This window comes from Cornus florida, unplaced genomic scaffold (assembly GCF_030987335.1).
Source record: "Cornus florida cultivar Cherokee Brave unplaced genomic scaffold, ASM3098733v1 CherokeeBrave_3.0.0_Hap2_Chr08, whole genome shotgun sequence".
Taxonomy (NCBI): Eukaryota; Viridiplantae; Streptophyta; class Magnoliopsida; order Cornales; family Cornaceae; genus Cornus; species Cornus florida.
Window position 1 is genome coordinate 546,642 of NW_026775578.1, and position 72,089 is coordinate 618,730.

Genomic DNA, 72,089 nt, shown 5'->3' on the forward strand with positions numbered 1-72,089 from the left:
GTGTTCCAGGTTCATCGTATACGGAGGAGAAAGTAAGAGCATCTCCAACCCAATGCTATTTGGACTGCTATTTGTAAAATATAGCAGATGGGCTTCAAATGAGCTCTCCAACAGGCTGTCATTTAGCCTGCTAAATTTTAACTTTGCCATTTCTTTTGTCAATTCTAGCACAAGAAATGGCAATTGCTATTTCCCTATTTCGTTCCTATGTAGGGCAACACAGAGAGAGAGAGACAGTGAAGAGAAAGGCAGCGACCAGGACAGAGAGAGAGAAGAGAACGGCCTGCTATTTGTCGATCAAACCCCACCACCAGCATCCCGATCAGAGCTCGACCTCAGCCCTGCCCTCCTCTCTCCCTCTCTCTCTCTCCTACACCACACACTCTCTCCTCAAACCATAGACAAATGCCTACACCATAGCCACTCCTCCGTCGCTTTGAAACTCTAGAAGGAAGCAACAGGTATGAAATCTATATATTTGCATGTATATATATATATTTGTATATATATGCTTTCTGATTTAAGAAATTTCAATTTCATTCTAAAATCCGGCATGGGCTTTGTATTTGGGATCCAAATTTGTCTCTCTGTGCATATGTTTTGTTTTACAAGTATGTTTATTGGGTAATTGCTATTTCCCAATTGGGTCTTCAATTCAATTTCTGTGTTGATTTCTCATCTTATTTTACATATACACTTGTTTACGCTTTTGCCATGGCTGCCCAGCAGCACATTACTAAAATCCCTAAGAAGAATATTGAAATCCTTCCCATGTTTCATCCCCAAATTGCCTATACATAGAAATAATAGTATGAGGGCATATTAGACACCCAGTACACCATAAATGGTGTTATCTCACAGTTGAAATTTCCAAAACAATAAAAAAATAAAATCGGACTTGATACAAACAAACTTGATATAGCATTTCAGAAAAAGATTATTCAGTTAATTTGGGGCAAAAGGACAGTAACTTGACAAACCAAATTTGGAACAAACACGAGAAATAGATATAAAGGTAAAAACTATAATAGAAAAATGAACTGAAAGGAGCAGCATAAATTCAGACAATGTATTATCTTCATTCGTACATCCTGGTATTATGTATGTGTGTGTTTGTGTTTGCATTCATCTAAGGGTAAAATGCAAAAACTTGATCTGTAAAATGGAATAATAATAACTTCCAACAAAAAATTGATCACATAAAGATGGAAAATATAAATAAATAAATAAAAAAGTAGAATAAATAAACAAATGTATACTTTATTAAACTGAAGGATTAAAATATAAAGGAAAAACATTGTAAATCACCCAATTGGATAATAAATTTAACAGTTGATAGTTCACTCTAGCTAAGACAAACTTAAAAGAAGAAGTAGATAAGACTTACTCAAAGAAAAGAATCAAAATTATTAAAGTAAGAGATTAAATCAGACATGCCTCATCTAGTATGTAGTAACAGAACAAAAAAAGGCATTTGAATCCATTTTCAGTTAAGATAACAACAATGATCTCCATAATCAATGATTCATGACTACAGAAGCTTGCAGATTGATTTACATTATATGATTCACAGTTTTGCCATAGATGGGCAATGCAAATAAAAGATTATATATAGAATTTGATGCATAAATAAAAGATTCGCATGGATAGAATATAAGTTATTGAAAAAGTTGGTTTAGGTTACAATGTTATATGTCGTTATGGACTATTTTCCTACTATATAAAATATCAGTAGCTTCATAGCCAAATTGAAATAGTTATCATAGCCAAATTAGGTTTAATTTTAATTCACTAAAATGGATAAACATGAATCTAGCTTGCCGATGAAACATAGAAAAAGTTGGTTTAGTTTACAATGAGACATCACTATTAAAGTATAGAGCTAGAAGAATCTTTGCATAATAAAGCTTTGGTTTCCATGTTATTAATTTTAACTTCTTCTCAGAGTGATAGACTCTCTCTCAATCTCTTCCCACCAGAAAAAAAAAAAATAATAATAATAATAATAATAATCAGTGATAGATGTTTGATTTTTCTTATGTACTTTGAATTACAAGACTCTTTTTTTTCTTTTTTTTTAATTAATGGTTGTTGAGGGTTCAAAGCTAATACAAATTTATGTTTTTTCAGTTACAAGGTTAGTTTTTCAAATTGTAACTTTTTTATGTGAAGTGTGAGATACAATTTTCTTTTTTTCCTATGAAAACTTTGAATTTGAAGCATTTTTACCAAACAAAATCAATGAGAGGTATTTGATTTTTCTTCTGTTGAATTAGAAGGCTCTTGTTTTTAATGGGTGTTGAGTTTTTAAAGCTGATGTAAATTCTGTCAGTTATAGAAAGTTAATTTTCAAGTTGACCCTCTTTATATGAAAGCTCTCTTTAATGGGCATTGATATGTATGTGTGTGTGTGTGTGTGTGTGAAAAAGTGAGATACACAAGTTATATCTGTCTTTGCATGATGTGATGAACTTTAATTTGCAGTCTCATTTGTTAGTTTTTTTGTGTGTTTTTGTCAGGACAATTAGCTTGATCAGCCAAGCTGCCTAAGACACAATTGCTCAGCTGTTTTTTTTTCTTCTGAAAATTCAATTGCTCAGCTGTTGTTTATGTGATTGTTATATATATTAAAGAACACTTCGGTATTCCCAATTATGACAATTATCAATGTATTGTTATATATATTACAGTAGCTTCATAGAGAAAGAAGCCAAGGAAAAAGAAAGAGATGATAAGATTATGATGGACCTTTCTAACATGGACCCTCAGGCGAAAGTTTACTACCAGCTGCGCGAGGATGAGATTCTTGCCAAACTACAAGCACAGTCAACAAACTTTGATTATTGTGTTCCTCTTCCCCCATCTCCACCGTGAAGGACACGTGAAGTTGAGACTTTTGCAGCTAGCATCTTTTGTGTAAATGAGCTGTCAAAAACAAATCTTTTGTGTAAATGGGTTCAATGTTTTAAAGCAGCTCAATTTTTGTGTAAAGGACAATGTTTTAAACAGCTAGCTTTGAATGTTGTAATGTCATTGTACATATTGCTTGTTATTTCTGACTCTTAACAGGGTAATGAGATTTCAATCCCTTGTATTTACTTGATTTCTCAAATAAATGGAGACACCAATCATAGCAAAAGAGAACTGAATTATAAGCAAACAAAACAAAATAATTGTGAATTGAATTATCGCATTTGTACAAATGAAAACATCACACACATCTAGGACTGAGACAGAACTTAGACTCCTATAGAAAGCAGTAGTAAGGAATTTTCAGTAATGGATGAAACCACAATGAAGCAAAACAAGGGTAACGTGACATGCAAATTCATTTGACTGCAATTACAGAGTAAAGACTCACATGACTACAATGACAAGTTTTTTTGGTAGAGTTTACTTGTCATGTAAATGACAAGTTACCCATTTATTTTTATATAATTTACATTCTTATCTTCTACATTGAATTTGATAATAAATTAATTAATTTTTTAATCAAGCAATTAAGCTAAACAAAATACAAACACTCACAAAAAAAATAAAAAATAAAATGGTTATTGAAAATTGGTAGTTGAAAATGGTAGTTGGAAAAAAATGATTATTGTGTCAAAAAATAGCATTTTGGATGAAATGCACCATTGGAGCAGAGTTGCTAAAATATAACATTTTGACACTGTAGCTATAGTCAAATTATAAATTTGGTATGCAAAAATGACTATTTGCATTGGAGATGCTCTAAGAGAGCTTTTACTCGAATTGCCTCAAAGTCCCTGCTTTCAATTAACTGCTTCAGAGTCCCTGCTTTCAATTAATTTAAATTATTCATTTTTTAACCTCACGTTTTTGCTGAACCAAGATTGGAGTACAGCTTGCACAATCTGTGTCCAGTCCGAACCCAACCCACACCCTTATTCTATGGCAAATATTTTTATACTAATAGGGTATCTAATTAATGTACTAAGCTTGAGCTTGATCTATCCTTCCAAAATCCTTATTGATGCTGGATTCAATGTTGAATCAAAGGTAAGCTGCTTCATTACCAACAACTCTTGGTATTTCCCCCTTGCCTGACACTGTCAATTTCTGAGCTACTCTCCCCTCCTCCTATTAGCCATACCAGCAATGACAAACTAGTATGGTTAGTTTTCCCAACAGTTCTGTTTAGCCTAAAAAACAACTACAGCCTATCTTCTAGATACCAATCCACTTGTCCCATGGTTCAACCTGGTATGACGTTCTCAAGCAATCCTGATAATAAGATTTAGTCTCTGGTTAGCAGTGCAGTGTAGACTTCCAACACTTGACCAAAGATCTATGGCTCAGCACTACAACATTTGTTCCCTCTGCAAAGCCTCCCAGGAATCTCACAAGCACATCTTATTCAGTTGTTCCTTCACCTCCCTATATGGACCTTTTTTCAAGCAAAATGCAAATCCTTCACCACAAATCAGACATAACCTGAAATAGTCTCACAATTTAGTAATCAGTGGAATTCAAATTCCTCGAGGAATATGGCCTGTAGACTCTGCCTCGCTACTCTGGTGTATCACATCTAGGAGGAAAAAAATGCTAAAATCTTTCGAGGGAAATCTTCATCTCAAAATACGATCCTCAATAGAGTAAGTGATACCATTACCTCAATTCTCAAATTGGGTACTCTGAATAACTCTACTGCTGCTCACCAAGTCCTCAAGGAGTGGAATTTATCCCCCTCTTGCTGTCGTCCCCCTCCACGGCTGCTGGATTGAGAAAACTTTGTGCGAGGTCAATCATCAATGGCAAGATCATCGGAACTGCTTCAGAAAGCCACCATTAAGGCTTCGTTTGGATACACAGAAGAGAAAAGAAGGGAAATGATAGCTATAATTTATATTCATGTTTGGATAGATAGGAGAGAAAAGAAAAGAATTGGCAATATTGTTGTTTGGATAACACAAATGAGAGAAAAGAAGGAAAAGGATAGTAATAAAATTACCATCTTACCCTTTTTGGTAGGGTTGTAGGGCAAAATCATTTCAGCCTCCCTATTCTCGTTCACCGTTCTCACTCTCTAGAATTACCAATCGCCTCCATCTCTCTATTCTCATTCTCACAGATCCTCTTTCTCTCTCTCTCTCTCCCCAACTGCAAACTACAAAATCTACAAGAATCAGAAGATCAAAACCCATATCGGCATATCATTTCAGATTGTTCCAAAAATCAAAATCAACTAATCAAGGTCTGTAATTCTTGTTTTGCAACTCTCTCTCTCTCTCTCTGCAACTGCAAACTATATATATATATATATATATATATATATATATATATTTCAGCCTTTCCAATAGCCTTCATCTCATTCTCGGCCTCCCTCCTCTCTCTGTGCAACTGTGAAAATCAAAACCCATATCCACATATCATTTTAGATTGTTAAAAAAAATCAAAACCCATATCTATTAGTTTCCATCACTCGCTGTTCCAGTTCGGTCGCCATTCGCAAAGCTTCAGCCGGCTGTCTCTCAACTCTCTTGCCCCTTCTGTAATTTGTTCCATTTCTCTCCAAATCTTGTTAATTTTGGAGGGATTCCAAATGAAGGATTTAGAGGGATAGTTATCCCTCCAAATTCCTCCCAATGCTTTCTTTTCTCTATTATTCTTCCCATCCAAACATCCTAATCACTATCCTTCTCTTTCTTTTCTCTCTAAATTCCTCAATCCAAACGAAGCCTAACGGTTGCTCTACTATCCTATCCGTTATTTTTGGCTCTTTGTTCGGATTAGGTGTTGTTGTTTGAGCCATTCCTTCTTGGGTTTGGCCTTATACTGTGTTTTTGTTTGGGCTTGATGCAAGCTTTGTTGCCCAATCATGCTTGGGTTTGTTTTGTGGCCAAAGGCCCTTTTCTGTAATTACCTTTTTATCAATATATTTGCTTCAACTTTCGAAATATATATATATATATAGGAAGGCTATCATGTAGTCTAAAACAACGAACTTTTTAACGGACCAAAAGTCAATTAGAAAAATTATACTTTATTACTTTATCAAACCTAACCATAGTTAATTTACCATAATTAGCAAATACCTTTATTCAATTTCTTTCTCCTTAATCTCTTCCATCCTCCTTGCAATCTCAACCACTACTGCCATATCCACACCATCTTCACCAATACAGCCACAACACAATTACCATATTCATTCTCCAGGGATGATAAGATTGGATATTTAATTGCATTTGTGAAATAAAATTTGAGGGAAAATGTAATGCGTGAAAACGTAAATGGAAGAAAGTGAGCAAATTGCCATAATTTGGAGATTTTTCTTATTTCTTTCTCAGTATTGAGCTATGGAGTTCTAGAAAACCCAAATTTGGAGACCTTTTATTGTTTCCATGACAGAATTAAGCAATATATGCTTTCTGTTTGAGACTCTATTATTGGAGGTTGTGTTTATTCACGAACCCTAAAAAAATGGTATCCTTTGAACCAAAAAAAAAAAAGCTTATTCACGAAGTGTGGAATAATGGGTCAACGAAAAAAATAAAAAATAAATAAGAGAGCAACAGTCAGGCCATCAAGGGAAAAAAAATAAAGAGAGCAAAAAAATAAAAAAATCAAAGTGCAAAAAGAAGAGAGGGTGACCTAGATCCGATTTTGGAGAATGAATATGGTACTTATGTTGTGGCTGTAGTGAAGAAGATGATGGTTGTGATAGTGAGGATATAGCGGTAGTGGTTGAAATTGCAAGGAGGATAAAAGAAATTAAAGAGAGAAATTGAATAAAAGTATTGGCTAACTATGGTTATGTCTGATAAAGTAATAAAGTGTAATTTTTCTAATTGACTTTTGGTCTGTTGAAAAGTCCGTTGTTTTGAACCACGTAAGTGTCTTCCTGTGTATTTATAATAGAGTTGTACTTGGACAGAAATTATATTAGGCTTAGGTTGAGTGAGATAGAGGAGCCCAACTGAAACCAGAAATTAACATCAATTTTTATATATCATTCCCTTTTTTTAGTCTATTTTTTCATTTAATTTCTATTAATCTTTTGCTGATTAATTTCATAAAATGTTGTATATTTACATTTAGATTTATAAATGTCATGTGTAAAACTAACCTAACCCGAATTTTATCCCCAAAAATAAATAAAAACTCACCTAACCCAAGGCTAACATCAATTCAATTTTCAGCTAGGTTCTTCTAACTTGAGCTCAATTTTACATTCAAAAATCTTAATGTGGATCTGACTTGGGTTGAAGAGTTGGGATTGGATTTGAGTTGGAATACCACAATCCCAAGTTGCGAGTTAGGATGGATCAGTATACTTTACTTGGCAACAAAAAGTAGGGCTGGGCAAAAAATCCGCGAGTTCGTGGATCCAATCCGATCCGATCAAATCCATACAGATCGGATCGGATTACTAAACCCACGATTGGGGGCAGATTCAAAAATTTTGAATCTGTAATTCACGGATTAACCTGTCCAAAATCCGATCCGATCCGTGAATCCGATCCGTGGCTAATCCGTTGCATATATACATATAAAATTAATATTATACAATATAATTACTTATTTATTGCTCTTGGACCAATGGACCGTGGACCACCGACATACCAATATTAGTCTTTAGTTACTTTACTCTTCTTTTTTTTCATTTAATTATTCTAACCTAGCCAAAGAATCGAAGATGCAAGAACTGAACGAAGAGCAAAGAGAAATCAACGAAGTGGTCGCCTCTGCACCTCACTCTCTTCTTTTGATTTATTCTGTCGTCTCCTTCACCAAATCGCAACAACGGCTCTTTCATCGTCCAGATCTATACCGTTTCCAGTGAGTCTTTAGACTGTGGGTCTTCCTTTTTTTTCTACAGTTCTTTCATCGTCTAGATCTGCATTCTTCTCTTTATGATTTTGATTTTTGAAGTTTGTTACTTTGTTTTCTGGTTAAATTTCTATGATTATATACAGTAATTTATAATCTGAGCTGTCAGATTAAGCAAGACATAGATAAAATTATATATTACACTACTGATAATGAAAATTATAACTCTATTTGTGATAATGAGAGCAATCTTGAGTAATAGTTTATTCATGCACATGTCTAGGTAAATCATATAAGCATAAATTAAATTGATACTATATATATATATATTTAGTTAAACTTCAATGAATCAGTAGCTTTATTCAAATCTGTAGCTTTGTTCTAACAATAGCTATTATTCAGTTATTTCATAAATACTTATATTGAATAAAATTTATATTACAATAATTTCAGTTCTATTTTTCTATATTTTCTTAAATTTCAGACATTTAATTTTTTTTCCCCTTTCTTGGCAGATGACAACTGCAGGAGCTTTGTTCCAATCTGAAAATGGATTATTTTAGAAAATCCAATCCGCAGATTGGATCCGATCTGATCCGTTATTTCACAGATCGGATCCGATCCGATCTGTGGGCTAATGGATTGGTGGCGAATTCAAAGTCTCTCAATCCGTTGCGAGCAGATCGGATTAAAATTGATGCCTAATCCGATCTGATCCAATCCGTGACCACCCCTAACAAAAAGGGATAGAACCAATTAATTTTACGCCTAAATTAAAAATTGTAGTAGACTGGTTTTGAGAAGAATTGGGCCCAACTTAATGGGCCTTAAATCAATTTCAAATTAGATGTAATACAACAAAATCCAAAAAGCATGGAACTTCTAAAACAAGTATTACAAATATGACAATCTACACCAATTAATTTTGTATTTGAATAAAATTAGGACAAAAGTACCCCTCACCAACTTTTTTTTATTATTTTACTCAAATGCCCTTCAATTAAACCTAGGTCACCACTCCATATGGGTTTCATTTGCAGTAATGTGTTTCATTTGAACAAGATATGGGTTTCATTTGTCTACAATTTCTTCATAACCAGTAATATCCAGTACATATATATGCAATTTATTTATCTGCAATTGATTTGGGTCTCTGATGCGCAAGAGAGTGGTGGTTGGTGGTTGACGGTGATGTTTGTGAGTAATCCACCATGTTTTGGGTCGAACAGAATGATTTTACATGGGGTCACCGGAGAAGATGAAGTCGCCGGAAAAATGGTGGTTTAAAAAAAATATATCTTCTAATTTTTTGGCAATGAAATAGTGGGTTATTTCTTGTGCTGTTAGGCATGGTTATTTGGGCAGTTGTAGTTAACGAGGCGGTGGTTAGGCTGTGGACAGTAAGGTGGCACGTGGGGTTACAGAGTTGAGTTTTTGCTGTTAATGATATACATATATATGTGTGTGTGTGTGTGTGTGTGTGTGTGTGTGTGTGTGTGGTAGTGGTGGTGGTGGTGGTGCTGGGAATGAAGCTGAAGTTGTGGTTGGTGCCTTGGTAGTCGGTGTTGGTGATGATTGGTTTGGTAGTCAATTTGTTGGTGATGGTCATTGGTGGCAGTGATGGTGATGGTGGTGGCTGATGGTGATATAGAGAGAGAAAATGTATAGAGATTTTAAAATTTTATTTTATTTGTTAAATTTTAGTAAAATTAAATATGAAGGGTACATGTGTAAATGGCTCAAAAGTGGATATATTGGACCAAAAGAGTATAATTCAGTAATTATTTTAGTTCAGTGCTCTTTTACTCATATACTAGAATACAGTCATATTTGTAAATATACCAAGTTAAGTTGTCAATTATTAAATTTTTTCTAAGTTTTATGGTCTATCCTAATATATTATTTATGAAGGGGAATTTTCGGATAGAAAGTGAAATGGGTATTTATATGGGTTGAATGTTAACCCTACTTAACAACTTAAGCTTTTAAAGCGAATCGCGAAATACCTAATCTGTTACCGTTGTCATCAAAGTCAGACCCAGTTTTATATTCGATGTCACACCAAACATAGAGTGACCCGACCCAACGAGAGCAACAAAGGGAGTCTTGTTCTCCAATTTTAAGGGAAGTCTTTAGTCTTGTCCCACATTTGTTATAAGAGTGTCTTTAATACAAAATGCTATATTTTCATGCCAAATTTATATTTTGAGATAAGTTACAGCGTCAAAATGCTATATTTTTGCAATTATGTTTTAATGGTGCATTTAATCCAAAATGTTATTTTTTTTTACACAACAACCATTCCATGTTTTGAGAGCCCATTGGAGTGCCTTAATTTCATTTTAGCAACTTTTGACAATCTCAAAATATGAGAGGTCTTTTGAGAACCTATTGAAATACCTTATTTTCATCCACTTGCTACATTTTGAGTTTGAGAGGCCATTTGAAAGCTGCTATATTTGATAATACTTTTGACCAAGGGCGGACATAAGGGCGGGCTGTAGCCCACCCCAAAAAAAAATTTTTTTTTTTTACTATACTAATATATTAGCCCAGTCCAAAAAAAATTTAATAGTACTAGCCCACTCCAAAAACCTAATGAAGCCCAACTTCAACTCAGACACCATAATAAAAGAAAGGCCCAAACCAAATAACCCCATGATGGGTACCAGAAAAATAATAATAATAATAATAATAAAAACTTAGGGCAAATCATTTCACGTTTTACACTTTACAGCCTCCCACAGTCTCGGCCACCACTGTCCCATGTTTGGCACTTCAGCTCCTTCAGACTTCAGTCCTTCAGATTTTAATTTTTTGTGCAAATCATTTCATATTTCAGGCTTTCCTTTTCAGCCTCCCATGGTCCTATGGTCTTACCCAAAAAATTGGAATTAGTTTCTTGATTCATCAATCATCATTCATCACTGTGCACGATCAATTGATAATTTGATATTCAAGGTAACTCAATGACTCATAATTCATTTCTTCAATTATTCCATGTGTATATATATATATATATACATATTATGCCATATTTTTTCTTAACAAAATTACTTAATATAGGGTTTAGTTAATTGATTGATATTTTTTTATTTAGGTAAATTACTTAAAAGTCAACAAATTGAATTGAATCACACAATTTCTAATTGGATCTCCTTTTGCAGAAATTGTTGAAGGCCAACAAATTGGAAATGCTTTCAATCTTTCATCACTTCAGAGTTCAGACTCTATAAAGCACAAATGCACAACAAATTGGATTAATTGATGTTTAAGGTAAGTCATTTCTTCAATTATTCAATATATATATATATTTATTCCAGATTTTTTTCTTAATAAAATTACTTAATATAGGGTTTGGTCAATTGGTTGATATATTTTGATTTAGGTAAATTGCTTAAAAATTTAAAATTACTTGTTTTGCAAACTAAAAAGTCTAAAATAGAATTAAACAACATCGTTTATGTTACTTTGGAAAAAGTAGACAAGCAGTGATACTGTGATAAAATGTTAAAATGTAAAAACTACACAAGCAGTGATAGAATGTTAAAAAGTAGAAACTACAGTCTATAGCTGGTCTTAGCATGGTATTGGTTGATATATTTTGATTTAGGTATTTTTTATCTAACTCATTCTTTAATTTTATTAGGTTAAATAATAATGGCTCAATATCAACCTCCAAATAAGAAAGTGAAAAGTATGTCTATTCTCTCATTCTATCAAAAGAGAGGCCAAATGAGTGATGATGGTCAATCGAAAAAAGATATACCTAGTGGTAGTGCATCTAATGTTGACAATGATCAATTGAAAAATGATATACCTAGTGATCTTGATTTGCAACCTCCTGCGGTTCCTGCCCTACCTCAAGTTGTTAAATCCAATCAACTTCACTCCACTTCTATTGAAAGAGATCCTGGGTTACGTATTCAAATACATGAATATCCAGTAAATCAAATGGATGAGGTTAAACGAGCTTACATTAATTTGGGGCCTTATCAACCTAAACTTTCCAATTATCCTAACTCTTCAGATGGAAAGCAGAATCGACGATTTAAGTATTAACGGTTCAAGCAATTTCTTTGGCTAGAGTATTCTCCTTCAAAAGATATAGTATATTGTTTTCCATGCTTTCTCTTTAAAAATACGGTGGCGAGTCGTTCTTCATTTGTAGTTGGTGGATTTAGCGGTTGGAAGAGAGTTAATGATGGAAAAAATTGTGTATTCTTGAAACACATGGGACTTCAATCCTCACCACATACAAAATGTGCCATGCTATATGGGAATTTCAAGAAATCGGCACAACATATGCCCAATCAAGAGAGGAGGTTTTGAAGAATCGAATGCGGCTTAAAGCAACTATTGAAATTGTTTGCTTGCTAACATTGCAAGGAATTGGTTTTAGAGGCCATGATGAAAGTTCAAGTTCATTGAATCGAGGGAATTTTATTGAAGTGTTAAAGTGCGAAGCGGAAGGAAATGATGAACTTTCAAGTGTTATCTTAGACAATGCTCCACAAAATGCCCAATACATTGCTCCATCAATTCAGAAAGAGGTTATTCATATTCTTACAAATAGAGTGAGAAAAGTGATTTGTGATGAAATTGCGGGAGGTAAATATTGTATTCTTGTTGATGAAGCACAAGATGAGTCTAATATAGAGCAATTGGTTCTTGTTTTATGATATGTCAAGCATGATGGCTTACTAATGGAACATTTTTTTGCCATTGTGGGAGTTGAAAACACATCAGCAGTTACGCTTAATGATACAATATGTGTTATTCTTGGTCGGTTTGATCTTTCAATTCAAAATTTGAGAGGTCAAGGGTGTGATACCCCTCGGATCCGAGACACGGGTTGATCAAGTCCGACCCGAGTCCGAGGGATATCAAACAATTAAAGTATTTTAAACGAATACAGATTACAAAAAAAATGATTCAAGAAATAAAAGAATAAGCGGAAAGAAACTATAAAAGAAATCCTCAATATAAAAACCTTAAAATCCTACAATCCAAAATCTCCAATCTTTTAACAACTCGGGAATCCATCTCTAGTGGACCCCTAATATAAAAATCCCAAACTGAATCAAAGTAAAACTGAAGATAAAATCCAAGTCGAACATCTGGAAAGAGATCCTACATCGTCGGAAGAATGAGTGACCGTCTCTGCTCCACATGAACAAGCTCAAGCCTGGAACTGACGTACACCTGTAAAATAGGAGTAGGTCAGGCCCACGAACAAGTTCTATCCTACTGCAATCCAAGCAGAGACCCGATACGCATGTACATACTAAATAGTTCAACAATAGCTAATAGTCCGTACATAAATATATATCCACACTACTGGACCCTCGCTAGACTATGAAGAGGGTCTCAACCTGAATAGAAGGCATCACACAAATCGCACCTGAGTGGGTATGAGTACCTAAGCCTAAACAGGGTATACCTCAATCCCCATAGTCAGCTACACATCTAACTGCATATATACATCCTAACCGTTGACTCTGAGACTCAAGCTCATGTCACGGTACCATAAAAATATATTTAAACTCCAATTCCATCCATCCACAAGAAATCCATGAAGTCGTTCGGCGTAGTCAACCGCACCGACTTACATACATATAAGGAGGATTTATTTAATAACCCGTACCCTCATTCCAAATAGGTAGAACTTAGCAACTTGTGTTGTCCAAACCTAGTATGTCACCGTCCCATACCGGTACATACAATCCCATCCGTCCAATAGTTGATAAACCATATACAAGTACATAACAATATCAACGAGTCCACATCAAGCATATCAGAATGTATTAACAACCGTTCTTGAATAGTCCCAACAAATTGATTAACATTAGAAACATAAATATCAATATTAATTACTCTATTCCACACATTTAAATAATTTATAAATGCCAAAACCAACAATTCCAACCTAACCATGTTAGAATAGATTAACCATCATGCTTTAATAAATCCAACCATTGATTAAGTACTAACAGTATCAGTGTCAAAACCCACAGTTCCAAACTAAGCACATTAAAGTATACTAGAAAAACATGCTTAATTAATCCAACAATAAGCCATTACCTGATCACCCACAGGATTGTGTCTGTAAATATAAGTTTATTCCCGGTATCCATAATTAACAGAGCTTAAACAAATGTTATAATATTTATTTCCATAGCATGGATAATAAATCTAAACAATTTATCATACTGTTAAGTTCCTATTCAACAAAATTGACGAATTAAATGTTAAGTTTAATCATCAATTAATCTTTAGCAAAAATACAGATTCCTTGTATGTATATATATTCTAAGAATTTGCAATTAGCAGTGCACAAACTCTCACAGGAATTTTCCATTATAATCTAGGAGTTAGAAACTCCAAATCCACACAAGTCTACAAGACATTCGTAATTAACTCCATGTAATCCTAATGATTAATGCTTTGTGTCTAATTCTATGTTAATCTGATATTTGAATATTTATGTTTACTCTAGACCACTCCTAAACCATCCATTACAGTATTTATTCTCCACTAAAACATAGTAAAACAATCACTATGAAGCTTAATCACTGAAAAGTGGAAAAACAAACAACAGAACCAAAAACCCACGTAGAAAACAACCTGGAGCCGGCTCCAGAATATTGGAGCCGCCTCCAATGGCCTTGGAGCCGGCTCCTAGACCATTAGAGCCGCCTCCAATCCAAGGAGAGCCGCCTCCAATCCAATAGGAGCCGGCTCTTTCCCTCCTCTTCTTCGTGTTCTCCTCTCCAGTCGTCGTTTACGCCTCCGACACTTCACAGTATAGGTTTTCAGAGAGTTTAACTTAATCCCAGAAGATTCCAACCCTTAATTCAGTCCTTATTATGCTACTAATATGGATTAAACCAAGAATTAAACAAAAAAGTTCAAAGTTAACCAGTTTAACAATTTTAAAACAAATTTAGTTTTAGTTAAACTCTAAACATGAAACAGATAACGTTTTTATTTTTAAACATGTAATTCATCCTGGAACTATTGAGTATGCAAAGAACACGAGTATAAGGGAGAGAGTAAGGTTAGAACTTGCCTTTGAGATCTTTGTTCAAAATCTCTACGCCGTCTCTAAAGCTTTCCGACGATTCCCACTGCAAAACTACTCTGTTACTTCTCTATCTCTAGAGACGTGAATAGGGTTTTGTTTGTTTTCTAAAACCCTATACAGACATCTCACATATATTTATAGGGTTTTACTAAACCCTAGATTAATTCCAACCCTCCTAAAAATCCTCACCGACCCAAAGAAACCTAATAAAACCTACGTCGACAACAACTGACTTTTAAAACAAAACCCTATTTAAAAATACAATTAAATTAAAATAATTACCACTTAAATTAAATTAATCAAACCATTTTATTAAATTAGATTAAATCAATTAAACAGTTAAATTAAATCAAGTAAAGCATTTAATCCTAATAAAAAAAATAACTAAATGCAATCAAAACACAACCATGAAAACAATTAAACTAAAACAAGGTATAAACATAAAACCCAACAAACTCATAATGAAATTTAAATAAATTTTCAATTAAAACAAACCAATTCATAATTAAATAAATAAAAATATAATTTAAACAATAAAATAAATTCCAAACCTATCCTTTTTAAATTAGGGGTATTACAAAGGGTACGATGGTGCTAGTAATATGCGTGGCGAAAGGAATGGACTACAAGCATTATTTCTTAAAGATTGCCCATTTGCTTATTATGTCCATTATTTTGCTCATCGATTACAACTAGCATTAGTTGCAGCAGCAAAAGATGAGACGTCTCTCACCTAACTTGTATTGTCAATCTTGTTGCTTCCTCTCCTAAGCGTCTTACTGAATTAAAATCTTTTCAAAGGGATGAGATTGCATGTATGTTGAGCACATGTGAACGTGAATCTGGTAAAGGGGCTAATCAGATTGGCACCTTGCATCGAGCTGGAGCTACCCGTTGGAGCTCACATTATGATTCTGTGAAGGATTTGATTGATATGTATAATGCATCCTGCAGAGTTGTTGAAAGTCTTAAAAATGGTGGACAAAGTCAATAAATACGTGGCAAGCTTCAGGTGTTTACAAGGTAATGAGAAGCTTTGAATTCATATTTATTTTACACCTAATGGATAACATTATGAGATTCACTGACACACTTTGTCAAGCCTTGCAATGCAAATCTCAAGATATTCTTAATGCTTTGAAATTAGTCTCATCAACTAAAAATCTCCTTCAAAAATTCAGAGAAGATGATTGGGATATTTTTCTTGCCAATGTGGTGTCATTTTGTAATCGACATAACATTGATATACCTAATTTGAGTTCTTGTTATGTAGAGGGTACGGGTCGTCATTGTCAGCAACAAGATCATATTACAGTTGAGCACCATTATCACTTTGACATTTTCAACTATGCAATAGATTTACAGTCGATGGAGTTAGAACATAGATTCAACAATGAAGTAGTGGAACTTCTTACTCTTAGCTCGGCTTTGGATCCTAATGATTCTTTTAAATCTTTTAACGTGGAAAAGATATGCAATCTTGCTGAGAAATTCTATCCTTGGGACTTCACTGGCCAAGATGTTAAAACATTGAAGTTTTAATTGATGCATTATCAACTTGATGTATCTAGTGATCCTGAGTTTCAGAATATTTCTTCTCTTACTGATTTAAGTCGGGAACTAGTTGTAAGCAAGAAGTTTGCGTACTACCCTTTGGTTGACAGATTGATTCGTCTTGTGTTGACTCTTCTTGTTTCTACAGCAACTACGGAGAAAGCATTTTCAGGCATGAAACGTGTTAAAAGAGCGATGCGTAGCAGGATTGGAGATGAATTTCTTGCTGACTGCATGACCATCAATCTTGAACGAGAGCTTGTTTGGAAAATTGACTTGGAGTTTGTTACTGATGAATTCAAGTCTTTAAAGACTCGTCGAGCACAACTTAGATAGATATTTTGTAATCTTTGAATTTAAATATTTATCTATATTATGTTATAATTTTTTTTTTTTTTTTTTTTTTTTTTTGCTTAAGAAATTTTGTTATTAAATTTAAGTTTAATATTAGCCCACCCCAATGAGAAATCCTGGATCCGCCCTTACTTTTGACAATCTCAAAATATAAGAGATCTTTTGAAAGGTCATTAGAATGCCTTAATTTCATTCACTTACTATATTTCAAGTTTGAGGGGCCATCGGAGATGCTCTGAGGTTGTTTGATTTATTGTGGTCAAAAATATTACTCCTGATGGCTTATATAGCATGTATGTATATTTAATTCATTCAATTGAAATGTTACATGAGTAAAAACATCATTTTTGTGAAAAATGAATAACAAAAAGAAAAGACCCATACCATTAGATCTAATAATATACCATGTTATATTGTTATATACTGATTTAATTAGTGGGTGCACATAACAAGTGATTTAGGAATTAGGTTTAATGCCATGCATGTCTCATGAAATTGATATAACTGGTTTGACTCCCTTCTTGAATTGAATTATGATCAATTAGCCAAGAAGCGTGTGTTTGAAACTTGTGCATGCATGCATGCATGCATTGGAGAATTAGTCTTTGCCCTCGCTGCGAAGAAAATAAATAAATTTTGATGTTGCCGCGTCGTTTTTGTTGTAGGGGACTTGCATTTGTGCTGTATGTGTTTGGGATCTGTGACAAGTCGACAACATTTATCATTTCATAAAATTAAAAAGAGTGACAAGTCAATTTCAGTGTGTTAATAGTGTTTATTTACAGGTTACTGTCAATTCTAGAATTTTATGAATTGACATCCTAATTGTATTAAATTTCTTGCAAGAATAATTATATTCCTTCCAATATTTTGGCCCAAAGATTTGGCAACCCTTGGAGTCACTGGATTCCAATTCATTATTTCATTTACAATCGAGCATCTAAGTTCGTCAACATTTTTTATTATTATTTTATTGTCCCTTGAAATATAAAAAAAAATAAAAAAAATAAAACTCCAACGTTATATTTTAAATAGTGACGTTGTACACTAAGTAACAACCTTTAATATTAAAAATTAAATTCTACTCCCCATTTCACTCAATTCAAAGGGAAAAAAAAATCCCCGTTAATCCAATGCAATGTTTAGCAGTGCCAAGTCCGCGTGTCTAATTCATTACTTTTAAATGCAACATAAGTTTGGTATATGTGAATACCTACATATATAGAATATATAAGTAATACTTATTGTTAATTAATTAATTGAAAATATATTATTTTTAGAAATAAAAAAGATGGTCTCGATATATAGAAACGGATAACATAAACAATATTTACCAAATATATATATATGTATAACTTAAACAATCATTAGGAAGACAAACCTAGCTCAGATCCATTCATGTCTCTCTCCCTAGTCAATATTATTATTATTTATTCAAAAAAGAAACACAACATTATTATTATTATTATTATTATTATTATTATGTTAAATATAGTTTGCATACTGGTGAGGAGGATATATTAATCTACTCCAAATCATTGATATATATGGTACCCAAAAAAAAAAAGGATTTTTGAACATAATGTGTCATTCTCTTCTTATTAAAAAATAAGTAATAGATTTGTCCTCACCGGTGCAAAGAAAATTTTATTAGAAACGAATTAACATAATGAATACAAGTTTTTGCAAAATTTCCAAAATTAAAGTTAGCTCTTATTGCCCGTTAAGAACTAGCCCATTCAGTTTAATTGGGTTGTACCAGGCTAGCATCGTCAACGTGCAGTACTTGGCCGGTTCAGTACTTTCTATATCACATTAAAAATCAATCTTAATTAATGTCTCCGGGTACATACACACACATATATATATATAGAGAGAGAGAGAGAGAGTACGGCTATTTAATATTATGTGTCGAATATAATGACACTCATTTTAAACTATAAGGTAATTAAGTATTTGAAAAGTTGTAATATTTTTTTTAGGTTTCATTTTAATATTATATCTTTGTTAGTTATTAAAGTTTCAATTAAAATGTATATCAAATTGTATATGTGTTATATATATATATATATATATATATATATATATATATATCACGTTGCATCTCGATCTCTAACGCATAGATACTTAAGATTGTATTTACTATATATAATTAGATAGGCATTTGTTCATCGATATAGTGATCAAAACTAATGATCTATGTGACTAAAAAACAAAAACAAAAACAAAGAGAGGAATTTAAAGAAATATTGCAAAGTATTGAAAAATTGAAAAATATTGTAGCTTTTGTTCTAAATTTTGTACCAATCAAATTCTTCTATTTGAGTAACATAAAAAATATTGTGAAAACGAAAACGAAGATGATATGGTTATAATAAACTAAAAAAGAAAAATTCACGTATTTTATAGAAATAAATAAGAATAATAATGATGTTATTTAAATTGAAATTTTATTATACATATGTTTATTTAATTCGGATTTAGATCAAACTATTAAAGTCGTCCAAAATATAATTTCCCATATACATATATGGTTGGAAGTGCAGCATTGTAGTAGTAGCACCCAAGAAATAAATATATATATATTCAAGTAGTATAAGTATTTTGAATATAAACAATCAAAAGTTTTACCATGGACGTACAGTAGTGGTAAAGATCGAATTGCACATGGAAGACCAAAATCTCTGATGTTGAAGTACACCACCAACGGTATCACGCGCGTACACGTGATTTACTGTACGTTGTTAACGGGATCCAAGGGTGGGTCGTTATTTATTAGAGTGGAAAAAGAGAGATACGGAAAATTTATTGCTATAAATAAACGAACATATTTCAATGGGTGTGGGTCAGTGATGTGGTGTGTGTACGATTGCTATAAATCAGCAATTAATGATGCAATCGATATTCAATATATGGTGCGGTACAATTTCTATAATTAAATAACCCCATTTTTGGAAGAAAGAAAACAAAAAGGTATTATAAAGGGTGAATTGTAAAAAAAAACCTCATTATTACTCACTTGTAAAAAAAACTCATATAAATATTTTTAGCATAAAATCATCCTCAATTATATTGAGGGGAGTATTTTAACTTAACACCATGTAATAATTTTTTGAGGCAATTTTTTGGACCAAATTATCCCTCAACATTATGGATTGCGTCATTGTTCAGTCCTTCATTAAATTTGGTGAACAAGAAATTCAGTCAAACCCAAATTTTATGACGATTTCATCTATCAAACAATACTAAAATTTTGTGCTTCTTGATTTCTAAACTATTATTAGGGGGTGTTTGGGGATTAACACTGTGTAATAATTTTTTGAGGCAATTTTTTGGACCAAATTATCCCTCAACATTATGAATTGCGTCATTGTTCAGCCCTCCATTAAATTCAGTAAACAAGAAATTCAGTCAAACCCAAATTTTCTGACGATTTTCATCTATCAAACAATTCTAAAATTTTGTGCTTCTTGATTTCTAAACTATTATTAAGGGGTGTTTGGGGATGATATTGGAAAGAACACAAAAGATAGTGATGATGATAAGCAGTGTAATGATCAGATATGCACTTACCAAACCACCATTGTAAACTTATTTTTCATCTTTTTTGGAAGTTTTTTTTTCTTCCTCCCTCCCCCACAACTTGTGTCCGATCACACTCATATCATCACATTCAATCCCTCCACTCTTTTCCTCCACTCTTTTCATCACTAAACTTGGTCGCATCTTACTTTACCCATTAAGCTAGCCCAAAAAAATTTATGAAGTGAAAAGGGAAAAGGAAAGGAAATTAAGGACAAATTTTGTAAAGAGCGGCGGCTGCGGCGGCAGAGAGTTGGTGATGACCTGTGAGGGGTTAATGGCACCAGTGAGTTTGCCCACCGTAGAAGAGCAGTGATTGTAGATAGAAAGGAATTCTTTGTGCCAAGGAAGCATAGACTTGTGGCCTGGGCCCAAGGGAGATGCATGTAGTTGTATAGAAAGATCCGCGCTTGGTGAGGCTTTGGGAAGAGAATCGGCTGTGTACAAGTCAGCTTAGGGCGTTGGAGTTGGAGACACGCCAGATACGACTGTTGCAAACATAGGGACATTCCAAAGAATGGCAAGTTTGGATCCTTGCGAAACACGAGTGTCCGTCCAATCCTGTTTTCTCGAAGAAAAAAAACTGCATTGACAACCATTTTGGAGAAACTTTTAGCAAGTTATTTTTCATTTTTATCGTTACAATAGTTTAGAAATCAAGAAGTACAAAATTTTAGTATTGTTTGGGTAGATGAAAATCGTCAAAAAATTTGGGTTTAACTGAATTTCGTGTTTATCAGATTTAATGAAGGTCTGAACAATGACGCAATCCACAATGTTGAGGGGTAATTTGGCCCAAAAAATTACTTCAAAAAATTATTATACGTGTTAAGTTAAAATACCCCCCTTAGTATAGTTGAGTGGGATTTCTTGCTAAAAGTATTCATGAAAGGAGTTTTTTGCAAGTGAACAATAGTCAAGGGGAGATTTTTGCAATTCGCCCAATTATTAATTCATAGTACGTATTGATTAGCATGCCATGAGCTTAATTAATAGCTTTAAAAAATGGGCTAAAAATAAATGCAATGTACAACTGCATGCATGCACCCCTCAATCGATCAATAAAATGATAACATATATCATCATCATTTATGAATTGAGTTTAATTATGTATCATAACATGCAAACTTAGTAATCGATACAGGGTAACTATTCATATTACAGGGCACGTACATAGGTTGGGAATACATATATATATATATATATATATATATATATATATATATATAATTAATTAGCTAGTATCATTTAAAATTGGTGGGAGTGGAAGTGGAAGTGGAAGCCAATACTACTCCTTCATTGCCTGCCAAGATCAAGTATTTGTCCGTCCTTGTTAGGGTAGTGCATTGAAACCCTAAAGCCATAGCAAGCTGAGTTTGTATATAATTGGCGACCTCAAACCTTGAGTTGTTTTGGGATGATGATGATGATGAGCGGCGTGGAGGAGTAATTATCTTATCAAGAAAGTGAATGGTGTAAGTGGGGGAAGGGTTCATGAGGAAGAACAAAGGGTCGAGACACTTGAAGCCACTTGCAGTAGTACCATAGAACATGCTAACACATGTGTCCATAGCAACAGGGACAATATCAACACTCATCTCTGAAAACAATGGGCTAAATCTCAGCAAATGAGGTTCCCTGCAGGTTGTTCCTTCTGGGAAAATAATCATGTCTCCTTCATCCAACAACTTCTCCATAATCTTGGAATCTTCAACCCTGTCCCTCGTTAATCGGACGGTTCTGATTGGTGCCAATATCTCTGACAATCTACTTAGGCTGTAGGTAACTGCGCTCAGTGGTTTCTTTAGACCAAAAGATAGGTAAAGAGGGTCCAGTAAAGTTCTGTGGTTAGATACGTATAGAAGCCCTTTGGCTTTGGCTTTGGCTTTGGAGTCCTCCTTGATGATCATGTTGTGGTTTGATTTTGTAACCACTTTCAGTCTCAGCCCACTGAAAACTAAGATAGGAATGAGACAGTTGTAAGGCAATGACAAGCCAACAACGGTCCTTATGATGGCAAGGGTCAACCCAAATGGGATCCACATAAACATGGCGACAATGGCTAGTGGGGTTGGCCTCAAAGCCAATCTACCATCGTGGAAAATGAGGGGCTCAGGGTATCTGTCCCTTGGTAGGTTATGCCAGCTCCGTCTGTCTGCTTCATTCACCAAGTATATTTCCTGTTGCAACAACCGGCATAAGATTAAAGAGCATTAATAATATGCATTTCAAACATATATATAAATATATATACACACACACAAATTAATAATGGAATTCATCCATACATATATATATAATTATATATATATATATTTATGACGAATCAGTGCACAAAGCTCATGTCATTGCGAGCAAATTAAGAATATATATATAATTAACTTGTGTTATTGGATCTCATCCTATCCTATTTTTTTCATCTAACTCTTTTTGCAGTTAATTATATAGTTGCACAAAATATCATTTTAAGATCGGGATAGAGAAACACATTTATGGATGGAGAGAAAATTTATCTTTACCTACCAAAAATAGAAAAAGAAAAAAATGGTTGTAATTATTAATGTATGAGATCTGTACGTAATTAGACTAGTGCTGACCTTGCAATGAGAGAACAAGTGATGATCAAGAGGTTTGGTGGAGCTAGTGATTCCGATTACGTTAGAGCTGGTTATCTGATCAACAGTAGTTGTGTTTCTCTCTTCTTCCATCACTCCCAAAAAGTAGCCACAAAAAACTTTCAAATCTCTTGCAACTACACACTCAATTTTCAAGTAATCTCTGAGAAAACACTCCACCATCACTCGAGGCAAATCACTCACACCCACTAATTTGTTCCCATGGGCGGCAGCCCCAGTCAAGAGCTCAAAGCTCTCCAACCCAACATCCTCCAAGAAGAACTTTGGCAAAACACTTGTTCCAACTCTGAACTTGTCTTTCTTTATTCCCAAAAAGCAAACCATCACCATAATCTTCAACCCCGTCTCGTGACTAAGCAAACAAACAAAAGGGTACAAGACGAAGAGAAGAATAGCCCTGAAGAGGCTTCCGGCTTCGAAGGCGACCAGCATGAAGTAGGGAAACAGAGAGGAAGATTTCAAGAGAGATCCTTCAACGCTAAAGATCAAAGTAGTAGTAGTAGTAGTGGAGAGGTTTGACAATATTGTTTGAGAAGAATGAGGAGGAGGAGGAAACCTTTGAAATTTGAAGAGCGATGATGCATGGAGGTGGTAATTAGAGTTGCTGAAGCTTCTATGGAGACTTTTAGGGTTTCTGAAATGTTTAAGGAGAAGACGAAAGAAGAAAAGAAGTAGGGTTTTGAAGAAGGCCTTAGAAACCATTTTCAGTACGTACTAATTAAGTAGTACTACTACCGCGCTAGCTAGCTAATTAGCTTCAAATGGCCAATATTGCAAGCACCTTGTATTGTAAATTTGTAGTATTGTAGACAATGACTATCTACATATATATATATATAGGAAGGGAGACGGAGAGGGAGAGGGAGAGGGAGAGGGAGATAGGAGCCTAGGACTTGGGAAGATGATGTATGTATTTATGCTATTCAACTATGAAAATATACTTGATCTTGTTTATAATTACGGGAATGACACTTTGTTGAATTTCTTTCTAATTAAGAGCCAGCTAGCAGCTATAGCCATGCTACTTCCAGCTACTTACCTAAATATGCATGTCTGGCCGGGAGGGACACGGAAAATAAAACTTATTAAATGCTTCCTTTTTCTATATTTATTATTGTTTACAACTACTACATCGACATAAAAATTACTGGAGTAGTGATAATTGTCAAATCTAATAATTATTTATTCTAATTAATTACATAAATAATTAATTAAAATTAGTAGATCTAGGTGTAAAAATTATTTTTCAAATGAATGTACATGTACTTTCATGATATTAAAAAAACTCAAAAAGTAGTATGAATTCATCCAAATTACTCATTTAGTATCAATAAATCAATTAATGTGGAGTACTACTGGATTTCATGATTCTTAATTGTTAATCTAAAATTCAAATGTGATGAGGAAGCAAGTGAAATTTAGTGGCATTTAATAAGAATTATCATCAAATATTATACATGTGGTGGATGGATAGTGTTTTGGTGAAACTACAATTTTCCTTGTGTAATATTACGTAGTAGTAGTAATTAATTGGACAAGGGGTTCCAACCAAACATGAGGACAATGTTTGTTTACCACATGATACGCGTTGTTGGTACTTGGTACTTGGTACTAGTAATTGCTTTTCTTTTTTCCACTAATCTTATACTAGCTGTATAATTCCCATCGGCTTCTCTTTATTTTCTTCTACTTTGGCGTTCTTAATTCAATGGTGATGTGTGTTGCAATTAATGCTGATTAATATTGATTGTAGGATATATCTTTAATATTTACTTATATTCAATCCTTTTATGCTGCTCTTAGTTTGCAGATGGAGTAATTAGCATCATTAATCTTCTCCAATTTAGTTTTCTATTTCATGCAGTTTGTACATGGTGTGCACTTTTTGTCATGTTTTTAGTCACTACTCGGATCATTCCCCAATTGTTTTTCACATGGGTAGAGTTTTAGGTATATATTGTTGGATTGAGGCTGGTTATCTATATAAGGTTAGGTTTTTGCTTCATTTATTTCACAATTTGTGAGAGTTTTAATTTGAATTATATATGTTTATGGTTTGTGAGAATTGCTTATTATATGTATATGTTTTTTCAGATTGGTGGATTTCTAACAATTTAATGGTCAGTGTATGTATGGTTTAGGAATTAATTGCTTGACAAAAATTCCCAATTTATTTAGGATTTATTCTAACTGCAATATATATATATATATATGTATATATATATATAGTATATGATAACTGATAAGTATGAAACTTGTAAGACTGAATGGATATATGTATGTAATAATGGAAGTGTGACTTTTATTAACATGGTCATGCCCGTAGGACCATATCTATACAAGCATTCAGCTAGTCCACATGCATGTTATTATTATTATTATTTTTTGATCAAAAAAATATTACAATCAAATTGAACTTAATTCTATCCTCTTACAAGGGAAAGTGAAGGAAAACGAGATGATGATAGAACAAATGAGCAGTTAAAATATGGTAAGTTTTATTAGCTTCACTTGGGTTGCATATACCAAAGACCACCAATGCCTATTATTTGACATCAGTAATAATATATCAAAGCATGGCAAGCACAACCGTATGCATATGCGAATAGTTATTTGAGAAACTAAATTGGAGACCCTAAGCATCTTTAATAATATTAAAAGAATCCTGCACCTTCTCATGCCGAATTTACTCCAATTAACCCAATAAATATGTCATGTGGGACCACCAGTTTAATTTGTAAAGATTTTTAAAATATCCTCACTCAATTGATAAAAATACCATACTTCACATTCTTGTCCATTTATTTTTTGGATCCAAAAAAAATCAAAAAATTTGGGTCAGACAAGTCACAAAAAATTAAATTCTTATATTTATTATTTTGTTTAAAAAAATTATCTTTAATTTTTTTTATTCTTCAACAGCCCCCTTCAAAAAAAAAATTTGCGTCGGTTAGTGTGACTTACCCTTATTAATTAATTGAATGCCACAGTGTTTCAGATTGTGAATTCAAGGTTGTGTTATATCAATTGGCCGAATATATTAATGTAGTATTGTATTATAAATGTGGGTATGTGTATATATAAAATGAATTAAGCACGTAGAAGATACATAAGGGATATATAGATAGAATTAAAAGAATATATATATTAATTTGAGTTAAGAGTTAGAATTAGAATTAATTGTTCGTTGGTGTAATTAAAAGTACGTTTATGAGAGAGATGGACGTTGACCAAAATGACAATGTAGGCTCGGCGGACCATGATGGATTTGAAAGTGGTTCATTTTGGATCCATGAATTGGCCAAACACGCATGCCAGCAGCTGGTTGGACCACTCGTTTTTATATGTATGTATGTATGTTCCAAGTCAACGCGTCGATCCTCAACCATATTACAAGGCATTAATAATTCAATGACAAGTACTCACTCAAAGGAACAAGTTGAAGAAGAAGAAGAAGAAGAAGAAGAGGGTGGGTACGCATGCGCATCCACACGTACTTCTCATCGATTTCTCCATAATTATTCCATAATTCAGCAGCATGGCTCTTTTGACATTTTGTCTGTGAATGTATATACATACGTATGACTCAATTACATATATTTAATATTTTAAAAGGTAAATTACACAAATATCCTCTATAATTTGTCATAATTACACGAACCTCTTCTGTTATTTGAAAAAATATTCGGACCCATCTAAAAATGAAACTAACCTACACAGACTTCCCTTCCTTAAATGCACTAACAAATTTATTTAATTTACTGAAATGTTCTCATAACACAAGTTGTTAAATGATGATTGTACTACCCATCTATATGTGTGTGAGAGAGGCGATGAACAAAGGATAATATGAAAATTTTAATTTACTCGTTACATGACATCAGCAACATCAGCAAAATCCATCATTGACTTGCACTGACAGTAGTAAAAACAAAAGGGAAAGTTGACCGTAACAAAAACAAAAAAGAGTCCAATTCGTGTTGGTTAGTTTCATTTTTTTTTTAAATCCTAATAATTTTTCAAACCAACCTATAATTATGACCAAACAGGCTACTAACGGATTAGATATATCACATCCATCCTGTTTACATTAATAATATTAGAAATAAAACTTCCCCCGTCATTATCATGTTAACCCGCCAATTAGTTAACCATAGACATATTTTAGTTAATGATCGCATAGCAGAAGCCCCACCACCAAGTTCTCAGTAAACCCAGGATATTATTACCGCGAGGGATGAACAAAAATACAGAGCTCTGATTCAAACCTCGTTCCATACGGCGGAGAAGCGCCACTACTTGCCATCAATTAGAGACTTTTCAATCCAAAAAAGCAACTTATACCCAGCCTAAAACTTACTATAACCCACACGCTAATATTTTTGCAAACATTTAGTTTGGATCAAAACATTCCATTTGGAATGCATACAAGAAATTAAGATAAAAACCTTTCGCCCTGATTTACTACAGCAGCTATGAACCAGAACCAACATCATCCATATCATATCATCTCTCTTATTTGGAACCCCATAACCAAACTGAAAAAGTTGCAATGTGCCACATATCATTAAATAGGGGAATGCTTTGGACGGCCATCACTGTCCGTCGCACGGCTCTCTTAGATATATACAGAAACATGAATGATGGTGACAAATAAATTTACAAGGGGGCAAAGCAAAACAAGTTGCCTTGTTGACTCAAATATGAGCACTCCTACAAATCTTGTCCTTATTATTGTCAAGCAATTCTGCACAATTTACCCTGAGGATCTCAAATCAGAATGAGAAGCATTTTCTACAGAACTGCATTAACAAGAAACAAATTAGAAAAAATTGCATTATGTTGAATTCTCATAATCAAATTGCCTGATAAAATAACCAAAGATGACTAAGGCAAATTGCATTTAAAAAAAGAAAAAACTTGACTTGTAGCGATTGGCAATAAACCACTTTATGCATTTATTTTGGTACAAAATGGTTGTTAACGAAATCAGCAAATTACTAAAATACACATGTCGTGTTGACGATGTCATTTTGGTATATATACCAATCTCAACATTGCATAGGTCTGTTTGGCTAATATTTTTTATTTTTCCCAAAACGACACTGTTTTTTGAATTTTCCATTTTTTCCCAACTCAGTAGTATTTTCCACTTTCAATCAGATTCAAACATGCATAGTATCTTCTGGAAAAATAACAAATTTTCCTGAGCCTAATACAATTCGATCATCAATTGTATCACGATCACAATAGATCTTGAACTTTCCACAGAATTGAAGAAAGCAGTAACTGTAGAATATGAATTTCAAAGAGAACGAGAATTATAGAGAAAGAAAATGAAGAAATAATTTTACAGAGAGAGAAGGGGCTGAATTGGATTAAGATGCTTTTGCTACCAAAAATCGATTTCCTTCTCTCTACCTATATAATGTGTGTGTGTGTGTGTGTGTGTGTGTGTGTGTGTGTACATGTGTCTGGATGGAAATTTTTTGGACAATCTCTAATTTTGGTGATTTATGATGTATCATCCACCAGATTTTTAAAGTGTCGAACGAGTTGAAGACATGTGCACAAGCACAGTTAATCTAGGAGAGAGATTTTCTTGAATTTGGAAAATATTTCCAGAGAGTTGGCAGTGGGAATCATCTGGACTGTCCAACACAACAGAATTTCATTGATAGAAGAAGATACGAGAACTATCTATTAGGTTGAATTTGATAAATAGAAGAAGAAAACTAACTGAGGGTGGAAGGTGGCTGAAGGGTATTGGGTTAAACGGACAATGATGGTCGGAAGTGGAAAATATTTAAGGTGGCCCATGGCTGAAGGGTGAGAAGTTCAGTAGATCATGATGTCCACATCCAAGAACAAACCTGCACTTCCGTTCGAGAGGATTTGAAATGGGAGTTAGAATACCCAATTTCAGTTGGATATCAAAACATGTGTAAGGGCATTTTCGTTATAAAATGTCTCAGCAATGAGCCAAACAGTCTCCCTTTCTAATTGGCTGTTCGCTTCTGTAAAACCCCTCGTCCGGGGGGAGGCGGCAAATAATTTCATAATAGGGGTATATCGCTACAAGTCAAGACGGGTTTTATGCAATTCGCCCTTCAAACTAAAGATGTTATTTCCCAAAAATAAAAATTAAAAAACAATCAAGGTGTGAAAGGAGAACATACTTGGGAGATGCAGAACTGGGTCCACTGCTATCACTTGTGGAAGGGTTACTGTAAAACTGGACTGAAATCAAACTGTCTGTTGCTACTGATGGTTCAGGAGACCCGTGGAAATTCATACTAGAACTGTTTCTGGAGCAAATTCCTGCAAGCATATAGATTAAACATAAGCATTGAAATTTTTGCCTCTACTTTTTTGCATCAACTGAAATCCCAAAGGGTTCGATACACTCCTCTAGAGGAAAGACATGTTGGAAGAAACCCCAGAATTTCGCACGGTAGAGGAATCCAGGGGCAGTCAAAGCATGCATCATCATTAATAACACTAAAATCTCAACATGTTTCCCTTTTTCTTTTCAACAAAATTGAATCAAACCCTTAATACCAAAAAATATTCTAAATTACAGGCCCATGTGGGGCTATATTTATTCAACCCCATATTTTACAAAGACTTGGATCGGAAGGGAAGGCTAATACACTTTAATAGAAAAAAAGGAAATAAAACTTAGACAAGTACTTCATCTCACATTCTGAATATGAATAAGAAAATTGAGATTATATCACTGCAATTGATGACCTTGACATTCAAATTAACAGAACAAAACATTGTTTCGAACTTTCGACCATTAAGAATAACCGAATAAGCAGAATGAATCTTGTCTTGCCTTTCTACTCATCTAAGGTCACGACTTTATACTATCAAAATTTTGCTCACCGTCTCAATAAATTATTAATTTGGAACTTCCATCCCCAAACACTCTCAAAGTTAATCAGGTCACTATTCCTCCTACGACTATTACAACTTTGATCAACCAACCATTTGTCAACTTTTTCTCATTTTGAATATACACATCTATAAAACAATAGGCCAGAAGCACTCCTCTACTTAACACACTTCAAATCTATGAACGATATAATATCCAATCCCTCCTGTCCGAAAATAATCGAGTCTTGGTAACAAAATTATTCGTTTTTGGTATCTTTTAACCTCATTCTTCCTACAGGCTCACTCGTATTTTACTCCTGTAAAAGTAACATTTCACATACAAAATTTTACACCTGTTTATCTTAAACTCTTTAGAATCAGGAAATTTCTTCAAACTTCTAATTTAGCATTTATCTATATTTTCATTTCATCAATTAAAACAATACAATCAAAAAACAACTTATAGCATAAGCGTTAGCGATATATGTTCATCCATAATTAATGGAAATATAATAGATTAATGTTGAACCTGATATAAATTTATGGTAACTAAATCTTCACTTGTGTCTTTCACAAATCGTGCTCCAGAATCCACCTCCTTTTATTTTTTTTTGATAAGTAAAAATATATTAGAAAGACGTTCAAAAGGGGAACGCGTCCCTAATACACAAAAACGAAAGAGCAAAAGCCAAACCTATGGACCAACAGAGTCCAATAGAACAAAAAGTCATCGATCGAGGAGCAAGTGCTGCCTTTGACATAGCAAAAAAGAGAGCGTAGGATAAATGACTTAAGGTTTGCAAAAGACGATTCCTTCCCTTCAAAGTTTCTGTTATTTCTCTCTCTCCAAATACACCACCAAACACAATGTGGGGCGACCCTCCAAAAATCACGAGCATGACCAGAAACAGGGCATCTTCTCCAAGCATTAATTAATTGGAAAGAGTGCTTAGGTGATACCCACCGAACGCCAAAAATACTAAATATGAGATTCCAGTATCAGATGCAACAGGACAATGCATAAGAAGATGGTCGACGGATTCACCATCAGTTTTACAAAGACAAAACCAATTAACAATGGTATTACCTCTCTTACGCAGATTATCCAATGTTAAAATTTTTCCCCAAGTAGCAGTCCAAACAAAGAAGGCAACTCTAAGAGGAGCTTTAGAGCGCCAAATATACTTCCAAGGGAAATCATATCCAATAAAATTAGACAAACACAAGAACATGGATCGAACTTCAAATCTACCATGAAGAGAGAGAGTCCACAAAATATCATCACAACCTCTGCCAACATCTTTCTGTCTATACAACAGGTCCAAGAAGACGCAAACTTTAGCTATCTCCCAATCCTGAAAGGAACGCCTAAAACGCACATCCCACGTAACTCCACTGTTATCAAGATGATAACAGTCAATTACATAAACATGCTTATTCTCGACAATGCTAAAGAGACGAGGAAAAGAAAGAGACAACAACTGATCACCACACCATAAGTCTTCCCAAAATCTAACATACATACCATTACGAACCTTGAACCGAATATGGGTGGAAAACACATCCCAACCTTTCCGAATGAACTTCCAAATGCCAACGCCCCCGGTAATAGAAACAGGACGAGAGGACCAACCTCCACTCTCGTCCCCAAAACGACACGAGATAACTCTTCTCCATTGTCGATGACTTTCTTTACCGAATCTCCATAACCACTTCCCCAATAAAGCCCTATTGAAAGGGTAACTTTCGGATACCTAAACCGCCAAACTTCAATGGTTTGCAAACCTACTCCCAAGTAACAAGATGATACTTAAACTCCTTTCCTTTTCCACCCCAAAGAAAATCTCTCTGAATTTTTTCAATTCTTTCAGCAACAGAACACAGGATCTGGAATAGAGATAAGAAATATGTAGGAAGGGACGAGAGGGTGCTCTTAATAAGAGTGACCTTCCCCCCTTTCGAAAGATACTGTTTTTTCCACCCCGCCAATCTTTTTTCATACCTGTTAATCACCGGATCCCAAGTCCCCACTATCCTAGAGGAGATTCCCAAAGGTAAGCCCAAATAAGGGAGTGGAAAGGCACCCACTCCACATCCACGAACAGCAGCTAAAGTGGAAATATTAGAGACCTCCCCCACTGGGACAAGCACACTCTTTCCAACATTAATCTTAAGACCAGACACAGCTTGGAAGCATGTAAGAATGCACCTCAAATACCTGAGCTGGGAAACATTAGCATCACAGAAAACCAGGGTATCATCTGCAAACAACAAATGGGATATCTTGATCTGGTTAGCAACATCTCAACCAACAGTGAACCCCCTTATGTAACCCAGATTCTCTGCCTTTTTCATTAATTTACTCAATCCCTCCATGACAATGAGAAAAAGAAAAGACGACAAAGGATCTCCTTGTCTCAAACCACACGAACTCGGAAAAAAACCAGTAATAGAGCCATTCACAAGCACAGAGAACATAAAATGACGTGATAAGAAATTATTTCAAAAAATTAAATCTAGAAGAAGATAAGTATGGGATATGATAGAAAGGAGTAGAAAAAAAGAATCCATGTGGCCGACCCCGTTTGTATGGGATAGAGGCAAGGATGATGACGATGATGAATTCACCTCCTTTATCATGTCTATATCTATTTGTGACTTTGTTTTTCAGAACTTCCTATAAAAACAGTATGAAGATTTTTCCCTTTTTTTGGCAAATTATTTTTTATTTATTAAAGAAACAAATTAATACAAAAAATAATAATAATAAAAAAGAGCAAAGGATATTGGCATATACTGAAGAAGACCATAATTTGAAGAATATTAAAGGAATAAGCTGCATAACACCCAGAGTTGGACTAGAATTCTACTATCACAGGCAAAGCAAGCAGATTACATCCAGAAGAACTGATATACTGGCATTTCAATTAAACTGGTGACGGAATTACAGAGAGGTCAAACGCAGCATCTGGTTATCTTAAAGGATCAACAAATCAAATCAGGAAACAAAACCTACTGTTTCAGTATATCCAAGGGAATTCTCATGCTTGATGCAGCCAACTATGAGAATTTGTATTAGGGATCTTTCTAGAAGAAGCTAACCGCATTCTAATAAAACCTGTGATCTCCTTTTGCAAGGGGCAGACATCCAAGTATTGATTGGTAAAAGTCATTGCATTTCTCTCTCCATAAAATGTAAGAGACTGACGAGCAACATTTTATTTAGCTTTTTATTTTCAAAAAAAAAAAATCCCTATCAAATTACTGGAACCCAATTAAATTTAGGAACCCAATCATTTTGAGGCCACTGAATTTTTCATTTTCAACAGCAACAATCAAGCCTTTTTCCCAACTACTTGGGGTCGGTTACATGAATCCTATGTTTCCATTACGCTCTATTTAAGGCCATAGCCTCAATCAATCCACATGCTATCATATCCTTCCTTACTAACTCTACCTAAATTAACTTTGGTCTTCCTCTTCCTTAGTATTACCCTCAATGTGGACTATGTCACTTTTCCTAAGTGGCGCATTTAAAGGTCTTCTCTGCACTTTTTCCCAAATGAATTATTATGCATTTTGCAGTAACAAAAATTCATATTCTCCAAGTAAGAGGGCATTGGAAGAACAAAGGATTCAACACTTCTGTATGCAATCTGCAAAAAACAGAACTGATCTGAAATAGGACACTCAGTTGCTGCAACCTCTGTGCTGAGTATTAAGCCTCCCATGTAATTTTAACCAAAGCATGAAGGAATACCCAAGGACCACCCCTGGAAGCCACACTAGTTTAGTTCAGCCCACAATTTGATGCCAAGGTCTGATGAACCCATACACTAATACCATCTGGAGAATCCCATATAGTTTTGTCAGCGCATCAAGAAATAGGTCTGATATGAACTGGCATATATCTTTTAAGCTCAAGGAGGGCAGAGGACCTGTTTGATCTCAAAACTGGCCAATTCCAGTTTCCTTGACTTATAATGTCACCAAACTTTGCATTTCTCCCAAGCACCGCGTCAAAAGTACTCTTTCCCTTCTACAATAGTTATTAAAGGCTCAAGGCACACTAAAGCGCCAAGGTCGCCTTGAAGCCCAGGCACAAGGCGCAACATAAAATGTGAGCCTGATTGAACTTAAACACGTGTAATAAAAATAAATATTTATATCAATATACATATATCTATAAATGATGTCCATAGTAATTCAAGTAAATTGATATACATTTGAACAATTCAAAATATGGAAGACAACTAATCAAAAGTATCTAAAAATAAAATTTTGAAACACAAACTCAGTAGATCAAGAAATCAATGTAAATAAATCCTTTAAATAAGTAAATGCATTTAACAAAATCAATAGTATTACAAGGATGCAACAATAAAAAGCAAAAATCATGTTAAATTTAGGTGCAAACAATTCCTTTTATTTTGCGCCGTGCGCTCATAAATTCCATCAAAACATACAATACCATTAAATATGATCATGATCTGGTGTACGTAAATTCATATTCATTTAAAAAGAGAAGGCAAATTATACAAATGAATGATTGATATATATATGTGAGGTGCTTATTTTTTTTGCCTGGAGCTTGCTAAAAAGAATTGAGTATGAGGGCTTTATGTGTAGGGGTCTGCCTAGAGCAAGTTGAAGTGCTCCGGCCAAACCTTGATGAGACGGGGACTTTTTGGGAGTCCGGGAGTGCCTTTAACAACTTTGCGCTTTATTAAGCACAATAAGACCTGATGGAAAGCTAAAAACCATACAATACTGTAGTATTTTTCCACCCTGGGTTACCAATCTTAAATCGAATGTGCTTCTAATATTCCTCTCTAGCCGTATATTCCTCCAAGACTAGGAGAAATGCCCGGTTGAGAAGTTCAGGACCAAACATGCAAAATGATGCTTAAAACAAAAATAAAAAATTCCCTAGGCATGCTTAAAACAAAAACTTATTCAGTTAAAATTGGTTTATCCAGCAATGCACAAGCACCAGAGAAGTGCGTATGAAAAAAAAACCTTTTGTTCAAGGAACGATGAAAAATGCAAATTTGGCGCCAGCCATAAGGAAGAATCACAATCAACACGCAGAGAAATACACTACAAAACTTCCTGTAGGAAGATCTACCAAATGAAATAGTGACAGACACATCTAACTTGTCACATGAGAAGTCAGGAAACCTGAAATTTAAAAATAGATATAATATTGGATTTTTATGAATGCATGACCATTTAACATATTGTGAAAGTACACTCAGTCAAAAGGAAAAAAATACGTCCAGAACAAGTATGTTTTAGTTGAACAAATTTACAATATTTACATGGTCAGAGATGTGTTTCCAGACTTTCAGAGTTCCCCAAAACTACAATGACAATTGTTAAGCAACACATTATAAAAAAATAATAAATAATAAATAAATAACTCATCAAAATCATGTTTGTGAAGACGAGAAAACCAAATAAAGTTTCCTAAAGAGGTATGAGGGGCAACCATTGAACGTTCCATCTCAGAAATTGCTCTGTGCTAAAAAGCACCTTGACCAAACTGGCATTAAAAATTGTTCAAAAGCATGTTTATGACATTACGGAAACAACTTGCCCAAACTAGTATCACAATATGAAAGAATAGCACATCAAATTCAACTAAGAACTTATGTAGCAGAGTTAAGCACTGAAGTATTCTATGGCTGGCAAAAGATTATATATTGATATATTCAATATGCAACGTGTATAAGAAGATGGAAACAGAATTTTTAATTTTAGTAAGATGTATAACAATATAAGTAATTACTTCTTAGTCAACCTACTTATCAAAAATAAATAAAAATTACTTCTTAGTCAACCCCTTGAGAATTATCATAGTTCCATTTATGATTTATCTCCAAGGAATCACAGATATACATTTATACAATATATTCACCAATCTGGATGCATGCAGTGCATTCTTCATTTCTTGTTTCTCTTAGCTTTTGCAGGATGAGTCAGTGTACATGTGATTCACCGCAGTTGCTTCTCTCTCTCTCTCTCTCTCTCTCTCTCTCTCTCTCTCATGCGCACGCAAAGCTCTCAAAGGATCTTATAGAATTTCATTGAATTTGACTATCTTCTTCACACAACTCTCAAAGAATCTCATAGAATTTGAATAATCCCTTTGAAATTCGCTTCATCCTTCCCACCATTAGTGAGCCCTTGGAAAATTTTCAACAAATCACTAAAGTGATTATCAAAGCATTTCTAGCAGTAACGAAATCATATCTAAAATAACGTAACTAAGAGCAGAATACTCTCAATCAATTTGGGAAGAAGTTCGGAACAAGGCTTCTAGTGTCTTGACTGTAATCTTTTTTCATATGTAGTGTCTGACAGTTATTGACACTAATACACTCTAATATTCTAAAAAAAAAATCACATCAAATTAAAATCATTTCCAATAATTAGTTTTGTAAAACCTAACACTAATAAGGTGCCAAGGCTAGATAGAAGGCATATTAGACCAATGAATGTTGGATAGATAAATGATACATAGACTTCTATGTGTATTGGCCCTATTGGGTGTGCGTGTACAAGGATGGACCAATGATAGGGGTCTAGAAGGGGCCAATGCCCCCACTCAAATTTTTTTTTATATTGATTTTATAGATATAGTTTCAGTAATTCTAATATTGTCCACTAAAAATTCTTAAAGACTTGCACAATCTTCACCATACTTAGTATCCCTTTTTTTTCCCTTAATTTTTATACCCTCTCTCATATAATTCCTGTCTAACTTTCTTTCTCTCCCTCATCTCAACTACTCTCTCCATCCAAAGAAGTTTCTCTCCTAAAAGTCGTCGATCAGTTTCTTTTATTTCAATCTCTTCCTAAGGAAGAAGCACAAATTGGAAGAGTTCTAGACATTCATCTTTCTGTCCATTTCTTGAGCTTGATTAAACTGATACTCAAGAACAATGATCCCATTTTTCAAGTAAACCAGTTCTTTTTTTAAAAAAAAAAAAAAGCATTTTCATTTGGGTTAAAAAAAAAAAAAAAAAAAAGGAAGATGGCAGCAAAATCAAAAGCTTTTGGTTCTAACCAGGCTTCTCGTGATTGTTTTAAGCTTAGACAAGATATAATTTTGTTGAGAAGGTGTAATGCAATCAAGGACAAACCCCATAAATACCTTTCAGTAATTAATTACTTCAATGTGTTAAATATTGCAATCATCTTCTTTTATCGCCTGCTAAGAATATCAACATCATTTGCTGTCCACGAACCTTAACTACGAAAAGAACCACTTGTATTGGAATGAGAAATTGAGGACTTATAAAAAGGGGAAAATAAATAAATAAAAGATATATTCAGCATGGAAATCAAAGAACTTGTTATATAATGGTTAAATAAGAAGAAGGTATATTGTTTGCAAATATATATATATATATATATATATATATATATATATATATATATATTGTGGCGACCTTGTGGCCAACAGGGACGTTGGGCCCCTAAGTGGGGAGGGGGGTGATTGTGGCGACCTACGTGGGCGGGTTAATAGGCACTGGGCGATCTACCACACTGGCAAGTTACAGGCTGGGAAAGGTAGAGGTAAGGTGCTTATATGTATTGGTGCTATCTCCAAATGCTATGAGGCTTTTTTGGGTAAAACCCAAGAATAAAATCGTGTGGGCTAGGGCCCAAAGTGAATAATATAATACCATGTGGTGGAGTGGGTCGTTACACATATATATATACACATATATAATAGAAAAGGAGAAAGGGAAGAAAGGAAATAATTTATAGTGTATAAATATCCAAAAACTGACAATATTTTAATATTTCTATACTAATGTGAAGATAATGAGCCTATTGAAACACTACAAGGAGAAAGTTATACCACCAATTCAGCTCACCACTAGAGAATCATGACAAAAGAAATAGAAAGGGTTTAACTTAAAGGTTGGAAACCACTAATTCATAAAATCTAAATCGACAAGACATAGGAGTCAATTAGTCAAGATTTGCCTAGTCTTTGAGATAAATTCAAAATACTCTCAGTGAGGTGGTTGAAAAATCGTTTTTACCAGTTAATGAATTTTTTCTTTATCCCTTTTTTTTAGTTAATTTTTTCTTTATCTTATTATTATCCAATGCCGCCCCAACTAGAGTAAATTCCTGGCTTCGTCATTGTGTGTATGTACCTAAGTATCAGATTGTAAAAAATCCAATCCTAATGCACAACAAGTAACTAAATCTTCATAATCTCTTTTTATTTTTTATACCGAAAGATGGAGAAATAGGAGGTAAAAAGAGTGAAACTCAAATGAAACGTAAGCTCGTCACCTTAAGAGATCCACCCAAGGGATAAGAGCAAGGATAACAAGAATTCCTTCCTCTTAACAAGCCAAAAGTTGGAAAGATTAGCCTTCTTGGGTGCAAATTTTGAAGTCAACACTAGGATCCTTTACAAAATTAGCCATTACTCACTCTAAGTCCGAATTAAGCACTGTCCTGTTTTTGTTAGAAAGTAGACCATAGAGCTTTCCAGCCATATTTGGAACATCATCGAATTCCTTTCCAATTGAGTTCAGCAAGACCATCAAGTTGGCCCATGATCGCATGCACCTTCTGAAAAACTTAGTCTAATTATTTTGTTGGGTTTTATCAACAGACATTCCAGCATCAATCTTTATTTTTTATTTTTGAGATAAAATTGTCAATTTATATAGCATGGAGTGCTTAATTTGGTCACACTCATTAGAAAGTGCTTATGTGACAAAATAAACATAGTAAAGATGTTCTATACACATTTATATAATAAGAGTTATCAATGATCAAAAACATTTACTGATTGCATGTCCAGACTCCAACCAAGCACGCCACATGCATACTCCTGCCCATACTCAAATTTTGTTTGTCCAACACAAGTATTCATGATTTTAGAAGAGTATTATGTAACATAGACATCGATTAACAATGAAATAAAAGGTGCACTTAATTCAACAATATGGATTATATAACTATAGTATGGTACATAATTAGAACTATAGGAGTATGAATTGTAGTGCACATGAATCATATGAGAAAGAAAATACGACACAATCGAACTAAATAAATCCACAGTACCTTGGAATAATATTATGAGACAGAAAAGAACTGTGATGACCAAGGCAATGAGGCTGCTGTTTGATGATGATGATGATTTGGCTGCTTTCATCTTTTTCAAAACTTTCATACGTTCAATCTTTGCACGCTTCTTCATGGCAAGCTCAGAAATCTCTTTGACCAACTTCAAGTCAGAAGCATCCAATGCTGGACCTTTAGGAGGCCGAGGTGGTTTGGCTGCCTTTTTAGAGTTTGCCTTCTTGTGTTTTTCTTTCATATGTTTCTTATCCACAGTGGCTGCATGTTCTCCACCTTCTTCTCTTCCTGAACACTCGTCTATCAACAATTCAAGATCCTCGGCCGCGACCTCACTAGTTTTTCCCGAATTGCCACACGAGTTCACAACACATTCGCCCCCAATTGATCCATTAAAACCAAACCCACATGTAACCCTACTGAGCAAATTTTTTACTTGTATATTGCCTGAAACAAGGCCTTTGCTACTATCCTCTTCACTACTTGTCCTGCCACTTTCAAGATCGGATTCAAAGCTCCTGTCTTTTGAAGTAATATTGTCCATGTGAAAATGTGTGATCTTTTCCTGCTCGTAACTGATCACAACAATAGCTCTTTTTGAAAAAGTAAAGGAGGTTCAATCTTTAAAATCAACTCATTACAAAAATTACCCCCTTCCTTTTTTTCTTTTTTTCTGTATTATTTCCAAAACAAGCAAAGGTGAAAAAGTGTCCAAGTTCTCTGTTGGAGACAAAATCTTTCAACTTCAATAAAATAACATAGTTTATAATAGCAGCAAATTATAATTTCTTAAAAACTAGTGAATATAAAAGTCTACCCAGGACACAATCACAAAATTTGACAGAAATTCAACTTATTTCCAAATTCCATCCCAATATCAAATATTCCATCCATTCTCCGCTAAAAACGCCCCCAATTTGAAATTTTAACCATAAAACGGCCTCAAAGCTTGGAGCAATGAACACATCCCTGCATTTATTAATATATACAAAAGATCATCGTTAGACTCCAAGAAAATTGTTTAATTTATCAAAAAAAAAATAGTTTAGCGTGTATAGAATAAAAATATATATATATATATAAAAGAAATCAAAACAAAAAGAAGCAAAACTCCAAACCCTAAAATTCATCTAAAGACAGCAATGCAGCTTATCGACTATAACCTCAAACAGAAGACAGGAACAAATAAACAAAGCACTCCGATATCTTGAAAACGATAGGATCAGAAAGAGAGATTTGAAACAAAAATCATTAACGAAAAAAAATAAGTTATAGCGTAATCCGAAGTAAAATTACCAGAATATGTCCCCAATTGAGAACTGAAGCGACCAATACGTTGCCAAGAAAAGATAAAAACCATAAATCCGGCGGCAGAGTATTATTCGTCGGTTGTAAACAGAGACTGCCGAGAGAAGATTTGGTGGACAGAGAGCTTTGCCTTTCTTTATTTTTGCATAGAGATGGATATAAAATTACAACTATTAAAAATATATATATTACTGTATTGTAGTATTATATAAAGAGAATTAAATAAATAGTATTAAATAAATAGTAAAAAAGAAGCGCAAAACAGTATAAACAGGACACCTGGACAATCAACGGTTTTATATGTTGATTGATGGTAGGTAGCCGAATGAGTCAAAAGGCGACGGTCGTCGTACCATTTTTATCCTATATGGATAAGACTTGTCCAATTCTCGACTGTTTTAGGGTTAACTGTTTAGTGCATGATCCATTCCTCTTTAAAAAAAAAAAAAAATTAGGGTAAAATCCAAGCACAACCTCTCAGATTTGGCAAGGAAACATTCGGTGAAAACTTACCTATTTTTCAAACAAAGACACCCCCAAAATTCAAAAATGGAAAAAAACATCTCTTCGTATGAAAATTTGACCAAATTACCCTTTGACCGTTTAGGAGACTTTTTTAACTTTACAATTTAATAAATTGAACCAATCTACCCTCATGAATAATTTATGCATAAAAAAAAAATTTATATTGTTCACTTTTTTTTTTTTTTTTCTTTTTGTTTATTTACTTTATAAATGTCTCAACTTCTTAAAAATGTAGAGGTCTAAAATAATTTTTTAATACATATATTTCAAATAAATTATATTTTGTTATTACTTCTTTTCTTTTTTTTTTTTTTTTTAAATTAAGATGTTTAATTCTTTCATCTAAAATAATTAAACCAATCTCTTTTCCTTAAAAATAAAAAATATGGTACCAGTATAACTTTATACATCTTAAATTATATATCAAATATTATGCGTTTCCCAACATAAAAGAAAATAGGTACCAGTATAACTTTATGCATGCCTCTCTTTTTTTTCCCCTTTGTTTTATTAATATTTTTTTCCCTTTGTTTTATTTTTTTTTTCCCTTTGTTTTTTTATTACTTTTTTCCCTTTTATATTGGGAAATGCATAATATTTTATATATAATTTAAGATGTATAAAGTTATACTGGTACCATATTTTTTATTTTTAAGAAAAAGAGATTGGTTTAATTTTTTTAGATGAAAGAATTAAGCATCTTAATTTAAAAATAAAAAAGAAAAAGAAAAAAAGTAATAACAAAATATAATTTACTTGAAATATATATATTGGATCAAAAAATCATTTTAGACGTCTACATTTTCAAGAAGTTTGGGCATTTATAAAGTAAAAAAAAAAAAAAAAAAAAAAAAAAAAAAAAAAAAAAAAATGAACAATATAAAGTTTTTTTTTATGCATAAATTGTTCATGAGGGTATATTGGTCCAATTTAGTAAATTATAAAGTTAAAAAAGTCTCTTAAATGGTCAAAAGGTAATTTGGTCAAATTTTCATATAAAGTGGTGTATTTGTCCATTTTTTTACTTTCAGGAGGTGTCTTTGTCCAAAAAATAAGTAAGTTTCCTCTAAGGCTACGTTTGCTGTACAGGATTGGAATGGAATGCAACTTGAAATGGAACGAGAATAAGAATGGAATGGAATGAGTATTACCATTCTAATGTTTGGTGTGACACGGTAAATCGTTATGGAATAGAATAAGTATTACCATTCTATTGTTTGGTTGACTATTATCAAATCTGGAATTGAATGATTTTTCTCAAAAATGCCCTTTTTATTGGCTTACATTACTTTTTAATTCTGACGATGAATTATAGAATATTATAAGATGCCCAGTACTGCCATTGAAAAAAATAAAGAAAAATTAAAATATTATTTTTAATGAGATATTAATCTTAATAAATGACTGCAAAAGGGAAAATATCTAAATTCCCAAAAGACGAAAGCACAAAACCGTAGCCACCATGACGGAATACTTAACCTAAAAAGTTGATGTAAAGGCTAAAAAATAAAAAATATATATATTTTTAATTATATATCAATCTCAATAATATATAAAAATATATATTTGAAGTAAAAAAAAAACAAGAGAACGACCAGGTCTCTTACCCAATCTATACTTGTTAGGTAAGTCTTTCTTTCATTATGGGTCACAATCAAACTAATATCATAAGTTAATATCATTGCAGGAACAGATTAATATTAAGGAGTCCAAAGCATTATCAAAATAATTAAACAAAATATCACCAAAAAGTGCCACATACCCATCACAAAATTAACCAAATAATTATCCAAAGCATTCATAATAAAAATTCAAAACCTGCTTAGCCAAATATCCAAAATGGGCAACCTAAGTAAAATCTTCACGAAATGACTGTCTTCACCAATTCTTCCTTCATATCCTCATCAAGTGTGAAAAAAATTTGAATCAAGTCACGGTCACGACCAATTTGAACCAAAGCTTTTGCTCGATCGGTTTTGTTCAAACTTGGTAACTTCATCAATTCTTCATGCAGCCTAATTTTCAACTCATTAATTGAAGCATCTTCAATTGCTTGGCTAAGGCGTTCAGTACTTGATTTTATATCTGAGCCAATCAAAGTTGAAGATTGTTTCACTACTTCACACAATGATTCTGCGACACTTTGAGATTTCCTCTTCTTTTTATTTTTAGAGCTCACTTCATTAGTTTTTCCAATTGTGGGAGATTGCATAAATGAAATCGATGCGTCAATATCATCTAAACCATCTCCAACATCATCATTTTCATTCTCATTTTCCTTGTCTATCTGTTCTTTATCCAATTTTTCCATAACATCAGCAGCTGTTTCAGCATCATTTCCGGTAGCACGGTCTTTTCCAAATATGGTGCATAGATCCTTATAATATGGAAAAGGTTTGTCTTTAAATTTTGCAGCATTCTTATGACTCTATAAAAAATAGCAATTATAAAAATATCATAATACAAAATTATGAAGAAAAAAAAAATAATATCATAATACAAATGAAAGAGAAAAATAAAATTATGAAGGCAAAAAAATACCTGCAGGTAAGCGTCCCACACAGATTTCTCAGCAACCACACAATGGTTCAAATTATCATAACCAAACCCACTTGTGTTAGGCCCATGCAACATATCATGCACAGCATCAAAATGGGTTTTTAATGTCTTCATTCTAGATTTAATATGGGGGTCTGCCTTTAAATAAGAATGTGGCAAAGTAACTACAAGTATTTTCTCCACAGCTGTAACATGGCCAGGTTTGAATCCACGATCGGCATTATAGAGACCTGTGTTATGTAAGTCGAAAAGAGCCTCAATAAGCTTCATATCTTCTTCATCTATCCACATCCATTTATTTTTACCTGCTCCTCTTATTTGATCTTGTGTAAACTCCATCCTAACATGTACAAGATATATATAACATATAATTTTCACAACTAATAAATGCATTCACACACGTAAATTTGAAAGAGAAAAACTTCACCAATATATCAACCAAGACATATAAAAATTAATTAATAACTGATTTTAGATAATAACCTATGTATAAAAAGTAACATGTCACATTAAAAAATAATTCTTAAAAAATAAGAACGTTTCTCAAAAAAATTATCTGGATCCCTTGTCTATTTTCCATCCATTCATTAAACATAAATTTAAAAAGAATATAAACTGATATGAAAAATTATCATCTCCCTTATCTAGCTGCCATCCATTCATTGAACATACTGGTTGCTAAATTCTCTCTCCATGCACTCCACTCATTTGATGTTTCGATTGTTGTAATTGAATCACCATGTACTTCATTCAGAGTATGTTCTTGTTCTTCCAAACTTTCCTCTAATGGGTCTATAGACATCTCTTGCCTTATAAGATTATGCAATAGACAACATGCTAAAATGATTCGAGTCTGTGTTGTAGTCGAATAAAAAGAAGGATTTCTCATAATTGCCCAATGCATCTTAAGTAGTCCAAAGCATCTCTCTATCACATTTCTTGCCGAAGAATGCTTCATGTTGTAAAATTCTCGAGGAGTAGTAGGTTGGTGTCCATCCCTCCAATCATTCAAATGATATCTTTGTCCTCTATATGGTGCAAGAAATCCTTGATAATTTGTGTACCCAGTATCAATGAGATAGTAGTAACCTATATTTGTGACAAGTATAAGAGTACTAATTGGAAATTCTATTTAAAATTTAGTTGAAGTGTAAATATTATTTTTTTTAATAAAAAAAGTCTTACCTTGAGGAACTTTAAATCCATTTCTCTTGTCCATTGCTTCTCGAAGCACTCTACTATCAGCAGTTGACCCTTCCTACCCAGGTAATATGTAGATAAATTACATGTCTTGTGAACACACTCCTAACATATTTGTAGCAATTTCACCTTTGCGTGTTCTATATCTAGGCTTATCTTTTATAGGTACCCTTACCTTGATGTGTGTCCCATCTAAAGCTCCAAGGCAATTCTAATTTTTTTTTTAGAAAAAAATAAGTCATTATGGTTATTAATAAATAAAAGATATATTATTTCAAAAAAATAAAATAAAGATTAATTACCTTAAACCATTTCCACCTCTTATCAGTTGAGTTAACAAGAACCGGCTCTGGTTTTTTAAGTAAGAGTCCTTCAAGACGCATGACAGCATTCAACACATCTTGAAAATGCCTACTAATAGTTTCTCCTGACCGCTGAAATCGAAATTTAATGACCCGATTCTTGACATGATGTGCAAGAATGTGAATAAACATTGCTACTTGTTCATCTATCAACATATTTTGGGTATCTTTTAACCCACCTATACTTTTAAGCATGGAGCACAATTTGGTAAACGTTTGCCTATTCATCCTAAGTTATTCTATGCAAGTCACATCATGTAATACCCCTGATTTTGTAAGGGTTATAATTGGAATTTTAATATTTATTTTATTATTTTCATTATCTATTTTAATTATTTTTGGTATTTATGTGGCTAAGCGCTTAATTGTTTTATTTTTTGTTTCCATTTGATTTAAATTTAAATTTTGTATTTAATTGCAATGTTAATTAGGGTTTGAGTTTGGTACATCTCACGCCGACTAGAATTAAGTTTTCCATCGTGGATTAGGATTTGGGTTTAGGGTTTCTTGGGGCTTATATATATATATATACTGCTATGGTCTTCAAAGGATGGAAACCTTATACACGTACAATATAATGGAGAGAGAACAGAGAGGGAACAGAGAGAGATGGTGGGGAAAACAGAGGAGGAGACGAGGGTTTTGGCCAAGAATTAAGGCTGAACCAAGGAAAGGAGGAAGGGATGCTGCTCATGGGTTGAACCTAGGGCAACAATGGAGTGGATGATAGTCAAGAGGTCACCGAAAAGTCTGGACAGAGGACGGCATACTAAAGTTACAGAGGCAAGTTCTATTCTGTCTCTCTCCCTTTGGCTTGTGTTCTGTGCATTCATAGCTGTTCTCTAGGATATTAAACGGATCATGCATGCTTTGAATATGATAAATTAATTATCTATAGGGGTTGAAATTAAACTGAAATTATTTTATTTTTAAGTTTGGTTTCACTATTAAATCTATACGCATGCTAAATCGGTAGCACGTTTAATCTCTGTATTTGTTTGCAACCATTGAATATAAAATAGGGGAGTGCTACTGGGGTTATATAAAACTCATGGGGTCAGTTTTATCCTATTTAATTATGTGTTGCAATTTAATCTGTTTCAGTTTGTGCTTATTGAGTTTCAATGTTAGTCTTTAAGTGATGAGCACTGAAAAGTGCGCATTTAAACCCGTTAAGCTTAAGCATTCTAGTACCTTTATCTATCTTACTTTGCCGTTTTAGACTTATTACGTGTTATTTATATTTTCAGGCACTAATCCCAAAATTGAGCTAGCTCAGCCAAATAAGAGCTTAATTGAAGCAATCCTGAGATAAACCAAAGGAGGGAGCAAAGTGGAGAAAGCAAGGAGCAAAAAGGAATCAAAGTTGTACAGCTGAAAAGTTCGATCGATCCAACTTAGAGTTCGATTGATCGAACATCTATGATCGATCACAGTACTTCTCGATAGATCCAACATTGGCCTTTGCTGAAATTCCAAGTTCGATCGATCCAACATCACCTTCAATCGATCGAACCCTATTTTGTCCTATTCAAATGATTGATCTTATCCACAGCTGTACGCCTACCAACCACTTTTGTCCTTTTTCCCATAAATATCTTCGAAATATCTCAGCCTTATCCTTATCCGGAGGAGTCAGACCACTTCGATCGATCCAAGATGCACTTCAATCGATCGAACCCATCTTCGATCGATCCAAGTTAAGGTTCGATCGATCGAACTTCCTCCAGCGAGAAAAAGTTAAAGTCCAGCTCATTTATTCCGTCCTTCACCCAATCATTAGAGAATATGCCTTGCACGACCACAGCTCATCATAGGGTGTATTTGACCTACCTATATAAAGAATATGATACACTTTTTGGAGAGGAGGCTAAAGTCTCTTGTCACACATTGAAAATCATCTTGGAGGCTATTCTTGGAGAGGAGGAAGGAGGGAAGCTAGAGCACCATTGGAGGAGATCTTCACCAACAAGGAGCAGCCATGGAGTTAGCCCTTGAGGGTTGGATCATCACTACCATGAGTGTCTAGACATCCTCTTGGGGCTAGAGTTAGCCCCAAGCATGCTTTCTATACTCTAATCTTGTGTATTATTGAGGGATTAGTGTTGTATGATACATCTTGATATTCATGTATATATAAATCTTGATTATTTCATGGTTTGTATGGTTTAATGCTTCCAATTGACTATTCTATTCTACCTATATGTCTATGTATGCTAGAGTAGGATATTCATGTGCTTATCTCTAGATTTAGTGTTTTTGATGCATGTCTATGTGTATTGATGCTATAGATCTAGAGATTATCAAGATGATATGCTTAATGAATGTTATTTTGGTTCATTTGATGGTTTATGCCTATTCTTGATGGCTTGTGCCTCTCCCCTAGTCTAGATAGCTTTATTTTCATGCTAGTAGTGTAGATTTAGTGTAGTGGTAGTATAATGTTAGATGGGAGGACAATCTACTCTTGATGTTTGATGTTCCATGCTTGTGAGTCCAAATGGCATATTCCTCTAATATTGTGTTGCATATGGATTGTGAGCTTAATGAAGGATTAATGACTAGTTATGATATGTTGTATCTTTCACATGTGTTTAGACAATTTATTCCTCTCCCAATAGATAAATTGTGGCCTCTCACATAATGTTTAGATAATGCATGTTTAACTAAGTCATCCTTATGGATTGCTTGGACTATGAGCTTAATGAAAGGTTCAATGACTTGATTTGATATTTTGTTCTCTTCACATGATGTCTGGACAATATATTCCTCTACCAATAGATGTATTGTGGCCTCACACATATTAATTGAGACAATTTGCACTTGTTGAGTCACCCTTACCAATTGAATGTCTTTTACACACACAACATTGTTGCAACACATTCATTTCCCTCATTAGTCACTTGATTATGGTTTGGAATAGTATTGTTTGGTGGTGATCTCTACACCCCAAGACCTTCCTTCTTACTTACTCTTTATCTTAATGCATTTTAATTAATTCTTTTCTAGAAGTAATCAACCAACCCAATTCTCTTTTGCAATCATTTGGTACGCTAGAGTCGAAGTTGAAATTCCAACACGTATAATCCCTTGGGACGATCCCTACTCACTCTTGCTACGTTAGTAGTAGTGTTGGTAGTGGTTTTTATAAATTTAAATTTGACATAAAAGGCTTTTCTTAAACCACACATTCACTACATTCAGTTTGGCGTATTGGAACGGCCGTCGTCATTAAGCATATTCTATTTGGTAAGTGTTCTAAGATTTTTCAATGATGTAACTAATGTTTAAGATGTTACTAGATACTCCTAGAACCCTTAGAATCAGTTTTTATAAATCAACTGAATGGTAGAAATATGCCAGAGATGAAGCAGAGGGTCGGTGCCGAAGCAAAAAGGGGAACGGAGCTCTCAAATGAGGTGAGAGCCGGCTCCAGGAAGTTGGGAGCCGGCTCCCCCTTCATTGAGCCGGCTCCAAAGTGTTTTAGTGCCTGCTCAACTTGTCTAGAGCCGGCTCCACTTTTCTTTTACGTTATGTGGTTAGTTTTAAGGCACTGTTTGATATTTTTGGCACTGTTTGAGTTCAAATTAGACTTTCTGAACTGTGTTGAGTTAGGGAAAGGTTTTTAAAAATTAATTCATGGAGTTTTTAAGCCTTAGGGTGCATTAATTTAACTGTATGCTAATGTTTTAAACCGTAGGAAAATCTAAGGCAAGTCGCAGGCAGTTTACGGATTTAGCGGATCGAAAGGATTTAACTGTGCAAACTGTGTCTAAAAATTAAAAAAAGAGTTTGGAACATGGATTCCAAACATTATACCATGCTATCTTTAATAAATTAAGGTCTTAGTATTCATGAATTTAACCGTAGAAAAGTATATAACAGTACAGGCGGTTAACGGATGGAATGAGCTTAATTGCTAAAATTTGGGTCAGGATGAGTAGTTGCTAAATATAGTTTAGGTGTTGAATAATTTTTGTGTTTCCTTTATATCAGACCATAAATTATTTTTGGAAGATGTGGAATGTGGTGGCGCCTATACACAGAGGCAGAGTCCACAATGGAACCGAAATTAATTTTATAATATAATTTAAATTTTGTGAATTCCGAGGACGGAATTCCGTTTGTTAGGGGGGAAGAATGTAATACCCCTGATTTTGTAAGGGTTATAATTGGAATTTTAATATTTATTTTATTATTTTCATTATCTATTTAAATTATTTTTGGTATTTATGTGGCTAGGCGCTTAATTGTTTTATTTTTTGTTTCCATTTGATTTAAATTTAAATTTTGTATTTAATTGTAATGTTAATTAGGGTTTGAGTTTGGTACATCTCACGCCGACTAGAATTAATTTTTCCATCGTGGATTAGGATTTGGGTTTAGGGTTTCTTGGGGCTTATATATATATATACTGCTATGGTCTTCAAAGGGTGGAAACCTTATACACGTACAATATAATGGAGAGAGAACAGAGAGGGAACAGAGAGAGATGGTGGGGAAAACAGAGGATGAGACGAGGGTTTTGGCCAAGAATTAAGGCTGAACCAAGGAGAGGAGGAAGGGATGCTGCTCATGGGTTGAACCTAGGGCAACAATGGAGTGGATGATAGTCAAGAGGTCACCGGAAAGTCTGGACAGAGGACGGCAAACTAAAGTTACAGAGGCAAGTTCTATTCTGTCTCTCTCCCTTTGGCTTGTGTTCTGTGCATTCATAGCTGTTCTCTAGGATATTAAACGGATCATGCATGCTTTGAATATGATAAATTAATTATCTATAGGGGTTGAAATTAAACTGAAATTATTTTATTTTTAAGTTTGGTTTCACTATTAAATCTATACGCATGCTAAATCGGTAGCACGTTTAATCTCTGTATTTGTTTGCAACCATTGAATATAAAATAGTGGAGTGCTACTGGGGTTGTATAAAACTCATGGGGTCAGTTTTATCCTATTTAATTATGTGTTGCAATTTAATCTGTTTCAATTTGTGCTTATTGAGTTTCAGTGTTAGTCTTTAAGCATATTCTATTTGGTAAGTGTTCTAAGATTTTTCAATGATGCCCACTAGTGTAACTAATGTTTAAGATGTTACTAGATACTCCTAGAACCCTTAGAATAAGTTTTATAAATCAACTGAATGGTAGAAATATGCCAGAGATGAAGCAGAGGGTCGGTGTCGGAGCAAAAAGGGGAACGGAGCTCTCAAATGAGGTGAGAGCCGGCTCCAGGAAGTTGGGAGCCAGCTCCCCCTTCATTGAGCCGGCTCCAAGAGTATAGGAGCCGGCTCCAAAGTGTTTTGGAGCCTGCTCAACTTGTCTAGAGCCGGCTCCACTTTTCTTTTACGTTCTGTGGTTAGTTTTAAGGCACTGTTTGATATTTTTGGCACTGTTTGAGTTCAAATTAGACTTTCTGAACTGTGTTGAGTTAGGGAAAGGTTTTTAAAAATTAATTCATGGAGTTTTTAAGCCTTATGGTGGATTAATTTAACTGTATGCTAATGTTTTAAACCGTAGGAAAATCTAAGGCAAGTCGCAGGCAGTTTACGGATTTAGCGGATCGAAAGGATTTAACTGTGCAAACTGTGTCTAAAAATTAAAAAAAGAGTTGGAACATGGATTCCAAACATTATACCATGCTATCTTTAATAAATTAAGGTCTTAGTATTCATGAATTTAACCGTAGAAAAGTATATAACAGTACAGGCGGTTAACGGATGGAATGAGCTTAATTGCTTAAGTAAGCTTTAGCAATTTAACGAAATATTAGTATAATTATAAATCTTAATTTTTTGGTGGCATGCTAGGACCATTTAATTAACAAGTTTGGTCTATGTATAGTTTGGACATTATTGGTTAAGATATTAAATTCTTTTTTGCAATACATGGATGTAAGATTTGAATTACAATTGCTGTAATATTAAGCATTACACTGCAATTATTTGGGTTAGGATTTGGATTTAAATTGCTGAACCAGTACTTAGGCTTTATAAATCTAATTCAATGCTTGGCCTGGAATTAATTGAGGAATTATATTTATATTTTCTGTCAATTAACGGGATGGATGCTGGATTTTAACTTAATGAGTTACTAAACTTTGTCTCGTTTAATTACATGGATGGATTTGTTTTTGGATATTAATTGCTGAACTATTATTAATAGTCTGTAATTGTTACATGATCGTGGATTTAATTGCTGAATTATTATATGTTCTGTCAATTACATGGATATGGAGGATTGTATGAACCGGTATGGGACGGTGTCATACTAGGTTTGGACAGCACCAGTTGCTAAAGTCCTACTTATACTGGAATAAGGGTTCGGATGATTAAAACAGAATCCACCCTAAATACTTAAGTCGGTGCAGTTGAATAAGTTGAACGACTTACTGAATTTCTTATGGATGAATGTGAATGGATTTTAAATATATCATTATGTTACCGTGACAAGAGCATTAGTCTTAAAGTCAACGGTTAGGGTGCATGTATCACCTAGAATGGATAGGGGTTTAATTAAAACAATAAATTCTAATTTTATGTCGTGTCATGGCAACGAATCAGTTGAGCGGCATTACATTGGTTTGGATGGGAATTTATATATATAAATTATGGTACCGCGATTTGAGCTTGAGTCTCATAGTCGACGGTTAGGGTGCGTATATGCAGTAGGAGGCGTAGCTAGCTATGTTGGTTGAGGTATACCCTGTTAGGCTTAGGTAGTCATGCCCACTCAGGTGCGTATTGCATGTTACCTTCTATTCAGGTTGAGACCCTCAGCATAGTTGGTGAGAGTCCTGTAGTGTGAATATATGTTTATCTATTACGGATTATATAGATATGTTTGAGACGTCTAGGATGTATCTGCGTATCGGGTCTCTGTTTGGATTGTAGTTAGGATAGAACTTGTTCGTGGGCCTGACCCACTATTATTTTTCAGGTAACGGACGGTTCCAGGTCTTAGAGCTTGTTCGTGTCGAGCAGAGATGACTACTCATTCTACCGACGATGTAGGGGGTTCTTCATGGTTTAGCAGTGGACTTCTTTTTAGTTGTTCGCTTTCCAGTATTGGCTTTTGATTAGGGGTCCACCAGATGGATTCCCGAGTTGTATTATAATTGGAGAAGTTGGATGTAACAGACTAGTTCTTATTTATAAGATTTATTCTGAAGTTTTCAGTAAAGGATTTGCATTTAGTTTCTTTCCAGCGAATTTTATTTACTCATGTTTATCTTAATTATATTCTGTGTTCGATTATTGCTAATTTGTTTGATATCCTCGGGTAGTCGGGCGTGGGCCTGGCCAACCCGCATCCGGAAATTCGGGGGTATCACACATCACTTGCATAAACTAGTTTGTATAGAATTTCTCTATTTAAGTAAAAGTTGACGACATATGTCGAGTTTAATGATCGCCTTTGATTACAGAAGTCTAATAAGCAGCACATTAGATGAAACCACCAATTCACCGCATACAATATATTTAATCTAAATACATTTATTGCTGCTAATTTCTTTTTCCTTATCATCTTCCTTGTCCTTAAACTTAGACGAGCCATAACTGCATAAATTTAAACTTAATTATGAGATGCAATATTATAAACCTTAAATATAGATCAAAAAATAAGAATAAAAAGAAAATTATTCAACAACTAAAGCTAAAATTTAACAGAGGCTGCAAGTTCTAAGTAGTAAAAGCTCTAAGGCACTACTAAAATTTATTTATTTGATAGTACGTGCGCGCGCGCGTGCGTGCGCGCGTGCGCGTGTGTATTATGGGAGCACAAAGATAAACAGTATGTGATAGCAACAAATTTTCAAAAGAATTCTTCTCTATGTCAATTAAATAAGCAATTCTTACTCCAAACATTGTCAATGAAAGCCAAATTGCCTATACAGTATCTTATTCCACATAGAAATTGAATGATGATTTTGTCAAATTTGTATAATTTTAAAGTCAAACATAAACTAAAAAGAAACCACTCAATTTGCAACATATGTTAGGTTCGAGATGCTGCATTTGCCACATGGAAAGAGGCCAAACTGCCAGACAAATACTTGAAAACAAACACATAGATGTCATAGTGACAAACTTTTCAAATCTTTGCAGATCAATAATTATCAATAGCATCAATAACCTACAAGAACTTGCTGGAAGGAATGAATAAAGAATACATATATATTCTTTATAACCAGTAAAATAAAATACCATGCAAGGATATAATCAGGTAACAGATCAATTGAAAAGTTAAAAATAAAATATAGGCCAATACCAATAAAAGCTTGTCGGTTGTCTTTCCCATAGCAGAGAGAGCAATCACACGCCTCTCTTCTGGAAAGGAATCAATTTAAAGAATTTTGCTAATAAACCTCTCTACCGTCACAAAGATTAACCACTAGAGCACTGAAGTCGTAGGTCAATAGGCTAAACTGTTTTTTTATTTTATGTGATTATTAATTTTTATTTTATGTAATCGTTGCTTCATACGTAAATGTTCAAAGAGAGAAAGATGGAGAAATCACACAAATGATTCAACACAAATATACAAAAAAAAAAAAATAAATAAAAAAGTGATATACTCAGAAGATAAAGAGATTAATACATACTTATCAAAAATATATATATATTGAGATTAATACCTGCAATTTGGTTAAAGGTTCTGCAACTTTTTATCGGCAGCTCTGTGTATATTCGGAAGAGGGAGAAGGTGAAAGACCTTTACCACTTTTAATAAATAATCTCGAGAAATGTGAAAAATAGAATATGAAAGATTTTTGGTCTATGCGAAATATTTTTGCCTTATTAGAATATGATGAAGGATTTATTGGGAATATTACAAAAAACTTTAATCTTACTGTGGAATGGAATGGCCATTCCATAGGTTTAATAATGGAATGGATTTTCATTCCATTGGAATGGTCATTCCATTCCATTCTTGCACACCAAACAAACTAATGGTTGGAATGAGCATTCCATTCCATTCCATTCCTGCACACCAAACGTAGCATGAGTGTTCTTTTGTCAAACCTCAAGGGGTGTGTGATACCCCTCAATTCTAGAGTCACGGGTGATCAAGTCCGAGCACAGAATACAAGGGATATCAAACAATTAATATTTAAACAAGCATTTAAATACAAAAAGAATAATAAAGAATAAATAAATAATAAGCTGAAGGAAACTAAATAATAAATCCCTATTTTAAAATTCTCAAATAAATAATAATTAAAAATCCAATAATAAAATCCTCCAATCTTCGGATACTAGTAATTAATTAAACTACAACTCGGGAATCCATCCTGTGGACCCCTAATAATATCCTAACTGAAATAACTGAACCGAAATAAAAATAATAAGTAACTAATGAAGACGAGTCCTACGTATAGTCGGAAGAGTGAATGACTGTCTCTGCTTGGCACGAACAATCTCTAAGACTGGAACTGACGAACACCTGAAAAATAATAGTGGGTCAGGCCCACAAACAAGTTCTAATCTACTACATCCCAAACAGAGACCCGATACACGTACACATCCTAATTAATTCAATAATAACTAAATAGTCCATATGTAGATATATACACACTATAGGAACCTCACTAGACTATAGAGTTGTCTCAACCTGAATAGTAGGCAACATGCAAAACGCACATATAGTGGGCATGAGTACCTAGACCTACCAGAGTACACAACTACGCTATATCTAGCTACACATCCCTGGCAATATACGCACCCTAACCACTGATCCTGAGACTCAAGCTCATATCATGGTGTATAATTATATATTTAAAATCCGTCCTATCCATCCATCAAAAATAAACTATCCAATTATTATTTTAATAATATGTCATCCAACTATTCCGTTGACCTGACACGAATAAGTATGACTTAACATTATGGTTAATCCGTTCCCTTATTAAAAATAGGTAAGACTTAACTTTTAAGTTAATCTGTCCCTAATATGCCCCCATCCCATAATGGTGTATTAATCCACATCATAACCAAAGAGAAGTTTCCAATCCAAAGATAATGTAAATAATATTTACATATAAACATTATATTAATCATATATACATTCTTTGCATTTACTTGAGCAAAAATATCAATTCTAAGTATCATGCATTTAATTATTCATTACACGAAATTAAAATGCATCTCAACTAAATTGTACATCTCCATATTTTGATTAAATTAATTTAAATCTAAGCAATAGATTAAAATAATTTAATCCAGCAATATCTAATTAATTTATTCTTTCAAAATTAATTAAATTCCATCCTTAGCATGTAAACTTATTTCATGCATACCAATTTAAATTAAATAAATATTTAATTCAAATCCATTAATCAAAACTAACAAATATTAATTTAATATTCTAACATTAAATAGATTACTATTAAAAATATTTAATGCAAAAACTATTTAATCAAAACAAAATAAATTAATCATAATACCAATCATTATACTAATCATTATATCCATAATAGTACCAATCATTATATCATGGCATTATATAACAATCTGGTTTTTTTTTTTTTTTTTTAAAGGAATTGTCAAGACTTTCTCGATCGGCGTGCCCAATTCATGAAAGAACAAATTACAGTTTACGAATTGCTACAAACCCAGTTTCATGCCACTTTTTTAGCTCACCTCGTTCGGCGTGCATAGCTTGTAAAAAAATACTAATTTTGACTTTACTTACATGCATATAACTGATGCATGGAAAAATAAAATAAAATAAAAACCAAATATAATTCATGCTAACACAAGTCATGTAAAAAAAATATATATATAAAATAAATTAAATTAAACCCAAGGCCACCAACAGTGTAGGCAAAAGAAAACAAATAATTAAAACCTATGAACTGAAATTTCAACATAAATCTATGTAATTAGATCCAATTAATTTATTTAAAGAACCTAGAATTAATCTAGCATGCATAGGGTATGAATCAAAGGAGAAGAGAAGAATTAAAACTTGCCTTTAGGGATTTGATAAAAACCCTAGCCTCCTTCTTCCTTTTTCTCTTCATTCCTCTTCCTTCTTTCTCTCTCTAAAATATAGTACGTAATATATTTTCTAACCTCTTTCATAACTCTATAGTTATATATTTATAGGCAATTAAAATAATCCTAATCCTTTTCCCTTTCCAAGACAAACTAAAATGAAATAAAAATAAAATAAAATAAAATTTAAATACTAAGAAGGTAACTAAATATATGTTACGTATAATCTATGTGTACCCCTTTTTATATATAATATATACATATATATCAGATTATTATTAAAGGGACTTTCCTTACATATATATATATATATTTATTTATTTATTAAATATACATATACATGGGTAATTATTCGTACCCATTAAACCCCTTATCCAAGTAGTCTATGGAGCCCAATTGATTGGTCAATTACTATTATCCATATCCAATTCCTTAAAAATATAAAAATAAAATAAATAAAATAAAAATAAAACTAAAACAATTAAATTCCTAAATAAATACACATCATCACATTCAATTCAATTTAAACAAATAATTAAATGCAATTAAAACTATTAAAATAATACCGAGACTATCCTTTTTAAATTAGGGGTATTACAGGGTGTGGCTGTACTTTATCCAAAAAATTAATTTTTGGTAAAAAGTAAATATAAAATTTTGATTTTATTCTTTTTATTTTTAGTTTGGGGATGGATGGATAAAGTGAAATTTCGTATTTGCCCATTACTTGCTATTTTGCCCCTTTTATTTGTGAAATTACATTGACCTCCCCCCCATAAGAGAAGATGGCTAAAGTGAAATTACGAATTTGCCCATTGGTAACTAACTTTTTCCTTCTCTGACTCTTTCTCTCTCCCCTCTCACCACCACCCAGGGTCGGGCCCTGGCCCAAAGCGGTCTCTTAAGGCCTCCAAATTTGGGGGCCCTCAAAATTTGAACATGGCTAAAAATAAAAACCTACATATTTGCCCAGGTACAACAAGTTTATAATTGATTTTTGGCTAAACTCACTCTTCTTGCTTGCCTTTTATTTTGGAAGGTCTCAAATTTGAACATGAAAATAATAATAATAATAATAAACCCTACATATTGGGCCAGTTTTAAGAAGCTTACAATTGGTTTTTTGGCCCACTCACTCTTCTTGCTTACCTTTTATTTTTGAGGGGCCTCAAAATTTGAACATGGGCCAAAAAAAAATTAACGCCTACATATTGGCCCAGTTGTAACAAGTTTACAATTGATTTTTTGGCCCACTCACTTTCTTTCTTACCTTTTCTTGTCACGAAATGGGAGCATAACACACACACGCTTCCCCCATAACGTTTTTTTCCTCTCTTTTATCCGATCACTCCACACACTCTCTCTCATTGATTGTGAATCTCGACCCAAATCTTTTGCCCTCAAATCTTATTCACACCAAAAACCACTAAGTTTGTTGTTTTCTTTGAAGAAATTTGAATTTATAGATAGGTTGGTGATTTTTGGGGACCTTAATTTTTATTCCCTCTATAGTATTTAATTGATATATTAATGCTTCTAATTGTTGGCCTTTTATGAAAATCCAAATTTTTTGACTAATTGATTTTGATATATGATTTTAGTTTTTTTTCTTGTACAAGTAAATTAATTATTTAGTATTTTATATCATTACGTGATTATAAAATTTCGTTCTTCTTCGAATAATGAGTTATCCAGAGGTCGAGAATTTGACGAGGAAATGTTATCGTTGTCGAAACTTAGAAATCAAATCCTAAGCTCATGAATTTCACAATCACGATACACCAACTCCATCTAATTATTCTTGTTTTTCTTCTTCTTCTAGCTTGCTCTATTTGATTTTTTTTTTCTAATAATATTAAATATGTACATTGCATGGGCGTACACAGTTATTTGTTGGTGCTGATAAATTTATATTTATTAGTTAGTTGTCTTATGCACATTGCACAAACACACAATTATTTGTCGGTATAAGTTATAATTATTAGTTAGATGTCTTATGTACACTGCACATAGGCACATTTTTAAGATATGAAAAGTCATCAAATACAATGAAATATATATATATATATATATATATATATATATATATATAAATGTGTTGTGTTATTATTAATTTATAAAATAACCACTTGCAATAAAACGAATCATTGTGGGATAGCACGATAGAGAGGGTGTCGAACCCACAGGGAGATGAGTATTTATGTTCTGCCTTTAATTAATCTCTATCGGTTTACAAATAACTGGTTGAATTGTTGGATTGGTTGTCACGGTTATAAATTGAAATTAAACTAAAGTGATCAGAGAGAGAAAGGTCTAAGGGCTTTGACTTCACCACAACCTTCATACTATGGTTAATTGTTTCAACTCTGGAGATTTAACAAATTATATTTTAAATAAGTTGAACTCAATAACATTCATTCAATTCAGGTTTTAAAGAAAGATATTTTATAAAATTCAGTTAACTATAACATACCTGCAGTTAGCATGACACCGTCATTTCTAATTGGCTTAAAATAAATAAAAATGCATTTCTAAAACTCCTGATTCAAGAAAATAACTTAAACGACCCTCGGGGTTCGCGTGGCATGCAAAACGAAACACGAAAAATAATTTAAACAAAAATTCAAAAGAAATTCAGAAAAATCCGGGACGTTACATGTTAAGAACAAAATATATATATGTGTGTGTGTGTGTGTGTGTGTGTGTGTATTGCATATTTGAGCTCCTAAATATACGTATGTTAAGGCCTAAAGTGATACTTCTATTAATTGTTAGACTGATTTATGTTTGATGTGTGTTTATATGTACTTTCCCATAGAAATGGTTAAAACCGGGACTTTATGATAAAAAGACTGATATCGAAGCTTACAGAGTCGTTGCTGGTCATTCAGAGCAAGCCGAGAGCTAAAATGGTGAAGTTTGGAAGAATTCAGGATCCAAAACTCGAGCCCAAGTCTTGAGGCTCAAGCCCTGCAAGTAAAAGAAAAAAAGTCAACAAGGCATTAAAGCACAAGCCTTATACCTCCAGAGCTTGAGCCTTAACTCGGGGTACTCGAGCCTTGACCCTCAAGCTCGAGCACAAGGCGTCGCAATTTGAATAGTTAATTTAATGAAAAACTAAGCTCCCAGATCGAACTGGCTGAGATCGATCAAACTGAGGCTGGATAGATCCAACTGGCTGAGCTTTTTGGAAAAAGACAAATCCGAGATATTTTGGGAGATATTTTTGGGAAAAGGACAAAAGGTGGTTAGTGGGTCGACAGTTATGGATAGGATCAATCATTTGAATAAGGACAAAAGTGTTCGATCGATCGAAGGATGGTGTTGGATCGATCGAACTTTTGGAACTTTATGCTTTTTGGTCAAGGCTTGAATCTATCTTGAAGTGCTGAGATCGATCATTGTTCGATCGATCGAACCTTGACTTTGGATCGATCGAACTTGCTGTTTTGCTTCTTTCTTCCTCCACTTTGCTCCTTTCTTTGTTTAATCTCAGAATTGCTTCAATTAAGCTTTTATTTGGCTGAGTTAGCTTATTTTTGGGATAAGTGGCTGAAAATGAAAATAATACGAGATCAATCTAAAACGGTAAAGTAAGATAGATAAAGGTACTAGAATGCCTAAGCTTAAAGGGTTTAAATACGCACTTTTTAATACTCATCACGCCCCCGTTGCCATCCCTGTATAATACGCCTCATTTAGGGGTGAACATTGGGAAGGACAGGGCACTTAATAATTACTGTACAATTATGAAAGCCTGACATGATTTGAACTCAAGCCTATACAATACTAGCCAGCCAAGGCCCAAACTATAGGACGTACTAACTGAAGCCAAGCCCACCCATATGACTATAATTTATTCTAAATAATACTCATATATACTCATAAAATAATCTTTTTTACATTCAATTTTGTCCTCCTTGAATGAAAAGACAAATAGCGAATTGAAAATTTGAAATTAATTGTCCCTTCGCAGGACATTAAATAATTGAAATTAATTGGATTCTAATTTGCTTTAGAAACTATTAGGGGTGAGCAAATAATTTATATATATACGAATACGATTCGATTTGATCCAATTCAATCAGCACATTATATTTATATGTTAGTGTGACATATTAAAAATAGTTAAAAAAATTAAATAGGTAAATCAACATTTCAATGTGTCAATTGATAAGTCATTCATAAGTCAATGAGCAATAAGGTATTTTTATCTTCTGTCAAAGATAGTTGGGGTGATTGTTTAATTTTGTAAACTTAAGAGTATCGTCCAAACAGTGTTGCAATTTACCCTAATAATGATATCTAACATAAAAATAAAAAACTTAGGGATTCTTTTTATTAAACTTAGGGGGTCTTATCTCAATTTTTCTTAGAGCTAGGCTTTAATTTATAATTTATAAGACTAATCAATGTCTCAATGGAATGTGAGTTTGACCCGCCCTTGACTCCACTTGCTTCTGACCCCCCATGTGCCGTTTTACGACCTCTTTCTATCAATAGGTCGGTTGCAAAACTGATGGGCTAAGCCCACTCACGTTGGGCTGGTTAATTTTTATTTATTTTTTATCTAAGCGCGTGAAACAGATTGGTGTATATTTACCATCATTCCATCGTCCAAATTCTATATGTTCCTTCGTGCCGAAGGATTTGGAAATATTTCTTCTAGTCATTACGATCACAACAATCTGCTTCGACACTCCGCGCAGCCTCCGCTATCGCCTCAGGTGACAAGATCTGCTTAGTAATACACACACACACACACACACACACACACACACATACTTTCTGTGTCATATATTCTCATTGTAGATTGATAGTAATTTTTTGAACAATTCCTCAGTGGGTGTTCAAAGTTTTTACGAAGTTGAAGACTTGGCTAAAGGGTTTTTGGTTACACAATGAAACAAAGACGACTGAACTCCAAATTTGCACTTAGGAAGGTAAATATATTTTTCCCTTTAAGCAATTTGAAATTTTTTTTGAATCTTTTCCATATAATAATAATCATAAAGCTTTCTTTTTTCTTAATCGTCAATTTCTCCGCTAAATTATTATGTGTGATGAATTATTGTGTGTTTGCGTGGTTGTTTTCTCCTTATTCGTTTTACCTAATTTATCATGTCTGTGTTCAATTCAATTTTATTAATTTATACTGACTGTCCTCACTATGTTATGTGGTTTGCAATAATCAGTGTAAAGAGAGGAGTTGTTTTCTCCTTATTTGTTATCACCTAATTTCTCATGTTTGTGGTCAATTCAATTTTATTAATTTATACTAATTATCCTCACTATGTTATTTGGTTTGCAATAATCAGTGTAAAGGGAGGAGTAATCACTCTGAAGATCGGATCAGTCAGTTGCCGGATGAAATTCTTATTTGCATCCTCTCTTGCTTGCCAATGAAAGAGGCGGCAAGAACTAGTGTAGTCTCAAGTAGATGGAAAGAGTTGTGGACATATACAACTGGTACTTTTAATTTTGAGGCTTTGAAGTTATTGCGGAAACTTCGAAGGAAAGGAAATTGGAAAATATTAGGGGTGGAGAGGGCTAACTATATAAGTTGGGTGAATCGGGTCTTGAACTCACACAAGGGTGCAACCCTGGATGAATTCAGAATTCACTTTGATTTGGATTCTAGTTCTACATCTGATATTGATAATTGGGTTCACTTTGCAATGGAGAAGAGAGTTCAAAGGCTTGAGTTGAATCTTAAACGATTACATAGTAATATTCCGGAAGGGCATTACAATTTATCATCTATGCGGTCCCTGGATTTTTCGAGACTTGAATCACTAACTGCAATCCGTTTCACGTATGTGGATGTGACTGCAGAATGCCTTGAATGTTTTTTATCAAGCTGTCCATTTCTTGAAGAAGTATCTGTTGATAACTCGGCTTGTCTAGTCAATGTTAAAGTTTATGGTCAATCGCTCAAGCATTTGAAAATAGCGTACTGTTGGTTTTTGGAAGACATTGAGATTTCTGCGAAAAGTCTGGTGTCACTTGAATATTTTGGTCACCAAATAAACTTGTGTTTCAAGAGTGCATGCCATCTTTCTAAACTAAACCTGGGGGGTCAGTTTTGCAAGTTTATGAAATTTTCCCAGTTTTCAAGCTATACCTCTCAGCTGCAGACACTTGTATTGAAGTTGGATTACGAGGTTAGTATCTAACTTACCTCTCTTTTGTGCCTTCTCTTATTCTTCAAGGTTTTCTGACACATTTCGTTATTTGGACTCTTCAGGTATTTGATAACTTCCCCAAATTTCCTGAATTAAGGAATCTAAAGCATTTGACATTGAAGGTGTATCCATACCGTATCAGGAGCTTCCTTCCTTGCATTTCTCTCATAGAGGCAGCTCCTTGTTTGTATAGATTTTGTCTCGAGGTTAGTGCTCTTACCTTCTGGTTTACAATATGTGCATCATATTCTATCCTGGAATCTTATGTTTTATGTTATTTTAGGTGATTACTAAGTAATTTTAACTTGTAATGGCATTCATACTACATCATCGCTCTCTTTTTCTTTTTTCCCTCTAGATATGTATGATTTGCTTTACAAAATTTCTGAGACCTATAGATAAGATTCATATCTTACATAAATTTACCTAATATCAAAAGAATTTGAGAACAGTGGTGCACTGTGCATCTAGTTTGTTTTCATTGATTTTGTAGCTTAGGCTTAGCATCGGCCATTGGAGGTGTTTTTTAATATATATATATATATGTGTGTGTGTGTGTGTGTGTGTATATTTTAAAATTTGATGAGAAGACAATATATTCCTACATTGCCTTCCAATTTCTATTATTTTGATGTTCAATGTTAATCTGCATCTCTCTCCTTCAAGGAAAGTTTGTGAAAAAATTCTTTATTTCTTTGCCTCATACGTGTGAATTAATGATTACCAATGTGTGATGTATGAACTAGATGCTATTATAGAGGCAATAAGTTATACATCAGCTCTTAGATGGAACCGATGTTAGAGGTATTAATACATAAGATGACAGTCCTTTGTGGACTAGGCTACTTAAAAGAAGATGTTAACTTTCAGTAGACTAATACTTTTGATTCATTTTGTTTGTGGCTAATAGATTAAGTGCATTGATTTAGGTCTTAGCTTTAACCAGTTTGATCATCATTCCATTTTCATTGTTTGGAATCAAAAGTCAATTTCATTGTTCTAACAAAATTGAATTAATAATCGGACCATTGGTGTGGCAGGTTTTTTATGGGAATATTGATTGTCCTGGCCGCTACTCTTTGCAAGGGAAGGTGGTACAAGGAAGGGCTGAGAAACGTCTGCTCAAATGTCCCAATGTGGTAGAATTGGTTGGATTTACTGGCTGTGAGGTTGATGTTGAGCTCGCCATGTACTTATTTGAGAATTTTGTCTCGCTAGAGAAGATAAATATTGATACACGCCCACCGTATTTGATAGGAGCTGAAAATGAGAATGTGGAAGATGAGAATCGACTAGCGGCGAAAATGTGTGCTATGGGACTGCAATCAAAATTACCTCGAGGGGTTGAACTAATGATAATATGAAGATTTTGTGGAGGGCTGCCCATGTAACATTAGATGGCAATTTGTGCTTTGTAATATTTAATTAAAGATGTAATGCTACAATGTCTGGGTTTAAAATAGAGGACAGGCCCCTCTTTTAACTGTTGTGATGTTGTATGGTGGAAAAATGATGAGAAGTTGTTATAACTTGTATATCATGTGTAATAAAGTATTTGAAAAATCATTTTTCATTTAAATAGGTAAGCAACTCGCACACTTTGTGTTCCAAGTGTGACTTGAAGCCCTCAGCCTTGAAGAGATACCACCCAAGTTAGGATCTGGTGGTGTAAGAATATAATTTTTCACAGTTGCAGCATTTTTCTATTTGCATTATGATTTTCCATTCCCATTTGTCTTACAGGTTCATGGAGATGGTTTGATGATTCTATGTTGGATTGCTATGAACCTTTGTCAAAGGTTAAAATTGGAGGCATTTCATTCTGGCAAACTTGCTAAATTTGAAGCTTTTCGGACAAATGAAAACACTATTCGATGATTTATGATTGGTAGAAATAAACAGGGACAAATAGGACACAGTTTTTCTAGTTCGTGTGCTACTAACCTTTTAATATTGGTAGAAATTTCGATACAAGGAAGAATGTGAATGCTAAGGTCTATGGACAAGGATAAGTAGTGTTGTTGGGTTGTCCCTTTCGTACATGCTGTGCAATTTTGACACTCTCTATCTCCTTGCATAAAAAAACTAAACAAATACTTTGGTGGTAGTCCATTGTCACTCTACATTAATTTTCTTAAAAGGAAAACAGTAGTTATTACAACAATATTTATGTTTCTTGTGATTTTAAGTCTAAGGCCTATTTTTAGCATAATGAGAGTTAATTCTCGAGAAGAGATCGTAGTGGTTGAAATCGATCTGTTCTTTTTTTTTTTTTTTTCTTGAATGTGTGTATTTTTATTCTTACAAAATGAAGCAATATGTTGATCTGTTTTAAATTATTTGTAGATTTACATCTTCACACTTGTATTCTTATTTTTGAAATTAAATCATTTTCCGATTCATAATTATTTCAAGACCTGAAAAAGCACTAGGCTTTCTTTATACAGTGGTACAATCTCGTTGGCACTACGGCTGATATTGTTCAGCTACTACTCCATATTACCCTTTTTTTTTTTTTTTTTCTTCGCTCTGTGCTTTCTGTATTATAAAGAACGTCTTTACAACTAAGTTCTGAAACTGGAACCCTCTGTGTAGTTCAAGGCCTGTGGTTTTTTTTTCACTATAGATTATAAGAAATTATCACATAGTTCGTCTTAACTTAACACAATGGTGTCTTGGGGGAGAATAATTTTTTACTAAACATCTCCCATGGCTTGGTTCCTCCAAAGAGGAGACTAAATAAGAAAAATGGAGACTAAAAGGTTTCTGAGTAAGCCCCATCCTTTCCTTCCTATCCCTCTATTTCCTCTCTACTGACACGGTGATGAAATATTGTGAAGTTGTTCATCTGTTCTTTTCTCTTGTCTTGTCCCTTTTGTATTATTTTCTCTTCTTCTTTTAAGATATAAAAAAACCCATCTTTTGATTATTGTTCCTTGATTTTGATGGAAATTTAAATTTTAGTTTGAGTCATAATAAAATTATAGCCTAATTAGTGTAGTTATCAAATTATTTATGTATTTCAAAGTAAAAGCTTAAGGGTTTAAATGATATGTAGATAAGTGAGTTTCTTATTAAAGAATAATAATAATAATAATAAAGGTAAATTCTAAGTCACATGATTCGCATGGACGACTTCCGCTCCAGAGCTCCGAACGCGGATCGACGTTTTGAGAGCTTGAGTTCGCGAACTCAATTTTCGAATTCATGAACTCACTTTTAGAATTCGATCTTTTGCCTAAATACCTGTTGACTCACTGGAAAACATGGCGCGGATGGTCGTTCGGATTTTCTTTTGTAAAGAAAAAGAGAGAAGATTAAGACTAAGAGAGATATGCATATATATGTGTGTTTGCATATCTGAAGATGAAATAAAAAAGCACTACCAATAGTCACTTCTATCTCCAAAGATGAAGCCTAATCTTCCGATGAGATCTCCTTCAATGGATAGTGATTTTTTTGTGATGCTGCTGTAGATTGTGATTTTGCCCATCGAGATAACTTCTTGGCATACAGAGCTCCGCCGTTAGCAACTTAGCTGCTGGTCTAAATGATGCAAATGCAAAAGGAGTAGGGTTATACTTAATAGAACATGAGCTTGGGTCTTTTAAAAAGAGTAGGGTTATACTTAATGGTAATGGGCTAAGTTTTATTTTTTTCCAGAGTACTGAAATTGTTATGGCGTTGGGCTCGGATAGATGGGTGGGACTGGACCTTTTATATGGGCATTTTATAAGTTCTAACATTAGTTGAATTTAAAATAAAAAAAATTATATATATATATATATATATATATATATATATATAACATAAAATGTATTATATACATGCGCTCTCAAGACGCTCCCGCTCTCAACTAATTTTAGACTTTGCCATTTTTACACTCCCGCTCCCGCTCCCGCATTGTGTGACATAGGGTAAATTGCACAACTTAGACACGGTTTGGACGATAACATCCCCAAATTTGCAAAATTGAACAATCACCCCAACTACCGTTGACAAAAGGTAAAAATACCTTATTACCCTTTGACTTATGAATTGACTTATCAATTGACCCATAGAAATGTTAAATTATCTATTTAATCTTCAAACTATTTTAAATATACCAGACTAACATTTTCACCACTACAAAGATTACACATATACATATATATATATCATCTCAATCTCATACACACACACACACACACACACACACACACACACACACACATAAAGAGAGAATAAGTGAAGAAAATTTAACCATGTATCAAGTCTATCACACTCATTTGGTTACATTTATGTTGAAACTAAACAAAAATGTATTGTTTAACTAACAGTGATGCCACATATAGCAGAACTATGACATTTGAATTTTTGCATAAAGTTTTTGTAACGACCCGAACATGAGGGTCTAAATCGCTAACCAGTCCCTTACCTCAACCCGAGGTCAACTAAGGGTAAAAAGTCATTTCCAACGTCAATACACTATATACACATCATCCCAAGGGTCATCAAACACTGAACTACTAACATCACAGAAGGAACACAAATGAAGGTAGAATGGCAGCGCCGATCGATTGACAGCCTTATGTTGGCCGACTGAAACTGCTGGGTCGGTTGGCTGACTGAGTTAGTCAACCAGCCGAAACGATATAATGACATGAAAAATGCACTTTCGGTCTGCTGACTAGCCTAGCCAACAGCCGACAGCCCTGAAAGCTGCAAATTTAGCAGTCTGCAACCTCTCTGGTCCTGTAACCAACCGAGCTCTTTTGTGAGCCAAAACACAATGTAAAACCTCTCCCAACTCACGACAGTTATGATATAAAGTCCCATAATCATGATCATTAAAAATAAGTATTTAAAGTAGCTCACGCGCATCCCATCCGTAGCGTGCATATTTCAAATTTCATTTATACATGTCCAAGAAACATAATTGGAAATACAAGGCCATAAAATATACACATTTTATTTACGTAATTACAAGGAATTTAAATACATAAATGAGGTCGCCATAGCCGTACATACAGCCTTATAACATTATAAAGATTTCTAGTGTCGCCTAAGTTCGTGAATATAAGTCATATGTCCATACTTCTCTGATTTCCTGAAAATATTAAGATAAGGTATGAGCTTAACAATTCAGTAGGTAATGCCTAAAATAACAATGAAGATCAAAATCACACATGGAATTATCAAAATCACAGTCCACATCATTCAATTTAAAAGATTAGTATCACATAATGAGTCATAATCATAGGTGTCAAAATGCCATGAAATGCAACGCTTTTCTGATTAAAGTCCGTTTTAACACAACGCACACCGAAAACCGCTCACCGACTTTACCGAGGTGAGATTGATAGCTATCCCCAGTTCCAAATCCAACAACAGTTTCTGGCGTAGTATCAACTTTTTCACGCCTTACACCAGGCCGCGCTCCCTCTAGGTCGAATTAGCCCCGGGCTTGCGAAACCCGGTTCCATTTACAAAACCTTTTCTCACAATCTTTTCCAAATGCATTTATTTAAAAAGAATCATTTCAACTTCACTTTTCCCGAACCATGCCCATGCCACGAATGGAATTATGCATGAATGAAATTGACATACACATGCTTGCATTTAATCAATTTAGCCATACATACTCATCAACATCATCATCATGTATATACACATAACCTTAAAAAAAATATTTCAACGTAAGACATGTTCTTTAAACACCTTTGCAACCAAGCAAATATATATACACAATTAACATCATCTAGAACATGTTTTACCACATAAATATGTAAACACATAATCATCATTCAAAATTCCAAAATTTATCATTTTTAAGCACACTTAGCAAGAATTCAAGTAAACGAAAGCAACTAAAGTCAAAATGTAATGGCTTACCTCAAAAGTAGCCAAAATGCATCCCCGGCCGAAAAAGTCAACGCAGTTAATGCCGATCAACGGCGGCGGAACGAAAAATTATTCCGTGGAAACGTAGCCAACGATGAGGAGAGCAAACTGCTCTAAAGGCGCGGCTCCTGGATCCGAATCAAAGCGGCCCAAAATCTCTTCCGAAGCCTTAAATCTAAAATTTTCAAAAATTCGTAAAATAATTACCGCTACTCCGAAAATTAAGTCCTTTAACTATGTGATAGATGACAATGAGAGGGACATTTTTTGTTAAGGAACTGAGCCCGAAAACCCTACCTATTAGCCAGAAAATGGAAAAGAAATTTGAGGCTTAATATATATATATATATATATATATATATATATATATATATATGTGAGAAGTTTATAGAGAGATGTTGCGTGAGTAGGAGAGATTCTTCCAAAGCTGATAGTGTGTGATGTATAAATGTTAAGCTTAATCATGTGGGGTCCACTCATAAAATAATGTAGGAAGAGTAATGGCTCCCCGAAAGATAATACACATATAGTCTTAGAAATGCGTCATTGCTTTAATACATAGTGGTCCCAACCAATACAACATTACAACATGAAACAGTTACAAAACATCTCGATCTATTTCCTGCCCCAGGGGCTCACACTTTAACCATCATCAGTATCACCCCAATCCAGAACCACACTACGGAACATGTCCATCATCCTGGAAAAGATGAACCCGACACTGCATAAAGTGCACAGGCATCTGTCCAAACTCACTGGTAGCCCCCGTTACCAGAACAATAGTGTGCAGGCATCTTCTGTCACACCCAATCTCACAGGATCCCCCCGTTATAGAACTCACAGGTGTTCCCCGTTACACAATCACTGGTAACCCCTGTTACTATATTAGACTCACAGGTATCCCCCGTTACAACACAACACGACTCACAGGTAGCCCCCGTTACAACACGACACAACGCACTAGCAATAACATGACAAAACGCACATACGACAATGCGGCATGACTCCCAAATAACTATATTACATGACTCACAGACAACGATACAACACGACTCACAAACAACCATGCAACACGACTCACATGTGTCCACCGTTACAACACAAACTGACTGACAGGTGTCCCATGTTACATTCGACATGGCTCACAGGTATCCCCCGTTACAACACAAGCCGACTCACAGGTTTCCCCTATTACAACTGACACAACTCACAGGTATCCCCCGTTACAACATAGTCACAGGTGACCTCTCGTTATAAAACTCACAGGTAACTCATGCTACATCCAGCACAATAGTGCACAGGCATCTGCCCCATCTCACAGGTATCCCCCATTATACAAGAATCAATCACAGTAATGCCTTATCTCCTCTGTAGACAGTCCCTCTTCATGTGGCCCATCTAACCACACTGAAAACAAACTCTGAAACTAGATTTATCAAGCGGACACTCTGCCTTGCAGTGTCTTGGTTGTCTACAATGGTAACACACCACACTCATCCTAGAGGACCCTAAAGAAGTACCAACAATAGGAGTAGCACCTGTCGTTCGTTGCTCCTGAGAAAACAATAAAACACATATGTGCCTCCTCCTGTCCTCGCTTCCTGAAGAAGTACCCACATTCACACCTCATTCTTGAGAACCAACTATACCACACCTTTCTTGCCAATCTTTGGCTTTTGCCTCCGCCATCTGTGCTTTAGTAACCACCTCAGAATAACTCTTTAATCCCAAAAGTGTCACCCCCGGCCTAATAGAACGATTTAGGCCGTACACAAAACATCATGTCTTCTCCTCCTCATTCCCTAACACATCTGTAGCAAAACGTGAAATAGAAGTGAACTTATTCTCATACTCCATCACTGACAGGTCACCTTGCTCGAGACTATCAAACTGTGTCCTCAATTCCCGTATCTTGGTCTACGGGAAATACTTATCAGAGAAAAGATTATTGAATGTATCCCAACTCATACTATCAGTATTATACGCGCTAGTCATGGTCTTCCACCATACTGCCGCGTCGCTAACAAACTTATACGTGGCTAAGGTAATCTTTAACCGATCATTAGGTGCGACTATTGCCCTGAAATGCTTTTCAACTTCATCAAGCCTGTATTCTGCAACTAACGGGTCCAGACCTCCCTCAAATGTTACTTTCATGAGTTTGCCAAACTGAATAAGGTACTGAAGATTCCGCTCCATCTCCGTCTCCTATGGTTGAATAACCGGTCGTGGTATCACTTGAAAAGTTATGGTACTCGCTAAAGTGAGTACTAGAGGTCTTGAACTGGTTTAATGATCATGAACAGGTTCAAGATGGGCAGTATGCCCAAACATGAACCAAATGCACCCCTTGAACGGGTTCATTGGGACTGAACTGGTTCAAGATGGTCAGAATCTTGAAAATGCCCTAAAAAACTTAAAATTGTGCACTTGTGCATATAGACACCTCTTGGGTCCCTTGGTAACCACATTTTAGGTCTAAACGTGTCCCAATTCATGCATTCAAAGGTGTGTAAAACATAATTAAAGCTCAATACAAGTCCAATACATTGTTTAAAGATCAAATTATACAAATCCCATTTTTATACAATCTCTAAAGAATTAAATACAGAAACTGAGGCTTTCATTGCCAAAATTACATAGTTTTAATAAAAATGAATTGAAATCCTAACTACATCAATAACTATGGATGCCTATCATTCACTGGCTCATCTCCGAGTTCTTGAAAAATATTAATGATAATAGGGTGAGCTCAACAGCTCAGAAGAAAAAGCCTAAAGTACATTCCTAAAAATCCTGTGAGCCGCAACCAAAGAAAATGGATCATGGGATTATGAGTCATATCAATCATACATGAATTTCACAAATTCACAAATGTAATATCCCTAGTTTTCAAAAGGATAAGATTGGAATTTAAATTTTATTCTATGTGCTTAGGTGTCAAATTGTTTTAATTAATTGTTTTATTTAAATGAATTTCTTTTTTTTTTTTAAATTGTGTTTGTTGTTTAGTCATTTAATTTAATTGCATTCATTGATTTAATTGATTTGTGGTAATGATTTAATTTATGGTTTGGTTTTTTTAGTTTGCTTTACTTATTTAATTAAGTTAAATGAGTATTTAAATTACGTTAATACAGTCTTTAGGGTTCTGTTGAGTGGTCCAGTAGGTAGAAGCAGAGACGGATTACAACCTATGGGCCGATTAGGGTTTAATTTAGGTTAGGGTTTCTATCTGAGATTTCCATTAGAATTAGGTTTTATCTATGCCTATATATATATGTTTATAGCCTAAAGGAAAGGTTGGAAAACCCTATTCACGTATCAAAATACAGTGTCATACAGAGTGAGGTTTTGAGAGAAACAGAACAAGTTTGTGAGGTTTCCGGCTGGGGCTTCAAAGTCAGACCTAGGAGAATGGAAGAGCAGAAGTAAGAGGAGGCTAGACAGTAACTCAGCGTTGCCAAAACAGCGGATATGATGCTGGGATTTCGTAACTGAAAGCACAGGCAAGTTATCTTCTTTCTCCTTCCCGTTGGCCTGTGTTCTGTGCACCTAAGTATGCTCTAGGGTTTAATGGATCAATAACTGAATTATGTATGTTTTTATATGTCTGTTTAATTATGTGTATGCTTTGATTAAACTCTATGATGGTTCCTGCAAGTGTTGCTACTGTGTTTGGTTTTCAAGCATGTTTAAATCAGTAAGTGTTAAAGGGGTTTAACGATGTAAAATTGGTCTGAATAATGAATTTGGTTAATACTTGACACACCTAGAACATCTAGATTTAGTCTTTAAAAAACAAAAAGGGGTGGAAGCGGCTTAAAACAACGCAGAAGGTCGCAGATGTTGCAGAGGTTGAAGACGGCTCTCAGAGATGGAGAGAGCCTGCTCTATGGAGAGAGAGCTGGCTCCCTCATCTTCAGAGCCGGCTCCATGAAGCAATGGAGCCGGCTCCATGCTCTAAAAAGAGCCTACTTTCAAGTTCAAAGAGCAGGCTCTCCTATTTTGATGTATACTGGGTTTTTGGATGCACTGTGTGGACGATTTTTGAGTCTGGAACTGTGT

The 72,089-nt window shown here is 34.2% G+C and overlaps 5 protein-coding genes and 1 long non-coding RNA gene across 6 annotated transcripts; 3 read left to right on the forward strand and 3 right to left on the reverse strand.

The window, feature by feature from the left end:
- The first annotated feature begins 64 nt into the window (after nucleotides 1-64).
- Nucleotides 65-3,098, forward strand: LOC132268747 (uncharacterized). The gene is made up of 2 exons (XR_009469356.1): nucleotides 65-461; nucleotides 2,520-3,098. It is a non-coding gene; the product is annotated as an uncharacterized LOC132268747 (long non-coding RNA).
- An 8,955-nt stretch (nucleotides 3,099-12,053) lies between these two features.
- LOC132268467 (uncharacterized) lies at nucleotides 12,054-16,420 on the forward strand. The gene is made up of 2 exons (XM_059769308.1): nucleotides 12,054-12,402; nucleotides 16,152-16,420. Exons 1-2 carry the CDS (start codon nucleotides 12,054-12,056, stop codon nucleotides 16,418-16,420), a joined length of 618 nt encoding a protein of 205 aa, XP_059625291.1.
- Nucleotides 16,421-21,435: 5,015 nt separating this feature from the next.
- Nucleotides 21,436-23,867, reverse strand: LOC132268748 (probable glycerol-3-phosphate acyltransferase 3). Its single transcript, XM_059769565.1, has 2 exons — nucleotides 22,966-23,867; nucleotides 21,436-22,548 (listed from the first exon to the last, which is right to left on the reverse strand). The coding sequence occupies exons 1-2, from the start codon at nucleotides 23,704-23,706 to the stop codon at nucleotides 21,613-21,615; spliced, it is 1,677 nt and encodes a 558-aa protein (XP_059625548.1). The 5' UTR covers nucleotides 23,707-23,867; the 3' UTR covers nucleotides 21,436-21,612.
- A 3,613-nt stretch (nucleotides 23,868-27,480) lies between these two features.
- Nucleotides 27,481-40,485, reverse strand: LOC132268749 (uncharacterized). The gene is made up of 4 exons (XM_059769566.1): nucleotides 40,300-40,485; nucleotides 38,989-39,972; nucleotides 29,184-29,325; nucleotides 27,481-27,806 (listed from the first exon to the last, which is right to left on the reverse strand). Exons 2-4 carry the CDS (start codon nucleotides 39,545-39,547, stop codon nucleotides 27,761-27,763), a joined length of 747 nt encoding a protein of 248 aa, XP_059625549.1. The 5' UTR covers nucleotides 39,548-39,972; nucleotides 40,300-40,485; the 3' UTR covers nucleotides 27,481-27,760.
- Nucleotides 40,486-42,697: 2,212 nt separating this feature from the next.
- Nucleotides 42,698-45,089, reverse strand: LOC132268471 (uncharacterized). Its single transcript, XM_059769312.1, has 5 exons — nucleotides 44,898-45,089; nucleotides 44,581-44,653; nucleotides 44,068-44,484; nucleotides 43,378-43,625; nucleotides 42,698-43,264 (listed from the first exon to the last, which is right to left on the reverse strand). Exons 1-5 carry the CDS (start codon nucleotides 45,087-45,089, stop codon nucleotides 42,698-42,700), a joined length of 1,497 nt encoding a protein of 498 aa, XP_059625295.1.
- Nucleotides 45,090-60,560: 15,471 nt separating this feature from the next.
- On the forward strand, nucleotides 60,561-63,717 carry LOC132268750 (F-box/FBD/LRR-repeat protein At5g22660-like). The gene is made up of 5 exons (XM_059769567.1): nucleotides 60,561-60,680; nucleotides 60,797-60,896; nucleotides 61,272-62,117; nucleotides 62,201-62,344; nucleotides 63,179-63,717. The coding sequence occupies exons 2-5, from the start codon at nucleotides 60,855-60,857 to the stop codon at nucleotides 63,500-63,502; spliced, it is 1,356 nt and encodes a 451-aa protein (XP_059625550.1). The 5' UTR covers nucleotides 60,561-60,680; nucleotides 60,797-60,854; the 3' UTR covers nucleotides 63,503-63,717.
- Nucleotides 63,718-72,089: the final 8,372 nt, after the last annotated feature.

Coding starts and splice junctions, on each gene's coding strand:
- LOC132268467 (XM_059769308.1), top strand. CDS start 12,054: ATGTGCCATGCTATATGGGAATTTCAAGAAATCGGCACAACATATGCC. Junction 12,403..16,151: donor TTGTGATGAAATTGCGGGAG/GTAAATATTGTA, acceptor CTTGTTATGTAG/AGGGTACGGGTCGTCATTGT.
- LOC132268748 (XM_059769565.1), bottom strand. CDS start 23,706: ATGGTTTCTAAGGCCTTCTTCAAAACCCTACTTCTTTTCTTCTTTCGT. Junction 22,549..22,965: donor ACTTGTTCTCTCATTGCAAG/GTCAGCACTAGT, acceptor TTGTTGCAACAG/GAAATATACTTGGTGAATGA.
- LOC132268749 (XM_059769566.1), bottom strand. CDS start 39,547: ATGGACAATATTACTTCAAAAGACAGGAGCTTTGAATCCGATCTTGAA. Junction 29,326..38,988: donor TCTCATAATATTATTCCAAG/GTACTGTGGATT, acceptor ATATGCTTGCAG/GAATTTGCTCCAGAAACAGT. Junction 27,807..29,183: donor CCCAGTTCTGCATCTCCCAA/GTATGTTCTCCT, acceptor TTGTTAATGCAG/TTCTGTAGAAAATGCTTCTC.
- LOC132268471 (XM_059769312.1), bottom strand. CDS start 45,089: ATGTTTATTCACATTCTTGCACATCATGTCAAGAATCGGGTCATTAAA. Junction 44,654..44,897: donor AGAGGTGGAAATGGTTTAAG/GTAATTAATCTT, acceptor TTACCTGGGTAG/GAAGGGTCAACTGCTGATAG. Junction 44,485..44,580: donor TGGATTTAAAGTTCCTCAAG/GTAAGACTTTTT, acceptor TCACAAATATAG/GTTACTACTATCTCATTGAT.
- LOC132268750 (XM_059769567.1), top strand. CDS start 60,855: ATGAAACAAAGACGACTGAACTCCAAATTTGCACTTAGGAAG. Junction 60,897..61,271: donor CCAAATTTGCACTTAGGAAG/GTAAATATATTT, acceptor TGCAATAATCAG/TGTAAAGGGAGGAGTAATCA. Junction 62,345..63,178: donor TGTATAGATTTTGTCTCGAG/GTTAGTGCTCTT, acceptor TTGGTGTGGCAG/GTTTTTTATGGGAATATTGA.